Here is a 72,089-nt window from a genome sequence, read left to right on the forward strand (position 1 = left end):
CGTACATTTGCAGCAGCACATGCTTTTTGGTGATCCCTGAGGCTGTGTTTTGGGCTACTTGTAGTCCTAACCCTGAGCAGTATTTCCACCAAAGATTTCCGGCCTACTCTCCACGAGTGTTCCGTGGGCTGGTATTTTGTGATTCAGCTAGAGGTCCCTCCGCGATCCCTGGTCTGACGACCTGTGGGTCCCTGTGAAGGTAACTTTGACTCTCCATGGGCTTTCCTGGTTGCTCCAGATGTGCCCTGACTCTCCATAGCTTGGAGAGTCCCCAGAACCTTGCTGGTCCTCACTGAAGCATCTTTCCTCTACCCGCATGGGTTGCAGTTGTCAAGGCTTGTTGGTGTTCAATCCGGACACTGACCCCACCCCAGCACTCAACATCCTTTGTGGGACAGCTCACCTCCAGACTTTGGTTGTCGTCGACATCTCCTTGTCCCCGTGGCTGCAGAGTCAAGCTTCACCTCTTCTCGCCTGAAGCACCCGACATCGGTTGGCATTCATCTATCGTGCCCCTAGTCACCCTGAAGTGACCCAGACTCTGTCCCCGCTGCTTTCAGGTTCTTCTCATCTCCGATCCAGGCTTGGATCACACCGGACACTTTTTATCTTCCCGGCAGCAACACTTCTTCGCATCGCGCCATTGAAATCAACTAACGTTTCTGACACCACTTGACCCCTATGCACCCGGCTCCTCTGGGATAGGTAACACGGCTATCTCGGTACTCACAAGGGTGCTCGCCTTAGAACCTTCTATGTTCCAAAGGATTTGCTTGAAGTACTCTCCGAAGTGTCCTTAATCTTTACATTTCAAACCATGACTTTCTCATAGAGTTGTACGGAGCTCGCGCCTGTGTTCACACACTGCATCCGTCCTCCGGGGGTCCCCTGTGTCACTACCTTGGGTGGTTCCCTGGGGTCCCAGTGATTCCACGTGCTCTAGGCACTGTGTCTAGTCACGTTGGGGTTGTTACACCACTTTCTTAGTATATGGTTTGGTCTCCCCCTGGAGCCCACTGGGTATTGTGCTATTTACTGTTGCTCCAGCGATTTAATATTGTGTACTTTGTTCTCTAATCTCATAAAGAGGTTAGTAGAGAGTGTTTAGTAATAAATACATCTATTTCATATGCACCTTGCGTGGTTCTCCTTTCATTTGGCCATTCAGGAGGTTATGATCTGGTAAAACAAGCTGCTTTACATTCCTTCAAGACTTAGCCTGAAGGCTGATCTCCATAGCTACCACTAGGATAGCTTTCAATAAAGGTTGTCTTTAACCTTCTCATCAATAGGGGCCGTTTGGACTGGTGCAAGTTGCCCACTTTAATTAGTTTAATTTAATTAGCATATACCAGGCCAACTTCTCACATTGGTGTGCAGCGGTTGGGACTCAAGCTTGCTATTATTTTACCAGATAATCTCATTGAGTGATCAACTGAAAAACACTGAAGGTACTAGGTACATATAAATCAAGATTAGAATAATTAAGTTCTACTGAACTTAGAGTTGGGTAAGTCAAGGGTCTAGCACACCCTTTCTCCAACTCAAGAGAGTTTAGTAGCTCCCACTAGGTTAGGCAGGTGCCTACACCACACAACTCTAGTATGTCTTCTAGGCCTGAACCCAGTGGCTCCTTGACAACTAGGTATGACCATATCTCATTTCAGGAATTGAGAAATTTGTGTGCATCTTGGAAGCTGAGGACAGGGGGAAGTGCTAGCACTCAATGTCTCATAGAGATACTACTTCTAGATGACCTCAGAAAGACCCAAGGGTCTGATGAGGCAGGTAGGTTGGGTGGGACAGGAGATGAGAACAGAGCAGGAAGTGAACACTTCTATGAGCTGGACTCAAACCCTGGCCAGGACGATTAAGATGATTCTAACCTGGACAATCCAATTCTTCCTTCAGGTGAGGGAGAAGGCCTTAGTGGCCCTCTCTTTACCCCACCTGGAAGAGTTAACAGTTTGCCAAGAAGATCAAGATCCCCTTCTCAGGAATCTGATCATTCTGGTACTTCTGTAGGGACCTCTGCTTCTCAGAAAAGGGAATCCTCTTATGAGAAGAAGGGCCTACTGCTTGAGTTTGAGAGAGCTAAGCTCAGAATCAAGAGAGAGCAATTGGCCTTAGATAGGGAATCCCTAGAGCTCCAGAGGGATTCCAGAAGGTTGGCAGCAACAATGTCCCTAGAGTTATGATGGAGCAAGGTTTCATATAAAAAGAGACTTGCTCATATGCAATCCTCTCGAATAACCTGTAATACTATAACCAACATGTTTTTGAGAACTAATGTTGCACCACATTTTCCATATTGTATCTAGGGGAAGCTTTTCTATGTATTTACTAACAAGTAACCAGAGTGTCCTTAAAATGGCTGCCAAAAATGCGGGAACTCTTCTGCGCATGCGTCTACTGCATCTACGTAGTATGACGTTTCCTGTCGCTTGGTGGGAAATCTTTGCAGCTGCGCAATAGCTTTTAACATGGCTGCTCGAAAACCTCGCATTAACGCACATGCTGTGCTGAAACTAACCCGTGCAAGTTTTGCTGAGCCATTAATGCAAAAGATATATTGCTGTGTGTCACTTTAGATACCCGTATATAGGTCTATTGAATCATGTCCTTATATAGGCACAATTTGACTTGTCCTTATTTAAGCATAATATTCCAGTCCTTATTTAGTCATTGGCCATGCAGATCCAAAGAAAGGCATGGTCACCTACAACCGTCCATCCCACATCACAACGAGTTCTCAGAAACCAGACCCTTAAGCCATTGGGATTTTCCCTGCTTGGATTATTGATTTCTCCAAGAACTCATCTATTATGCATGAACTACTATTCCTTAGGGGTTCATTCATGACGTCTTCCTCTGCCCGACTTTACGTCAATGCTAGCATTCCTAGACACCTTCCAGGTATAAATATACCTTCACTTGCTCTGACAAATCACTGCATGGCACAGCTCGGCTATACGGCTCGCCACGGCAAGTCCTGAAGGAGTTCGAGTCCCCACCTGACGCACTGAACAGACACTGTCTTCCCTGCATTCAGAGATTCCAGCTTCCAGTGTTCCAACTCCCCTTGCGGGGTGTTAGAGTTCGAGATCTGGAAAGAGATTCCCACCTCTCTCATTCTAAGGTATGGAGCAGACTAGAACCTAAGGAGTTTCTTAGCATCTCATAAAATACTAACTTAATCTCATACCAACTATAGCTTAAATCAGCACCTACTTCCTACCTCGCACTACATTCAAGTTAGGGACACTGGGGAGGAATTATTTAGAAGCACCAGATGAGTATCCACTTTTAGCCTGTGTATTTATATGTATGTATGAACACTGAGCATTCACCAGTTTTCTCAAGGAAAAGAAAGAATGCACGAACTCCTCTTCTTCGGTAGATACTGTCGTTTTATTCAGTTCTCAAATCTCCCTTATGTCATGACGCGTTTCGGCCGGCAAACGGCCTTGATCACATGAAACAAACTTTGCGTATGACGGCGTTTAAAAATGCTTACACCCACATCACATGATGGACAGAAATGAAAGAAAGACTTTAACATCAAAAATCGGTACTTTGCGTAAAACAACAACGTGACGAGTTTGTAAAATAAATACTCGATTATATCTGCTAATGTGCTTGTAACAACATAAATATATATATTGAATACATTATTGATGATCCACCTTGTACAACTCATATGTTGCATTCCCAGTTTAAATACTGTGATTAATTAAGAGACTAGAGATAGTCAAATGAATCAATGGAGACAGGCCATGGTGGCAGGAGACTTATATCCTGTGTTAACATCAGAAGAGCAGACTGGAGGCAAATGTACAGAGAAAACCAACCACTTAACCATGACAGGTAGCGGAGACGTAGAAGAAAGTTATTTTGAAGACATATTGATGAAACATCCTCCACCTTATAATGAAGGAGTCAAGAATGACCTCTAGTGCCCCGATGGTAAAAACACCTTTGGTTCCACAAATAGTACATGACACAGCAGATAGGGTACTTCAAGAAATGGAAAAGGAAGCAATAAATAGTAATAGAGATGAATTGATCCAGAAAATAGCTCAGATGAACACACATCCTGAAGCATTGACCATACCAGTGACCATAGGTCCGGTAGTCCCATTGTATGTCGAAAAGTCAAACTCTTCCAAAGTTCCTGTAATGCCTACCCCAAGCATAGAACCTAGAAAAAAAGGTAATAATAGAGGATCAAGCAAGTGAATGTGAATTGGTAATATTGTTAATGGATTTACCCATAAGAGAACATGGGGTGAGCGGAATTTGCGAAATCCACTTTCGCAAATTATCGCGAAAATGTTTAAAATTATCGCAAACAAGCGGAAATATCGCGAAGATGCGGAATTTTTTTTCCCGCATGTTTGCGAGATTTTCTGCATGATTACGGGTCGCCAACTTACCCATGTGGTTGCTCACGGGCGCGGCCATCTTGTTTTGAGTTGACTCGCGGTGCATGATCGCGAGAAGAAAGACGTGATCGCGCGACGCATGACGTCACTGCGGGTGCGAACTGTAGCGAGACAGCGCAAATGGCTAAAAACAATCCAACATCTCATGGAGAACGCGACCGGATCAAGAAAACTTGTCGGCGAACGCAGGGATTCAGGTAAGGCGATCGCGCGCGCGCAAGAATGTATTATTTTACAGCGCGAGCAAGAAACAAATTATTGCCAAGCTGCGGAAAGCGTAAATTTTGACATTTTCGCGCTCTCCGCGGAACGCGAAAATGTCAAATTATCGCAATTTCCGCGAACGGAACAAAATTTTTGCCCAGGCCTAAAGAGAACCAATAATGGAAACACTGAGGAGAAATTTGCCCAGTTGTTCAAAGGAAGTTAGATTGGAAACCTCAACAGGAACTAGAAGTGTCATAATAGTAACCCCAGAAGATATAGAGAGATGGTCTCAAGAAATAGAAAAAGTCAAAGGCACAGCCAATAATATTGGATATTTTCAAATTGAGAGTAGAATTGGAAGAAATGGTTGCCGGAAATGTGGGTCTAGACCAATTAAACACAGACAGTGAGGAAGAGTTACCGTTTATTTGCAGAAGCATCACACAAAACAGAAAAACGTTTCATGAGAAACTGACAAATCTGGCATCTGAAATGGTAATTGACATAGGAAAGTCAAAGGTGTTGCAGAAACCATATAGAGCAAAATTTTCCGACAAAGACTTGGAAAACATGAATATGTCCGGAAGAAAGCTATAGATCAGGGAGTTATTATTTCTATTACAAAAATGGGGCGATCTTGACAAATGGAAAGTTAGGTGGGCAAAGAAAAAGGAAGAAGCACAGGTAAATTGAACGCCATCTGAATATACAATGAGAGAAACTGAAAAGGTTGAGAGATTGTACCCGATGAGGTAAGTACCCGGAGGGGGGTGCGTACATGTACCGTGGACAAGGCAGGATATTTTGTCGTTTACAAATGATTTCCCTAAACTGAGAGAGAAACCAGTGAGAGGTGTGTGAAAGATTTAAAGGTTTTGTTAAAAGATCTGGATGGTCTGTTTGATTTGTGGACGGAGTGCAAAATTACTATAGATTGGCCTAGTGAGGAGTATCCAAGAGATTCAAAGACAGGAGCCCCGTCAGAAGATGTAATGAAAAAATATCCCCAGGTGATCACTTTTCTGAAGATTAAAATTCCCCTGAAAGAAACTGATTGGGTAAAAATAGGCACAACGACTCAAGAGAAAAATGAGTCTGTACATGCATATTATGAACGTCTTTTACAGGTGTTTAATCAGTATAGTGGGTTTGAAAATATAGTGAACAAGGATATGACTCATTTTGTGTATCAATTTGTGACAGGGTTAAGATTGGATATATCGCAAATGATTAAGCAGCACATGTTATGTTGGCAATCAAAGCCCATAGGTGAGATTTTAAAGTATGCCAAATATTGTGGAGATGATATTGGTAGCAGACGAAAAGCCTTAGAAGAAAAAGTAATGTGGGCTCAAGTAAAATTAGCTGAACAGCAAGCGCTTCAATTGAATAAACAGTTAGAAAATCAAGGAAGGGTACAAGGTCAAGGCGAAAGGAATGGGGATAAGCCACGGGAAAGATTGAACAGGGAAGAGGCAAAGAAAAGGTTTCCCTGTCACAGGTGCGGGAAGTTGGGGCATTGGAAGAACGAGTGTAAATTCGTACATGTTAATAATGGCCCAAGGGGGGCGCTAGAGGGCGCAAAAGCAGTATGGCCGCACTCATGTGAGGCTCCTGCAGCCTGGAATCAAATTCCTCCATTTATCCTTCTGACCTGTCTGCCTTCCCGACGAAAATCGACTACGGATGTTGCTGACCTTATCCTACAGCTTCGGTGCAAGTTTGGAAACGGTGCGCCCTGCCGTGATGGAGCTAAAGGCGACGCGAGATTTACCGAACATTGGGCTGACGAGGGGCGGAGCGAGAGGCCGGGCCGCTGAGCTACGCTAAGCCGGGGTGCACCACGAGGCAGGTGGGCCCTGGGTTGAGGATCGATGGTGCGGTGCCCCCGGTGCTGCGGAGGCTAAGTGACGGCGGCGAGCGGAAGGTACCGCACAGATGTGGGTCACGGCCTGAGCCTGGCATTCCCCCTGGGGTGCCTGTGTATTGCTGGCAACCGAGGATCGGAGAGGACTGGAACCAGGGGTGAGCATCGCTACTGGAGAGGGGGTTTTCCCCCCCCCGCCTCGCTGCACCCAGGGCCTGGAGGGCATATCAGAGTTGGTCGTTAGCGTGGTGCCCGGCTCCCCCTCCCCCCGCTGGATCGTACATATGAATCGGGCGGCCGCTGGATGACCGAAGCCCTGCTGCTGCGTTGGTCGCTGCTGTGCATGCCTGTCTGGCATATGGTAGACGTTGTACTTTGGTCAGCCCGGACCCCCCGATCCCTGTGATTTCAGGCTGGGTGCGCTGTGAGCCTCTACGTTGGTGGCACTGTGGCAGAGTGCGGTGGACAGGTGATGGCGATGCTACTTCGAGTATTTCAGTTCTGGAGTGCTGGAGGCCGGGGTTGTGGCGCCGGGGCACAGACCTGAGTGTGCGGGCACATTCGGCACCTGGAGGACGGGCCCTGGAGGGCACTTTGGCGCGCCTCGTCACTCCGCAGCTCCTGTGGAGGACATCCCGTTCCCTGCGCCTACATCCTAGGCCTAATTTCTCTGCTGCTGCCGGGAGAGGGATGACACTGATTCGTTGGCCTGGAGCGTGACAGGCTATTGCCGATCCTTGAGGGTGATGCACACTTCGTCGCCTGGTCGCCCGGCCGTTCCCCCGGAGGCATTCCTAGCGCACCGCGGTGCGCCGACAGCGGACGAGCACTGCATGCGTGGCCATATTTGCCGTGGCAGCCGGCACTTCTCTGGGGACGGCGGGGATAGATGACTCCCTCTCTGCCGGTCCCTACCTCCGTGTAGCGGCTTGGACCTTTCTGCGTGCGGTCGTTGGCGGCTTGTGGCCGTGCTGGGTTGCGCCTGGGAACTCTTGCTATTGCCCTGCCTGAGTGGACCGCGGACTTCCTCCCCCCTTCATAATTACCCCTAGTCTCCTACAGAAGGCCCACGATGGGTAAACAGGACAGTAGGCAGCCTAAGCTTTCATTTGATGCCCCAGCGGCTAAGAAGGGACAGCGAGGTGCGCAGGAGGCGGGGGGCTCGCACAGCCCACCGGCGGCTGATGCGAGCTCGGGCTCTCCACCGTCGGACCTACAACAGCTGATGCAGGAAATGAGGCAAGGCTTTGCTACCATAGTTGACAAGGTAGATCGCCTTTCATCGCGAATGGATGCTATCGCGCAGAAAATAGATGTACATGAAGAACGTATAACTGAAGCAGAGAGACGGATCTCGGATAATGATGACACCACAGCCTCGCATACTACGCAACTTTCGAGAATGGACAATGTCCTAAGAGTTATCGCTGCTAAGAATGAGGAGTTGGAGGCTCGCAGCCGGCGGAATAACATTCGCGTGGTGGGTGTGCCGGAGTCCACCAACACTGGACGCATGGAAGAATACGTGGAGAAGATCCTTCTGGCCTCCATTGGATCGGAAAAGTTCTCTAAACTATTCATCGTCGAGAGAGCGCACCACTCACTGGGGCCACGGCCCAGACCCGGGGCTCCACCTAGGCCCATCATTGCATGGCTTTTAAACTACCGTGATCGAGATGCTGCGCTGCGGGCCGCTCGCATAAATCAAAACCTAACATGTGAGGGTGTCAGCTTTACCGTTTATCCAGATTTCACGCCTGTCGTCCAAGAACAGCGGCGTAAATTCCTTGAGGTTAAGAAAAAACTCCGTGCCCTTCAAATTGACTACGCGTTGCTGTATCCGGCGAAGTTGAGAGTCACCCATCAAGCTAAGCAACACTTCTTTACGAACCCGCAGCAAGTGGACGATTTTTTGAAAGCGCTGAGGAACGTACGGGCTGAGCAACGAGCAGAGGATGGACCTGAAAATGAGGATGAACAGTGACTGCTAACCAGCTGGTTTCTGTGGCTGGGCCTCTGGGCATGGGGCCGGTTCGGCGGACGCTTTACTAGAGGCCCACTACACGAGCCCATTTGAGTGACGGCGCCGAGGCTGAACGTGATTGCCCTGGACGGGTATCGGACGGTGGTTGGTAACGTATTCCAGGCACCACCCTCCCCCCCTTCCCTTGGCTGTGTTGGGGAGTAGGGCGTGGAGGGTGGATATGTGTGTCCCCTGGATGACCCCCATAGGGTGTACCCCAATGAACAAACTGACTTTGTTGCTCCTGTTGAGCTGTTTTGTGGCACTTTCGGGAGGGGGGTGGGAGGAGATTTCTGGCAAGTTGGGGCTGCTTCAGTGGGTTCGGGGTGGGGTAGGGGGTTCCGTGACACCTTTGGTATCTTCCATTTCCATTCAAGGTTCTGATGTCTCATTGCTCATAAGGAACATAGTAATTTGCCTGGGGTTTCTGATGCGGGCATTATTTGCTGGATTGTATCGAGGGTCAGGGAGGTGTGCTCGGCTTGCAGCTCAGGTTTGGGTCACAGTGCAGACTGTGATAGCCTTATTGCTCTTTGGTGCCTGCTGGGAGGGGGCTGGCGTAGCTACTCCAAGACTCGTTGCGGGGCCCTTGCTGCCCTGGACGTGTATAACGGCTATGGCGAGGGGAAGTATGGCCTGGGTGGCGGAGGTGTTCTGACCCCTTATGTTTCTGTAATGCTGAGTGTACGCGCTGGGCAGCTTGCTTTCCCCAAGGATATGACTCCGGGTATTGGGGAGGGGAGGATCTGCCGGAGCACTAGTTATGGGTGGATGGGAAGAGTTCCTTTTTCCGTATTCTACGGGTTTGTCAATGTTGCAACATCAGATGGAATTGTGATTATAAATGGCTCACGTTGCATGCTGGGGGTACCTGAGGGGAAGGGTGGGGGGATAGAGTTATTTGTATATGTTGTGACAATGTTGGGCGCAGCTGATATCACTAGAATGCTATTCACAGAGTTGACAGGGTTTTATGCTGAAGGGTTGCGAGGCGGTCCCCTCGTGGGGCCTGTAGTACACACAATCACTGACGGGAGGTGCAGCTTCATCCTTGGTATTGTTGTACGACACAAAATGCGTTGCCTCTGCGCGGTGGGGGTGAGACGGGTGTCGCGCATGACCGTTACAGGTAATGAGTTCGTAGGCCTTTCGCCTGTGCGCTGCATTTCTCCTTATCCTCAATCTGCCTATGGGAGACACTGACTTAAACATACTTACATGGAACGTTAGAGGCCTGGGGGACCCTAGGAAACGGAGACAAATCCTCTCTTATCTGGACCGCCATGCAATACACATAGCCTTTATCCAGGAGACCCACTTTAAGGCGCAGGCTACTCCAACCTTTGCCGGTAGATGGGCGAAATACACTGCATTTTCCTCCTATTCATCATACTCCCGAGGTGTTGCAATACTGGTTAAAAAGGGGACTCCCTTCGTTCTGGCGGGCAGTAAGAGCGATACCCATGGCAGGTACTGTCTGATGTGGGGTAGACTTGGGCATATGGCAGTTGCCCTGGTTTGTTGTTATGGCCCCAACATAGACGACCCGCATTTCTTCGCAGACCTTGGAGCACTCATAATAGGCGTAGGCCCACAACACCTTATCTGGGGGGAGATTTCAACACCACGCTCGATCCACCATTGGATAGGTCCCACCCGGCCCCACATTATACCAAATCCCGTAGGGCGCTCTTAGAGATAATAGAGGAGCATCGATTGATTGACACATGGAGACGCCTTCACGCCGCTGTGCATGAAGGTACACACTTCACGGCGCATGCACGATCTTGGGCACGGCTTGACTACGTCTTCCTGGCCCCACGGTTTCACGCGGCGCTGGTTCGGGCCCACCATCTCCCAAGAACCTTTTCTGATAATTTGCCAGTACGCGTTACCTTGAGGGCTGCGGACCTCGGCCTCCCACTGACGGCTTGGCGCCTGCAGCCCATGATGCTGTTAGATGTTTCTTTTCAGGAGGAGCTGCGGGAAGAATGTTTAGACTTCTTTCAGCGTAACAAGGACTCTGTGAAGGATGTTGAAACTATTTGGGATGCATTTAAAGTGACCTTGCGGGGCGTGTGCATAGCCAAGGGGTCGGGGGTACTGAAGAGTATACTAGCGCGGCTACGTACCCTGGAAACTGATCTTAAGGCACTTGAGACGTCATTGGCGGACAACCCTGATGCTGCCACGCTTGCGTGTATTCGTGACAAGGTCACAGAGTATACGACCGAAGCCGCTCGAGAGTCAAAATTTCGAGGCAAACACTAGATCGCCCGCTGTTATGGCGAGGGCGAGAGGCCGGGGAAAGCCCTGGCAGCAACGATGAGGTTGATGCGGCCTACTAACACTATCATAGAGCTTGAAGGGGAGGACGGGACACTATACAGAGACACCGCGCAAATCCTTAACGCGTTTGTGGCGCATTATCACAAACTGTATACGTCGACTAGAGCCGGGGAGCTGCACTTGCAGGAATACCTAGAGGATGTGTCCCTGGGTTGGCTTAGCGATGCGCAAAGAGAATTTCTGAGCTCCCCTTTTGAATTAGACGAGGTACGGGAGGCTATTATGCACATGCGGTCGGGTAAGGCCGCCTGGCTAGATGGGATACCAATTAAATTTTATAAGACCTACATTGACTTTATGGCACCGGTCTTGCGGGAGGTGTATGAGGATGCTCTGGAGGTGGGACATCTGCCCCCTTCGATGCGCATGGCCCTCATCACGTCACTCCTTAAACCCGGGAAAACAGCGAATAAAGTTGACTCCTACCGCCCCCTGTCGTTGCTCAATTGCGACGTGAAAATCCTAGCTAAGCTAATAGCTACTCGTATTAATCTACTACTCCCTAACTTGATATTGCCCGACCAGGCTGGGTTTGTGCCCGGAAGGGCGACGTCCCATAACCTGCGCATGTTCTTCTCGATCCTAAATTCAGTGCATGACGACCTGCCAATGGCCGCCGTTTTCCTTGATGCCACGAAGGCTTTTGACTCCCTGGAATGGGATTATGTATTCCAAGTGCTGGAACGCATGGGGTTCCCAGGCATATTTATCTCTTGGATAAAGCTATTATACACCGCTCCTAGCGCCAAAGTACTGGTGAACGGCCAGCTTTCTGCTGCATTTCCCGTTACCAGGGGCACCAGACAGGGCTGCCCCCTGTCACCGTTGCTGTTTGCCATAGCCCTGGAGCCTCTGACTGCAAAACTGCGGCAACACCACAAAGACAGTGCGCTGAGATGTTTCCAGAGGCAAATACTAATATCTATGTATGCTGATGATATCACTCTCTATATCCGCGACCCTAGGGATAACCTCAATCCGATTCTTAGGGAATTTATCCGATTTGGCAGGATTTCCGGGGTCCAGATCAACTGGAGCAAGTCTTGTATATTCCCCCTGACGACCTCCACCGGGTGGTTCGGGTTGGACTACCCCCTCGCCTGGTGTGAAGGGGACTTTAAATATTTGGGCATACGCATTGAAAGGAACAGGGATGAACTCCTGAGGGCCAATTATGGCACGGCGATGTCCCGCATTACGGACAGCATTGCTCGTTGGATCCCTCTGCCCCTCTCCATGGCTGGCAGATCATCGTTGATTAAAATGGTGATATTGCCGCAGTTGCTGTATCTCTTCCTGAACATTCCCTTTTACCCGGGCACTTTCTTTTTTCGGCAGTTACGCACAGAGCTCATTAGACTAGTTTGGGGCGGTAAGTCGCCCCGGCTCAAGTGGGAGATCCTCATTAAGCCGTACAATCAGGGCGGTTTTGGCATCCCTGATTTCGAGCTGTACTATCGTGCAGCCCAAGCGCATTACGCTTATTACTTGATACGGCAACCTCGATACATGCCCCAACTGGCCGCCGAGCACTGGCTGGCACACCCGATCCCTATAGAAGGCGCACTGTATATCCCTGTGCAGGGAAGAGATAAAACGCCCACGACGGTGATTAGTACGGTGACTGCATGGAACCAACTGACGGCCACGTTGGGGTTTGACTTGTTGTATGCGCCGCTCTTGCTTCTTGCTTACCATCCTTGTATGCCCCTGCTGCAGGAAGCGGGTTTTCGGAAACTACTTCACGCTATCCACGTTTCGACGTGGGGGGACTTGTACCACAATGGCACATTGCGATCCATGGACCAGCTATATGCAGGCATACAGCCTTCTCCCCTTGACGTTTTTCTGTACCTCCGGCTTCGACAGGGGATAAGGGTGCTCACACCCAGCTTTCCGCAGGAGCCCCCGCATATGGCACCGTTGCAGCGCATCCTTCAGGATGAAGCCCCGGCGCAAATCGGTGCACTCTTTAACAACCGCGCCGCAGTTGGCAGCTAGGGGAAAGTGGGACTTGGAGCTGCAGGCCCCGCTGACAGATAAGCAGTGGGAATTCTGCTTGCTACAGACGGAACACATCTCCTCCAGTAGTAGATTCCGAATAATACATTACAAATACATCCACAGATTATATTACACCCCTGCCCGACTGCACAGCTATCAGCTTCGTGAAAGCGACAGGTGCGATAGATGCCAGGCCCCTGGGGCGGATTTTCTTTACCTAGCGTGGGAGTGCGAAGCGGTACACCGCTATTGGTGCCAGGTGTTTGAAGCGCTCTCTAAAATGATTAACACAGTGATGGAGCCCTCCCCTCTCCTTGCTTTGCTGGGATATGTGGAGCCCATACAAGCTGCACATCACAAATTCATTGCGCTTGCCTTTTTGCTTTTGCTTGCTAAAAGAAGGGTTGCATGTCGATGGGGTAGGGGCAGGGCCCCGAAGTTTAAGGATTGGGTGCGGGATCTTACCTACTGCCAAGACCAGATCAGTATATATTCCGAACTTTTGCCGATAACGTCGCGTCCCACGGATATCTGGGCTCCGCTGCGTTGTTACCTCTTGGGACGTCCACATAGATGCTTTCTGCGGACGCCCTCATGAACTTTTTGAATGTAGGGTGTCTGAGACCATTGCCCTCTGGGTATTGTTGGGTAGCCTCTGCGCATTGAGGGTCTCCGCATGAGGATGGGATCTACAGTGTTGAAACATGGTATCGATGAATGGGGAACGGGGGATGGGCTCCTCTAGGTACAGAATAACTTTGCAGCCTCTATAGGCAACCAACTGCTTGATGTATGGCGCTGTTTTGATGCTACTGAACACGCTAACATTGCCTGTTTGGTCCTGTTTCGTTCTCCCTACTTCCACTGTATTCACTATAATGGAAATGTGTACTTATTGTCGCACCTTTGATTGATGCTGTATGTTCGCTCAAAGTTCAAAAAAAAAAAGTTTAAAAAAGGAAAAAAAAAAAAAAAGAAAAAAAAAAAAGTTAATAATGGCCCAAATCAAAATTTAAATCCACAGACGCAGAATGAGGTGTTATTGAGTCAACCGCAACAGGGTATAGATCTTCAGAGTCAATTGCCACCTGCCCCTAAGCAAAATCTTGTGAATCAAGCCAAGTACAATGTGGACACCAGATTCTCAGAAGGAAGTGGTAAGAAAAAGTTTGTAACATCGCAGTTTTTTTTGCAGGACCCACTACTCAATTATGAGCAGGAATGACGGTGCCTGAGGGGGCGGTAAGGGGAGTGCGTACTTGGCACATCCCTACCAGTGGATCAGTCAGGTCCATACGAAGAAGGTAAAGTAGAAGGAAATTAAATAACTTTCTTGTTGGATACTGGTGCTACCAGGTCTACTGTGAGAACAGCAGACATTCCTAACCTGCCCGTCTCGGGTGAAGCCATCCAAGTAGTAGGTGTCTCAAACAAACAGGAATCATCCTCGACTCAATGCTCTCAATGACCAAGCAAGTCAATGCCGTCTCCTCCTCCTGCTTCAACACCCTCCGCATGCTTCGCAAGATCTACAGATGAATCCCGACAGATACAAGAAAGACAGTCACCCAGGTCCTCGTCAGCAGCAGACTCGACTACGGAAACGCCCCGACCAAGCTCATCAAATGACTACAACACATCCAAAACGCCTCGTCACAACTGATCCTCGACGTACCACGACATGGCCACATCACCCCCCACTTGAGAAACCTGCACTGGCTCCCCGTCAACAAGAGGATATCCTTCAAACTCCTCATCCACGCACACAAAGCACTCCACAAGACCGGCCCAGCCTACCTCAACAGATGGCTCTCCTTCTACATCCCCAACCGCCAGCTACGCTCCGCCAACCTCTCACTTGCCACCGTCCCGCGCATCCAAAGAACAACCACCGGTAGGAGATCCTTCTCCCACCTCGCCGCCAAGACATGGAACACCCTCCCACTGAGCCTATGATAGACCCAAGACCTGCTGACCTACAGGAGGATACTCAAGACCTGGCTGTTCGATCAGTAGCGCCCCCCAGCACCTTGAGACCCTTGCGGGTATGTAGTGCGCTTTACAAATGATTGATTGATTGATTGATTGAGATTAGAACCCCGATCACAGAACCAATGGAAGTACGAATTGGAAATTTTAAAGAAATGCATAAATTCGTGGTCTGTGACTCAAGTCCAGTAAACTTGCTTGGAAGGGACTTGTTGTGCAAAATGAATTGCACCATATATTGCACACCGGATGGTGTCGCAATACAAATCCCAGATGAAGATGTAGTTTACAAGTTCATGTTAGCTAAACAAGGGACGGAAGTAAATGAAATGTATTCAATGATAACCAAAGATGGAATACCTGCTGAAGTCAAACTGACTGTAAATGCAGAGATATGGGATTTTACTGGAAAAGAAATAGGATTAATGGCAAATCTATAATCCCATAAAAGTGACAGTGAAAGAAGGTGCTGTTTATCCGAATAATCGACAATACAAAATGAGTCCTGAAATAAAGGCAGGTGTTGCGGCAGAGATTGAGCGATTAGTCGAACAAGGCATTTTGAAAGGAATAATGAGTAGCCCTTGTAACTCACCTATCATTGGCATTAAGAAACCTAATGGGAAATATAGACTGGTTCAAGATCTGAGGAAAAATTAATAAGATTGTTGTACCATGTTGTCCAGTAGTGCCCATCCTAGCTGTGATTCTTTATCAGATACCTTGGAAAGCAGGTTGGTTCACAGTAATCGATTTATGTCAAGCATTCTTTTCTATTCCATTAAATCCAGATAGTCAGTTTTTATTTTCATTTAAATTCGAAGAGCATGTTTACGTTTGGAATCGTGTGCCTCAAGGGTACACTGAAAGTCCTTCAATCTTTAATCAAATTCTCAAAAGAAGTCTTGAATCTCTTGTGTTACCGAGAGAGTCAGTCCTGGTGCAGTACATTGATGACCTATTGGTGGCGTCGAACACTCGAGATGACAATGTCACTGATTCGATTGCATTGCTAAAGCACTTGGCAAAAGGTGGACACAAAGAGTCCCCCGAGAAACTTCAGTTTTGTAAAAACTCAGTCAAATACCTGGTACATCTAATAGAGAGAGGAGTTAGAAAGGTGACCTCAGAAAGAATCAGAATAATAAAACAAATGCAGTTACCACAAACCCAAAAAGAAATAAGAATGTTTCTTGGGGTCGCAGGATATTGTAGGCAGTGGATTGTAGGGTTTGCTTTACTGGATAAACCCCTGATACAGATTACCAAAAAGAGAGCAAAGGACTCCATAGAATGGGATGATGAAAGCATGGGATCATTTATAAAATTAAGAAATTGTTTGTGCGAAGCATCTGCTTTGGGAATGCCAGACTACTCAAAAGAATTTGCATTGTTCTGCTATGAGAGAGGTAATTGTGCACTCTCAGTTTTGACAAAAAGACATGGATTAATGCGAAGACCAGTGGCATATTTTTCTACTACCCTAGACCCTGTGGCATGTGCATTGCCAGGTTGTCTGAAAGCTGTAGCTGCAACTTGTGTGAACATAGAACAAAGTGAGTCAATTGTGATGGGACACTCTGTAAAGGTGTATGTTGCCCATTCAGTTGTGATAGCAGACCAAAACCCGAACGCAGTACCTTACTCCCAGTAGGCTAACAAAATGTGGGAGAATAATACTGGGGGCTGAAAACGTGACTATAGTGAGGTGTACTGTTCTTAATCCAGCCACCTTACTGCCTGATCCATACCAAGAAGAGGTGAAAGACAAGGCCGAACATGAATGTCTTGATGTGACTGAACTTAGCACCAAACCACGTCCTGACATACAAGAGGAACCTTTAAAAATGCAGATCATGAGCTATTTGTAGATGGCTCATGCATGCGACACGAAGAGGGAGGATTGAGTGCTGCTTACGCTGTGTGTGCCTTTACTGAAATAGTCGAAGCATCCTATTTACCAGAAGTCAGATATGCACAAGTAGCCAAATTAATCGCTTTAATTAAAGCATGCAAAATTGGGAAAAATTGGAGAATACCCATATTTACTGACAGCCAATATGGTTATGGGGTTGTGCATGATTCTGGCCAGTTGTGGGTGCAGAGGTATTTCCTGACTTCTTCAGGAACTCCTATTAAAAATGGAAGTTTTGTGAAAGAATTAATTGAGGCAATTCAATTACCAAAAGAGGTGGCCGTGGTTAAGTGTGCTGCTCTCCAATCAGGAGATGACTATGTGACAGCCGGTAACCGATATGCTGACCAGGTTGCCCAGCACTGTGCAAGACATAAAATTACACTAAATAAGAAAATCGGAACTTGTGGAATCAGTTGCCAACTTATGCTACTTGTAGGAGTGGGAACCTGGGAGGAGGTAAAAGATCTGCAGGATGCAGTAGAAATGAGAGAAAAGGAAGAGTGGGTGAAAATAGGATGTCAAAGAAGGACAGAAGATGGTGTATGGGTTTGTTATGATGGCAGACCAGTAATGCCAGACAGTATGCTTGCACCTATGGCTAGAATGTATCATGGAGACACGCACGTGGGCAGAGATGCTATGATTTGACTTTTCAGACAAGATTGGTTTAACACAAAATTCATGAATGTAGCAGAGAGTCTTTGCCAAAGATGTTTAACATGTCAACAAATGAATCCTGATAGGAAAACCTTGGTTAGTATGGGAGAGATTGGAAAGGCAGAAGGTCCCTTTGTAAGACTTTAACTAGACTTTATTCAACTGCCTGCTTGTCGAAGGTAGAAACATGTACTTGTCATAGTTTGTTTATTTTCAAAGTGGGTGGAAGCATACCCGACCCAAAGAAATGAAAGCTTGACAGTGGCCAAACTCCTATTAAGAGAACCCATCCCTAGATTTGGTTTTCCAGTAACGATTAATTCAGATAGAGGGTCTCATTTTAATAATGAAATAATTCGACTAATTTGTGAAGCATTCAAAGTCGAACAAAAATTGCACTGTGCTTACTGTCCAGAGGCTTCCTGAGGTGGTAGAACAATTGAATGGCACAATCAAGTCAAGACTCGGAAAGGTGTGTGCATCCACCCCACTGGAATGGCCTGATGCTTTACCTCTTGTTCTGATGGGACTCAGAAGTATTCCAGACAAAAATACTGGATTGGGTCCCCATGAAATACTCATGGGAAGAGCAATGAGACAAGCATGTGTACCAGGACACAAGCTGTTGAATATAACTGATGACTTGGTTTTGGAGTATTGCAAAGAGTTGGCTGACAGAGTGTGTTCTATCTCTCATCAGGTTGGGGAAGACGCAGTCAACAGACAGCTGAGCGAAGCGCATGATCTGAATCCCAGTGACTGGGTAGTTGTGAAGAATCACACTCGAGAATTGTGCCTAGCACTAAGGTGGGACAAACCGCATCAGGTTATACTAACTACTTCAACAGCTGTAAAGTGTGCAGGATTGCCTAATTGGATTCATGCTAGTCATACCAAAAGGGTACCAGCTCCTGAAGAAGAAGAGTTTCAATTGACTCGGGAAATTAAAGTTGCTGAAGGTTGCGCAGCTGAAGAACTTCCTATAGAAGATCCTGAGGGAGCTGCCAAACAACAACCAAGCACTTATCAGTACAACTGAATCCCAGTGGTGAACATACCTGAAGTATTTGTAAGAACTAGAAGCCAAAAACAGTTAGGCTGACAGGAAAAGAGTGAGAACCAGTCAGGTGTAGAAAAACTCGCACAGGATAGGGATACAACTATTTGGGAACCTGAGCAGGAACAGTTAAGGAGAGAGCAATATACTCAGACAATAGAAAACCAAAGACACATTCCTGAGTCTGAGGAGGGACAGGTAGGGTTTAGAGAAAACGTTCAGGCAGAAAAAGGTCAAGGGGTAAGAGGACCTGAACAGTGTAGTATCTGCTTCACATGTTTACCCCCACGTTTTGCTGGTGTTTCACTAGGTTTTCGACTTTAATCTGGCTGGGACACTGCTATTCAGGGCCCCAGCCTAGCTGCTTCCTCTCTAAATTAATTCCATGTACATTACACAGATTGGATTCTGGAGTGCCCTTATAAGTCCCTAGTGTATGGTATTATATGTACCCAGGGCATAGGTACCCCAGAGGCCTACCAGGGGCTGAAGCATGTATTTTGCCACCCCTGAAAGCCACCCAAAATGACACCACAGGTCTGCTACTGCAGCCTGGGTAAGGTGGTGCATGCACCCCTTACTTTGATATAGGTTACCTGTATCACTATTTATACACACACATATAAACCTATAAGTCACTACTATGGCAGGCCTTAACAATCCTGAAGGCAGAGTGCTTGGTTCTTATTTGACAGGGTACCCCTGCATGAGCAGAGCCCATCTGCAGCGTTCGGAGACCCTTCTCTGATGCTGTTTGTAGTGCAGCCTGACCATATACTCTTAAGTGCATTATAACCTTGTGGTAAATGCTAACTTTGGGATGACTGCACAGAAACATGTCGTGTTTGGAGTCAAACGCTTTGGAATCCTACCCCCCTGCCAGTTCTGGTAGTGGGGGTAGAATTCCACCCTTCTAGAGGGAGAGACATTTACTCACTGGTATACCCGGTAGAAACTTAAGAGAGCCCTGGCATCACAAAATGGATGCTACAGCCACAGACACGGGTCTGGCCTCTGCTGCTGACCAAAACTCCAGCAGGGGAGGCCTGGACAATAGGTTTCCTGTCACAGGGAGGTGTAGCCACCTCCCAGACAGGCTTATGTGTATTGGAACTGGGTGGGAGCACTCTCTGGGTGCTTTGAAGTCCTGCACTTGGGGCACATTTGTTGTCTCTGTGCATAGTCCAGCTCAAACCGGTCCAAGGGCTTCCATCACCTGCTCTGGCGTGAAACTGGACAAAGGAAATGGGTGTAGCCACCCCTCTTCCCAAACCCTCCCATAGGTGGGTCCCCAGAGCTAGTCCAACCCCTTCCTTAGGTATAAGTAAGGAACCTCTGTAACCAGAACTTTAGATATCCCTGGACAAAACCCTGAAGCTGAATCCAGGACTTCGACACTCTACTCAAGACTAGAGGACTGAAGAAATCTCCCTTGGGGTCAAGGAGTGACTCCCCTGCTTGGCAGAAACCAACAAAGCAATTTGCCAGTCTGCATTTCCGAAGATCCTGCCAGACTCCGAAAAATGTGCAGCCCAGGAAGAGGATTATCAGACATCTCAGAGGCCGACCCGAGTCCCCAGCAAAGCTAAGACTCCCAGCCCTCGTGAGTAGCGTGGAACTAGAACTCCTGGTCACCATGCACTTTTGCAAGTGCATTGAATTCTCTACGTCTTCTGAAGTCGTGCTTGGGCAAACTTGTAGCACCCACCTCGAGCATTGAATCCACCGAAGATTGTCTGCCTGGTCACTCTGAGTGACCCGTGGGCCGCCATTTTGTGTTTCATTTTGAGGTCTCTTCGCGGTCTGTTGACTGGTGGGTCCCTGAGGGGATAACTTTGAATTTCCTTGGGCTTCCCTGGTTGCTCCAGATGTGCCCCGACTCCCTACCAAGTGGTGAGTCCCACTGACCTAGCTGGTCTGTACCAAAGCATCTTTCTAGTTTCTGCGTGGGTTGCTGTTGCCAAGGCTTGTTGTGCCCAATCAGGGCACTGATACTGCAGTACTCCACATCCTTTGTGGGACAGCTGGAATCCAGCTCCTGGTTGTCCTCGACACCTCCTGGTCCTCGTGGCTGAAGAGTCAAGCTTCACCTTCTTCACCTGAAATCACCCAACATCGGTGGGCATCTGCCTATCGCCTTCTTGGTCACTGGCTAGTGACCCAGACTCTGTCCCTTCTGCTTTCAGGTTCTTCTCATCTTCGATCCAGGCTTGGAGCTCTTTGGACACTTCGCATCCTCCCAGTAGCAGCACTTCTTGGCCAGCTCCCATTGAAATCGACGATGTGACCCGAAACCAAAAGACACCTATGCACCCGGCTTCCCTGGGTGAGGTAACACGAGTACTCCGATGCTCCTGTGGGTGCTGACCCTAGAACTTCTTAAGTCCAAGAGGGTTTGGTCCTGACTCATTTCTCACACTGCACATGGCCCCCGTAGGTCCCCTGTGTCACTACCTTGGGTGGTTCCTTGGGGTCCCAGCAATTCTACAAGCTCTAGGCCTTGTATAGTTAAGTCGTGGTTCTTATACCACTATTTTAGTATATGGTTTGGCTCACCCCTAGGGTCTGACGTGCATTCATGCTTATTACTGTGATATTTGAAGTGTAACTTATGTGTTTTGACCTCTAGCCTCATAAAGAGTCTAGGAGGGTGTGTTTAGAAATAAATACATATATTTTATATATATACCTGGTGTGGTTATCTTTCATTTAGGTACTCAAGAGATTATAGACTGGTAAAACAAACTGCTTTACATTCCTTCAAGACTTAGCCAGAATGCTGCTCTCCATAGCTACCACTAGGCTAGCTTTCATTAAAGGTTGTCTTTAACCTATAGCCAATAGGGGTTGTTTGGACTAGTGCAGGGTGCCCACTATAACTAGTGAACAGCATATACCAGGCCAACTTCTCACAAACAGGACCAGACAGGCATAGAAAAACAGGTTCAGGATACAGAAGAAAAATCAAACATCACCAATCCTGAACAGGGTCAGATTGAGGTAGATTAACATATCCAGGCAGAACAGGCTAAAAAAATAAGCCCTGGACAAGGTCAGATAGTGAGGAAAGACAAAGATGATCAAATTGTGCCACAAATAAAAAAAATAAAAGAAGCCTTGAAGAAACTGACAGTGCAGTGAGAACTAAGAAAAGCTGAAAAGGTGATAATTGGCCAAGGATTATCAAGAGACTGAAATACCCCCTTAAGACAATCGGTGAAGAAGCTGATCAATTAAACGAAGTATCTAGTCAATCTGGACCTTCCACAGTAACACCAAAAAGAAGGAGCTAAAGATTGAAGACATTGAATAACAAATTCAAGGGTCCTGAATGGACATATGTTATTCTCGAAGATTTTGAAAACCTCAATTTAAATGAAGAAAGTGACGAAGAACTGAATGTTGAACGAATTGATGAAGAAGTGAGACCAACTTGAAAGAGAGAAGTCGCTTAAGGTGTTATCTCATACTAAGTTTATGAATTAAAGAAGAGATAAATCTTCTTGACCAAAAATGTCAGATGATAAAGCTACTGGAAAACCAAAACAAAGCTGTTTAAAGAAGTGTTGTAGGATCTGTATATGTAGCTTGATATTAGTCCTAATAATATGGGTAATATTAGCAATAGCTATTCCTTATTTGATGGTTACGAACAAACAAAATAGTACTAATACACATAGAAAGGTAGCAAACATTAAAGGAGATAGAGTAGACTTAGACACATCTGGGGGCATATTATCAAGCACAGCGTCAAAATTATCGCCGCATTAGCGGCAGGAAACTGCAGCTAAAGCGGCGATAATGGGCTTGATAATATGCCGGTGAGAATTCCAATAGAAGCCCATGTTGACACCAGAACATGGGCTTCTATGGAATTCACAAGAGCATATTATCAAGCCCATTATTGCCACTTTAGCGGCAGTTTTCTGCCGCTAAAGCGGTGATAATTTTAACGTCGTTTCTTGATAATATGCCCCCAGATGAGTAAGATTTATACTATAAATTAACAACAGGAGAGGGAGGGAGTTTATGGAGCCACTCTTAGTCCCCCAGGGCTAGTATAAATCAACAACAAAAGAGTGTGTCCATCAAATGTGAACAGGTGCAGGGAAAATAAGAAGAGTGAATCACTATGTTTTAAAAGAACCCTCACTCACCAACCTAGTTGGTGACATGCTTCATCATTGGGTTCCCACCGGAGAGACCGAGTGTCTCCCCGGTGTGCTACGACGCCTGAATTACAGCGGAGCAGGTTTTTTGTGTGTGGGTGCAGTGCAGAGAGTGATAGTGTAAGTTTAAAATATGTCGCAGTTTCAACCAATAATGAATTTAATAATGGTAAACTGGACACAGTTAAAATGGTGTGGCGGACGATAGGAACTGGTGATAATTAGACCAGCTACGTCCTAAATCAAGTGCATAGTGAAAGGAGTGGTCAACATGTTTCTGCTTCTTGCGTCAGTGCACGAAGCATTCGTCAGGACCTAAAGTGAGACCACCACGGCGGTATACGCACGCTAAGGCGTACCCTAACCTGTGGGATCAGAAACCGCTTTGAGACTTACGGTTGCGTTTACCCTTCAGCAATTTCTGAGAGGTTCAGTTCTGTTGAAATGAAAAAAGGACAATACAGAACAAACAAACAGAGATTCACATCATACATATATATTTGCACAAGAACAGGCATGAGCTAAATCACACACGTGTCGTGAGGAAATTTCATGCACACACATGGTGGGGATTTCCATGTCCTTGGAACTGCGGGTAGCAAAATTCATTAGTATTAGCCCGTGTTCAAATTCTAAAGGCATGTGGTGCTCTTTAGCGCTATCGCTAATTGTGCCGATAAAGTGATACACCCTGTTTTTTGTGGGGTGATACGGCAAAGCGACAAAAGTATATGGCCTTCACATTGGTGGTCAGCACTGTATTATGGCCGATCTGTGGGAGGCGGTAGGGAAAATAAATAAAATGCTTGGATTGTGATGGAGAATCGAGGGTTAAATGTATCAAGTGGAATTGTGAACATCGCGAGAGCCGATCTCAGTGCTTACGTGATGTTCAATTCTATTTCACAACATGAGTCCGGGTGGGAGGCGGGACTTGTAGTCACACTCTGGACGTGGAGTGAAAAGAATAAGAAAAATTAAAAACTTACACGATTAGAGGGAAGGTATAGGCATCCGTCCTGTAGCACCATTACTTACTACTCCAAAGCCACCAGCCCTCTGCAACACCTATTCGGCCCTCCTGCGGACTCGGATGTTGGTGTCCCGAGCCGCCGAGAGGAAGAAATAGTCAGCGTTTTCCAATTGGGACGGCGTCACGTCATCACGTGAATCACGTGGGACGTAGACGCGGAGAAAAGAAGGAAAAGACTAGACTGCTGCTTGTCAGGGGCAAAATGAAGACTTTGTACACTTCCGGGAAGCCTCAATAGAATTATAGCGGTACAATGACCAAAGGCTGGAATGAAAAGGGGGTATTTTCGTTAGCCTGAAAAAGCATACAGCCTGACAATAATATTTCCATATTAACTCTATCTGCAATAGGAGAATTTTTTATGGTGAATATCGTTTTGCGTGTTGCAGTAATTTGAAAAAGTCGTGCCAGAGAATCAGTGTCATGATCATAGCCTAGTCTGTCTTTAGTGGAGGCGGGGCTTGGTGTAGAAAATGACCCATAGTTCAATTCCTAATGTTGTAAGCCAGTAGAAATGAAACGTAAGTTAATAAAGGCAATGGTGAGATAGTGTGGAATATTGCCTCCTGGGTGGTCAAAGTAGCCTCAATATGTTCATTTTGAGATGCGTCTACAGCGTTTATAAAGATGGAGCAAAGCCATAAGGTGACTTGTTAAAGGTAACATTGGTATATAATCCATATGGCTTATTATCTTTTCAGTACTGTGCCCCAGGGGATGTTATCGTTAAAACCTGTGAGGTGACTGGACAGGCGATAAATCCAACGTTGTTCCTTCTCGAACAAGATGTTGGTCGTTCTGATTCCTGGATTGATTTGCTCAATTATGGTCCAGGTTAAGTCGTCAGGGGTGTGTTTTAGGGCTGAGTAGTGCTCTGTCATTTTGGTGACACTCTTTCCACAGCGTATTGTACTTCTATGTTCGACAATGCGTTGTTTGATTTTGCGTGTAGTCATTCCAACGTATCTAATGCCACACGGACATGTGAGTAGGTAGATGACGTTGGATGAATTGCAGTTCGTGTGGGTACGTTGACTCCACACTTTGTCTTGTTCCAGATTCAGAGTTTTGCTTGCTTTTGTGAGGTGGCACACACTGCATTGCCCACAGGGGAAATGTCCTGTTACTTTGGGAAGACCCCAGGATTGTAGGACAGACGGAATGTTGTCAGGTGGTGATATTCGTGGTCGCGTATGTACTAGAGCATCTTTTATGCTTCTTGCCTTCTTGAAAGAAAATAGTGGTTTTTCCCATTTCAAGTTGTTGCTCAATAGGATGCCCCAATTTTTGCGGATGGATTTGGTGACAGCATTGGAAGCCGTGCTGTAAGTCGTTACACATGTCAAAGGAACATCTTCCGTTGTTTTTACTGAATCCTCAAGTAAAGCCTCTCTGTGTTGATTCTTTGCCCTCTTGCAGCTGCGTTTTAGAATTTTATCCGGGTAACCCCTTCTTTTCAGTTTGGTTGAAAGGTTATCAGATTGAATGCGGAAATCTTCCATGCGACTGCAGTTGCGTCTGATGCGCAAAAATTGGCCAAAAGGGAGGTTTTCCCTAAGCGGTCGTGGATGGAAACTTGAGAAGGCTAAAAGATTGTTCTTTGAGGTCGGTTTGTAATATGTTTTTGTGACCAGCTTGTCTTCACACTTGGTGATAGTAAGGTCCAGAAAGATTATTTCATTCTGGTCATATGTGTTGGTGAACTTCAGACTCGGGTCGCAGGTGTTGATCCATTCAAAGAACTTGACGAGTTCCATTTCAGGTCCTTTCCAGATCACCAGAATGTCATCTATATATCTTTTCCAAAAAGATATATAGAGAGAGAAAGGGTTGTTGGGAGTCAATATGTACTTCTGTTCGAAATCGTACACGTAAAGGCCTGCCACACTAGGGGCAAAGGTACTCCCCATTGAAGTACCGGTAGCTTGGAGGAAGAGGGTCCCCTTGTATTCAAAGAAGTTCTTTTCTAAGGCTAGAGTTGCACAGTCAACGATGAACTGTTTCGAGGTCTGAAAATCCCAGGGACTCGTCTCCAAAGTTTCGCTAATGACCCTGATGGTATCTTCCTGCGGGATGCTGGTGTATAGACTTTCTATGTCTAAAGAAACCAGGAAGGTTTGTTCGTCTGTTAGGGTTACATCCTGTAAAAGTACCAGCAGGCTCTTGGTGTCTTTCAAGTAGGTGGATGTGCTCTGGATTAAGGGTTTTAGGAAAAAATCACAGTATATTGAAAGGGGCTCCAGAAGGGAGCCAATTCCAGAGACAATGGGACGGCCAGGCGGAGGAGACTTGTTCTTATGAGTTTTGGGTAGCGTATAAAAGTAGGGAATAGTCCCTTCACTTTTAGTTAAGAAGTCAGCCTCATGTCTGCTTATATGGCCGCTGGACTCTGCCTCCTCCACCAGGTTAATGATCATTGTCTTCAGCTCTGGGGAAGGGTCAGTGGTTAAGGGGGTGTAACTAATCCTGTCCGCAAGGAGGCGTCTGCATTCAGTGTCATAAGCTGATGAATCCTGGATAACAAGACCCCCACCCTTGTCTGCTGGTTTGATGACAATGGAAGGGTTGGACTGGAGAGTTTTTAGTGCCTGGAACTCATCGGCACTCATGTTCTTAAAAGTGTCAGTGTCCTCGTAAGCCTCAATGTCATTGAATACTGCCTGCTCAAAAGCAATGAGTTCTGCTGGGACAGTATGAGGTGGTGGAGTGAAGGTAGATTTTAGTCGTAATCCTGTATCACTCTCAGGCAAAGGAGGGCTACTGGCTTGGTGTTTTTCAAAGTAGTGTTTAAGTTTCAGCTTTCTAAAGAAATCCGACAGTTCACAGTGTAAACGAAAACGGTCAAGGCGAGCGGTTGGGACAAATCCTAACCCCTTCTCTAAGACTCGTTTTTCAGTGTCTGTGAGTACGAGGGAAGATAGGTTAGTCACTAAGGTCTCTGGTTGCTCGGTCCTGCTTGTTGCGCCCCCGACTTGCTCCTCGTGTTGATCCCTGTTCCCTCGTCTGGTCCCCAATGTACCTGATTTCTTCTCCTTCCCCTGCCTCTGCGGCCTCTCTCTAAAAAAGGGGGGCGGTACATGTTGGGTGGGTAGGGAGGAATCGGCATAAAGGCTGGATTCCAACCCATCATGGGGAATTGTGGAGGTTGATGGTATTGGTTAGGGAGGTTGGTGCCTTGATTAGGAAAAACAGGCCACTGTTGTTGGTAATTCTGGTACCTGCCCTTACCCCGACCCCTTTGTCTGCTCTTAAAACTGCCACTGCTTGAACCACTGGTGGTGGATGTGTCGTCATCAGATGTATTGTCTGAGTAGTTGGAATTGCGTTGCGGTGGTGTATAGTTTGGGTCGGCATAGGGGTATACTTTGGTGAATGCAAAGCGCTTAAGGTCTTTTTGGAACTTTTGTGCCTTGGATTGTGTTAGGTTGTCTTTATATTCGTTTATTTCTTTATTTAGTTCGTCAAGCTTCTTCTTATACCCTGTCAGTGTTGTTCTGAAATGGGTTTCAGTGAGTTGGATCTCGACCATTAGTGCTTCAGACAGCCTCAGGGCCGTCTTAATGATCAGGACCAACCAGTCGCGGGTACAGTGCCAAGCTATCTGTGCCCACTCTTTCCTGAAAATAGAGTCTTCTAGAAAAATACGCGGGGCATTGGTCACCAATAAACCTCTGGGGGCTATGTTGTTACGTAAATATTCAGTGAGAATAGTGCCGTGTAAGATGGTGCGGATGCGGTCACGTTTTTGCTCAGATAGTTTATCCCATTCTGTTGTTTGTGAGATAGTCTGGGCAATAGATGGGTCAGAAAAGAGGGAGGGGTCAGCCAGGAGGGCATCGACCTCCTCATCAGTATAGGTTAAACCAGGATTCTCCATATTGAAACCAAGCAAAAGGACAAAGTAATTTCAATTTTGGACACCAATTTATGGGTCAATGTAATTTTTGTCCAAGAGAGTAATATTTCAAAGAAAAACTCTCGCAGCTGTGCGCTGCCGAAATATAAATTAACAACAGGAGAGGGAGGGAGTTTATGGAGCCACTCTTAGTCCCCCAGGGCTAGTATAAATCAACAACAAAAGAGTGTGTCCATCAAATGTGAACAGGTGCAGGGAAAATAAGAAGAGTGAATCACTATGTTTTAAAAGAACCCTCACTCACCAACCTAGTTGGTGACATGCTTCATCATTGGGTTCCCACCGGAGAGACCGAGTGTCTCCCCGGTGTGCTACGACGCCTGAATTACAGCGGAGCAGGTTTTTTGTGTGTGGGTGCAGTGCAGAGAGTGATAGTGTAAGTTTAAAATATGTCGCAGTTTCAACCAATAATGAATTTAATAATGGTAAACTGGACACAGTTAAAATGGTGTGGCGGACGATAGGAACTGGTGATAATTAGACCAGCTACGTCCTAAATCAAGTGCATAGTGAAAGGAGTGGTCAACATGTTTCTGCTTCTTGCGTCAGTGCACGAAGCATTCGTCAGGACCTAAAGTGAGACCACCACGGCGGTATACGCACGCTAAGGCGTACCCTAACCTGTGGGATCAGAAACCGCTTTGAGACTTACGGTTGCGTTTACCCTTCAGCAATTTCTGAGAGGTTCAGTTCTGTTGAAATGAAAAAAGGACAATACAGAACAAACAAACAGAGATTCACATCATACATATATATTTGCACAAGAACAGGCATGAGCTAAATCACACACGTGTCGTGAGGAAATTTCATGCACACACATGGTGGGGATTTCCATGTCCTTGGAACTGCGGGTAGCAAAATTCATTAGTATTAGCCCGTGTTCAAATTCTAAAGGCATGTGGTGCTCTTTAGCGCTATCGCTAATTGTGCCGATAAAGTGATACACCCTGTTTTTTGTGGGGTGATACGGCAAAGCGACAAAAGTATATGGCCTTCACATTGGTGGTCAGCACTGTATTATGGCCGATCTGTGGGAGACGGTAGGGAAAATAAATAAAATGCTTGGATTGTGATGGAGAATCGAGGGTTAAATGTATCAAGTGGAATTGTGAACATCGCGAGAGCCGATCTCAGTGCTTACGTGATGTTCAATTCTATTTCACAACATGAGTCCGGGTGGGAGGCGGGACTTGTAGTCACACTCTGGACGTGGAGTGAAAAGAATAAGAAAAATTAAAAACTTACACGATTAGAGGGAAGGTATAGGCATCCGTCCTGTAGCACCATTACTTACTACTCCAAAGCCACCAGCCCTCTGCAACACCTATTCGGCCCTCCTGCGGACTCGGATGTTGGTGTCCCGAGCCGCCGAAAGGAAGAAATAGTCAGCGTTTTCCAATTGGGACGGCGTCACGTCATCACGTGAATCACGTGGGACGTAGACGCGGAGAAAAGAAGGAAAAGACTAGACTGCTGCTTGTCAGGGGCAAAATGAAGACTTTGTACACTTCCGGGAAGCCTCAATAGAATTATAGCGGTACAATGACCAAAGGCTGGAATGAAAAGGGGGTATTTTCGTTAGCCTGAAAAAGCATACAGCCTGACAATAATATTTCCATATTAACTCTATCTGCAATAGGAGAATTTTTTATGGTGAATATCGTTTTGCGTGTTGCAGTAATTTGAAAAAGTCGTGCCAGAGAATCAGTGTCATGATCATAGCCTAGTCTGTCTTTAGTGGAGGCGGGGCTTGGTGTAGAAAATGACCCATAGTTCAATTCCTAATGTTGTAAGCCAGTAGAAATGAAACGTAAGTTAATAAAGGCAATGGTGAGATAGTGTGGAATATTGCCTCCTGGGTGGTCAAAGTAGCCTCAATATGTTCATTTTGAGATGCGTCTACAGCGTTTATAAAGATGGAGCAAAGCCATAAGGTGACTTGTTAAAGGTAACATTGGTATATAATCCATATGGCTTATTATCTTTTCAGTACTGTGCCCCAGGGGATGTTATCGTTAAAACCTGTGAGGTGACTGGACAGGCGATAAATCCAACGTTGTTCCTTCTCGAACAAGATGTTGGTCGTTCTGATTCCTGGATTGATTTGCTCAATTATGGTCCAGGTTAAGTCGTCAGGGGTGTGTTTTAGGGCTGAGTAGTGCTCTGTCATTTTGGTGACACTCTTTCCACAGCGTATTGTACTTCTATGTTCGACAATGCGTTGTTTGATTTTGCGTGTAGTCATTCCAACGTATCTAATGCCACACGGACATGTGAGTAGGTAGATGACGTTGGATGAATTGCAGTTCGTGTGGGTACGTCAAAATTATCGCCGCATTAGCGGCAGGAAACTGCAGCTAAAGCGGCGATAATGGGCTTGATAATATGCCGGTGAGAATTCCAATAGAAGCCCATGTTGACACCAGAACATGGGCTTCTATGGAATTCACAAGAGCATATTATCAAGCCCATTATTGCCACTTTAGCGGCAGTTTTCTGCCGCTAAAGCGGTGATAATTTTAACGTCGTTTCTTGATAATATGCCCCCAGATGAGTAAGATTTATACTACACAGTGAATAAAAACGAAACAGATTTAAATGTGTTTGCAAAACTATTAGTACATTATGTAGAAACAATGGAAGTTAGTGATTGTTACGTTTGCATGAAATTACCAAACTCGGTAGCTGAAGCGGTAACTTATCATTACCTATCCTAGACATATGGTATTTCATGTAGTGTTTTGGCTAGCTTATTTTATAGAACTGGAAAACTGCAATATTATTATTCAAATGTAGATGTAATATTTTCAGAGGTCCCTATGGGAAAGAACATGAACCCCGTCCTTAGTATTAGAGACTCACAATTCATGTGTGAATATTTCCTAACAATGAAGGCAATAGATATAGCTGATGCACACAAACGCAACTTAACATGTAAATTACATGAAGAAGAAAAGATTTTTTAGAATTTAGTGGATCAGAGGAGACAGGATTTCAAAAGAAGGGCCTCTGATCAGAAACCTCAGATACCTAAATGGGCTGAAAAAGAAGACCCTTTGGTAACTGGCAAGACTCATGATGCTATGGCACTGGATTTTGAAAACAAGGGAAAATCTGTCTCCGTAGACTAAAAACAGAATATAACAATGCATTTATTGGTTCCAGTGAATGTGAACATAACTTCTTAGTAATTGGGGGTTGGGGACTAAAAGGAGGAACTGATCCAGTATTTCCTGGAATTTATTATATTTGTGGAAACAAAGCCTATTTTAGGCTGCCTGATCGTTGGTACGGGAGTTGCTATTTTGAAATAGTATTCCCTAAAGTTTATCATGTTAAAAGAATCGCTGGAAGCAATAATGATAGTAATGGACTAACCAGATATAAAAGAGCTAGTTTTTCTTAAATGGTAGGTGATATATTTGGTGCATTGATACCTTCAGTGGGTGTTCTGCTGAATTCTCGAAAAATCTGTCAATTGTCGACAGTAGTTGATCGGTTATGTACTTACGCTGCTGGAGGATTTTTATTGATCAATACAGAATTAGTTGCTGTTAGATCGATGGTTTTGCAAAATTGACTTGCCCTTGATATCTTATTAGCAAAAGAGGGTGGAGTCTGTAAAATGTTGAAAGCGCAACATTGTTGCACTTATATTCCAGACAAAAGTGTAGAAATTGGAAGGTATATTAAAAATATTACACATTTGGAAGAGGAACTGAAACCACTGGAGGATGACAATGTATGGAAGAAAATAACAAATAGTTTTTCCACTATCAGTGACTGGTTTTCTAACATAGGTCAAAGTATCTTAGGTCAAATATTATTGCCGATCATGGGCATAACTTTGTTAGTTCTGATGATAACGTGTTGTCACAAATGCAGTGGAAAAAGAAAGAGGTACGAAGTGAATGAGAAGTGTAGAAAAAGAAAATTAGATGAAAAACGACTTGAAGAACTTAAAGGAAATATCTACATGAGAAAGAAGGGATCAATATTTAAAAGGCTAAAGGAAGGAATGAAAGATTTGAAGAAATCGAAATGGTAGAATGCTAAAGTTGGCATGTGATTTAATAAAAGTTAGTGATGGCATAAAATGCAATCAGAGAGGGGACTGATGGAGCAAGGTTTAGTATAAAAATAGACATGCTCGTATGTAATCCTCTCGAATAACCTGTAATACTATAACCAACATGTTTGTGAGCACTAACGTTGCACCACATTTTAAATATTGTATCTAGGGGAAGCTTTTCTATGTATTTACTAACTAAAACGGGGGAACTCTTCTGCGCATGTGTCTACTGTCTACTGCATCTACTGCATCTACGTAGTATTACATTTCCTGTCGCTTGGTGGGAAATCTTCGCAGCTGATCAATAGCTTTTAACATGGCTGCTCGAAAACCTCGCATTAACGCACATGCTGTGCTGAAACTAACCCGTGCAAGTTTTACTAAGCCATTAATGCAAAAGATATATTAAGTAAATGTGGTTAGAGTAGAAATAAGTGGTATACAGTGAATTCATTTAAGGTTGTATTCTAAAAAAAAATTCTCTGAGTTAATGTTAATGTTAATGTTAATAGTACTTATAAATCATACTAAGTAGGATATCACGGTGCTATAATGTCAATAGTGAGTAGTAGGCAGATAACAGGGTCATTATTTTAATCAAGCTTGGGGAAGAGAAATGTTTATTAATAGCTCGTCCCCAAACTTGCCTGTAGATTGCCTGTTGGGTAAGGATCTAGAAATTTCAGCCAGGGCTAAAGTTGAATATCAGGCCCATTTAAGAATGTTAGACCTCCCTGAGAAAGTTGGTGGGACCCATAGGGCCTCAACCCAAACCCAGGGAAATGTTGGAGTGGTGGAGCCTGAAAGAATGGCCCATTCTACTACACCAGCTAGCAGATGGATTGAAAAACAGTCTTCTTCCCCCCAGACTATAGGTAAAGGTCAGCTTCCTCAGGGAACTGATCCTACCCCTAGTGAAGGAACTGCCACAGAGGTGGTCAGGCCTGGCCTGGCAACACCCCTGATGGCAGGGGACCCTTCCATGGTGGTACCCAGTCTGGAGCAGGTATCCTGCCCCTCTCTACCCTACCTCAATCAGCCTAGGGCTGCAGAGGTCAGGGAGATCAGTGGACCCATAAGGACCCACTGTCCAGAGGAACCCCCTCATCAACAGATTAGGGGCACCAAGTCTAGTAGCCCTAGCCAGGTAAAAACCTCTCAACACACTGAGGGGCCTCTCTTACCATTGAATAGGGACCACCCCCAGATGGACTCTGTTGGGCAGAGGCAAACCTGGGACCACGTGGTTTCAAACCTACCATGTCCCTCCAGTGTTCCAACCAAAGGGACCCAACCCCCAGTTGTAGGCAGCCAGAGGTTGACTCTTAGGGCCAGATACAACTCAGTCATGGAAAGAAAGGCCTCCATGGTGACCAGTGCTCTGAGGAAACTGAGGCCAACTTTATTAGGGCCTCACTTCTCTACTCAGGCACCCCACGAGCCTTTTACTTTGCCAAAACACACTACAGGTAGTAATCCCAACTTTTGGAGAAAATCCAATACCCTTAAGGGTAGGGACTCCTTAGTGGACCATAAGACAGGGGGTATCCATGCTAGTGCAGGATCTTCCTCATTTGGCCACTTAATAAAGTCTCAACTGGTCAAGGTTAGCCTTATCTCCTTTTGTTTGGGGGGTTATGTAGGAAGGTGGAATCTACTGAAAACAAATGTACCCTATCTTGTCAATACCACCAAGAGAATTCTCTCACCATGGACCAAGTTTCTATGTCAAAGTTCTATTGCTGATAAACAGTGTTATAGCCTGGTCTATAGGTGAAAACAGTTTGGACAATAACTAAAAATTACTAAAAATCACAACAGAATGTATTTGTTATACAAATATCATAAAAACATACAGTTGGGGCTATTGCTAGTTTTTTTGGACACTATGGCATTCCTCCTGTTCAAGGTTACAATCTATAAAGATTTGTCACATTCATCAGTTAAAAACATTCATTAAAAAACATTTGATAAAAAAACAGTTGACGCAGCGTTTCGGTGACTTCTTGATGTTGGCACCTTCTTCAGGACTAACAAAGTTTATTTAAAAAATCTTATTCATATTGATATTCGGATGTCATCATATGTGGGAGTTTCTATCCTCTCAGAGACCACAGGTAAACTAGCCTTTTTGATAAAGGCTGATAGACTGTGGTTTTTGTCCGTTAGAACCACCGTAGAATCTCAATGATTGACATAGACATAGAGTATAATTAAAAAAGTCACAACCGGTATTAATAATCCTTTTGAAAATCTGACCGGTGAACTGTTTTAGATCATGTTGTTTTCCTTAAACATGGCCGTAGTGCTTTTAAATTAGTGACTTGGTGCTCACAAACCGGGGCTTTGTACATACGCCCTCCAGATTAAAATCAGAGTAGTGTCTCGCGGCCTCCCTGTTCCCCCCACTTTTATCCTGGTGTTTTGCTAGTTTTTGACTAGTCTGACTGGGATCCAGCTAATCAGGACCCCAGATTATCTGCTTTCTCCCTAAATTGGTTGTGCATGTACTTTAGGTATACTCCAGATTGGATTCTGGGATACCCTTATAAGTCCCTAGTATATGGTATACTATGTACCCAAGACCTAGGTACCCCAGAGGCCTCCCAGGGGCTGCAGCATGTATTATGCCACCCCTGAGAGACCATTTAAAATGACACCACAGGTCTGCTACAGCAGCCTGTGTAAGGTTGTGCATGCACCCCTTACTTAGATATAGGTTCACTATATCTATCCTAAATCACTGCACATATAAACCTATCAGTCACCCCTATGGCAGACCTTATCAATCCTGAAGGCAGGGTGCTGGGTTTTATGTGAGAGGGTGCCCAATCATGAGCATAGCCCCTCTGCAGCCTTCGGAACCTATTTTCAGGGGTTTGTGATGCAGCCAACCATATATACTTAAGTTTATTATAACCTCGCGGTAAATGCTAACTTTAAAACAGCTGCATGAAAACATGTTGTGTTTGGTGTCAAACACCTTGGAATCATACCTCCCTGCCAGTAACTGGCAGGGATGGTATGATTCCACCCTCCTAGAGGGAGAAATATGACAACATCGGTACACCAGGTACCAGCTTTCTCGACCTGGGCATCACAAAATGGATGCTGCCAGCCACAGACACAAGTCTGCCCTCCTGCTGCTGGATGAAACTCCAGCAAGGGAAGGCTTGATAATAGGTTTTCTGTCACAGGGAGGTGTGACTACTAAGCCTGGGAGGTAAATTCCGTTCCGCTCACGAAATTTGCGGAATTTGGGTAATTCCGCTTTCCGCGGAGAATGCGGAATTGCCGGAATTGTTTGTTCGCACCTTCAAAATGCGTGTTTGCAAGATATTTCCCCGCCCAGCATGCAAACATCGTTGGCGTACAGGAAAAAAGCATCGCGAACAGGCGTAACAAGCAATTCCGCGTGTTTGTGGAACTCTGTGTGCTCGAGCAGATTTTTTGCCGTTTCGAGGAGCTTTATGTAGCGCGACTAAGCAAATTCCGCTCACCTCTAGTGACCACCTTCCAGACAGGCTTTAGTGTATCGGGGCTGGGTGGGTTCACTCTGAGAGTGCTTTGATGTCTGTTCTGGATGCACATTTGGTGTCCATGTGCATAGTCCAGCTCAAACCAGTTGCAGGAGCCATCAGCTCATGCTCTGATGAGAAATTGGACAAAGGACTTGGGTGTAGCCACCCCTCTGTCCTGGTCCTCCCATAGGTGGGTCCCCAGAGTTATTCACACCCCTTCCTTGGGTATAAAGTAGGAAACCCCCAACTACAGGACTTTAGATTTTACCTGGACTAAAATCTGCTACAGAAACCAAGTACTTCGACAAACTGCACGACGCTAGATGACTGAAGAATCTCCCTTGGAGTAAAGGAGTTACTCCCCTGCAAGGCAGGCACCTGAAACGCATCTGACCGGTTTGCATCTCCCGAGCTCCTGAGGTCTCTGAAGATTTCTGCAACACAGGAGGTGAGTTTCTGAGGTCTCTAAGTTTGATCTCTGCTCTCAGCAATTCTGAGGCCCGTATCCCTCGTGGGGACCATGCAACCTGAACTCCTGCACACTGCGTACATTTGCAGCAGCATATGCTGTTTGTCATTCCTGAGACTGTGCTTTGGGCTACTTGTAGTCCTGACCCAGAGCAGTATTTCCTCCAAAGATTTCCGGCCTACACTCCATGAGTGTTCAGTGGTCTGGTATTTTGTGATTCAGCTCAAGGTATCTTCACGATCCCTGGTCTGTCGACCTGTGGGTCCTTGTGAAGATAACTTTGAATTTCTGTGGGCTTTCCTGGTTGCTCCAGACGTGCCCTGACTCTCCATAGCTTGGAGAGTCCCCAGGACCTTTCTGGTCCTCACCAAAGCATCTTTTCTCTGCCCGCATGGGTTGCAGTTGCCAAGTCTTGTTAGTGTTCAATCCGGACACTGATCCCCCAGCTCTCGACATCCTTCGTGGGACAGCTCACCTCCGGACTTTGATCACCATCAACATCTCCTGGTCCCCGTGGCTGCAGAGTCAAGCTTCACCTCTACTCACCTGAAGCACCCGACATCGGTGGGCATTCATCTATCATGCCCCTGGTCACCCTGAAGTGACCCAGACTCTGTCCCCTCTGCTTTCAGATTCTTCTCATCTCCGACCCAGGCTTGGATCACTCTGGACACTTTTTATCTTGCGGCAGTAGCACTTCTTCGCATCATGCCATTGAAATCAACATGCGTTTCCGACACCACTTGACCCCTATGCACCCGGCTCCTCTGGGATAGGCTTCTATGTTCCAAAGGGTTTGCTCGAAGTCCTCTCCGAAGTGTCCTTAATCTTTAAATTTCCAACTGCGACTTTCTCATAGAGTTGTACGGAGCTCGCGCCTGTGTTCACACACTGCACCCAATGATTCTACGTGCTCTAGGCACTGTGTCTAGTCAAGTCAGGGTTGGTATACCACTTTCTTAGTATATGGTTTTGTCTCCCCCGGAACCCACTGTGTATTGTGCTATTTACTGTTGTTCTAGTGATTTAATATTGTATGCTTTGTTCTCTAATCTCATAAAGACGTTAGTAGAGAGTGATTAGTAATAAATACATCTATTTTATATATCCCTTGTGTGGTTCTCCTTTCATTTGTTCATTCAGGAGGTTATGATCTTGTAAAACAAGCCACTTTACATTTCTTCGAGACTTAGCCTGAAGGCTGCTTTCCATAGCTACAACTAGGATAGCTTTCAATAAAGGTTGTCTTTCACCTAATCATCAATAAGGGTTGTTTGGACTGGTGCAAGGTGCCCACTTTAATTAGTGGACAGCATATACCAGGCCAACTTCTCACAGAGGAGAATAGAGTTTGACTGCGCACTTTTCTGCGCATTTGGAGCTAGGCTTACAATATGTACATGACCGTATACATGTAGCCCCATTGGTTCTTTGGTGCTCGATTTGGCTGAAAAAGGAGGCTGAGCTCTTTCGGGCAATTATCAAAGATTGCCTTTCCTGCAATCTTGGGCAGAAAATCCCTTGGTTAAAATATATATGATAAACTACCATAGCCTTGGGCTCTTCGTATCTATTTGAAGCACCAGAGACCATTAGGATAAGATAAAGACTGGATCAAGGCCTGTTTTTTTAAGCACAACAAGCCCAAGTGGAAGCTGCATAAGTAATAAAGCCAGTTGTTAGAGAATATTGCTTGATAAAGATGATTGCTGGGGTTACTTCCTATTTGATTTTTGTTCAGAATGCATTGGAGCGAATGTTACTGACCGGGTTCATTATGGGTCTATCCGATAGTTGTTCTGTTTTCCCCAAGGGTAATTTTCCACCTCAAATATCTGTATTTGCCCATGTGATGAGCAGTCCCCCCATACTCTCTTACATTTTGCATGCTTCTGTAAATGTTATTTCCCCTCTACCAGGAGATACGTATTGCCACTTCTACAGAGACATACGTTTACTAAGTGCCTAATTATTATTCTGGTGGTCCGAGGACTGCCAGAGTCATGGTGGCGCAGCCTGGGACCACCGATGCCACCAGGGAACCACCATTCCCTGGCAGTGGCGTGGAGGTCAGAGTCCCCAATATGCTTGGCAGGACCGCTGTGGTCCTGCCAAGCATGTTACGAGTTTCCTCTCCACCAGGGTTTTCATGGCAAGTCCACCGCCATGAAAGCCCTGGTGAAGAGGAAACAAAGGGGCCCTAGAGGGTTCTCTGCACCCTGTGTATGCACATGGGGGGCACAACATGTGCACCCCTGTGTACAGGCTCACCAGTCCCTGCACAGCATGGACATTACAGTCCATGCTGTGCAGGAACCTTTTTATGCATTTCCGTTGTGGTGCCTTTTACAGCCGCCTGACAGATTACAAAACCTTGTAATCTGGTGGGCAAGCGTCAGTAACTCTTGGCGGTGCAGTGGCGCGACAATGACAGGCCACCCAACCCTGCACCACCAATAGTCGTAATCGTGCCCGAAGTGTAGAGTGGCTCTGATTTTCCTTCAGCAGCTTAAATATTCTGAAACTTGTCACACAGGTGGCTGCTTTTTAAAGAGTATTTTAGGTCTGAGTAAATCCACGTTGTTTCAATCAAGGTAGTAGTAAATGTCTGTGGGGCATATTATCAAGGACGGCGTTAAAAATTATCGCCAGTTTAGCGGCAGAAAACTGCCGCTAAAACGGCGATAATTGGCTTGATAATATGCCCTTGAAACATCCAATAGAAGTCCACGTTCTGGTGTGAACATGGGCTTCTATTGGAATTCTCCAGGGCATATTATCAAGCCCATTATCGCCGCTTTAGCAGCAGTTTTCTGCCACTAAACCGGCGATAATTTTAACGCAGTCCTTGATAATATGCCCCTGTGTATTTTATATTTTGGTTTTACATGATCTGTCTTTCCTTCATTGGCAGATGAATTTTTATATATTTATTGGTGGAATCCTTTTTTATCAATTATATTTTAACTGAGGAAACGTTTTAACTTGCCTCAGTGAATACTGTGTCATGTTTCAAATTTTAGGGCCTCATTTATGAGGCCCTAATGGGACTTTTGCGCCACCTGAATGTCACTTTTTGACATTCTGGCGGTGCAATGTGCCATGGCATGTTTATAAGTCCACATTCCTGCCCTTTTGTTTTGACGTAGAGCAGCACAGCAAGACTCCGTGTGGCCCCGCCCTACGTCAAAACCTCATAAATGAGGCCCCTAATATTTATATTTTTATTTGCTAAACCCACTGTTTAGTCTATTGTTTTTTAATATTGTATCATACAAACATGTATCTTTTGTGATCTTCTAATATATGATTGAACAAAGATTATTGAAATTGAACTGACATATTAACAAATATACAGGTACCTTTATAGGAGGATGTTCTTTGACAGAAACAGCATATATACTAATCGCATATACAGATCTACATAACATCTTGCACAATACATATAGTCGAACAAAGCATGCTGGCAGGAATACATAAACAGGCAGAGGTTAAGAGGCAGACTTGTACAAGAGCAAACTGAAAAGCGATTATATTTGCGCTGAGCTATTCGGGCCCATATCCACTTTATTTTTAGCTATTGTACACTAGAAGTCATATTTTGGAGTAGAACAATGTATAGTGTTTTGATGCCCATTCAGCCTTTGGTATCTTCTTGGAAAATCACTTCTACTTGTGGATGACAAACTTTAATTTCCATGGCATTCACATTCTTTTAAAGTCAAATTGGAACCTCATCCGGTTCCATAACAGGATGCACAGCTGTAGAGAAATAATGAATTCCAACAGTTTTCTCCGTAATTCATCCAATTTATTATTCAGTTTTTATCCATGTAATATTCCATTAAACAATTGCAGTCATCAAACATTTTCAACAGACGCCTATCCAGGCTTTTCAACCCAACCTCAAGGGGTTACCCCTTCCTCATCGTATGACATTGATGTATAATAAAAAAAAACAATGCATTTCGGGCGTGTATCCGCCCTTCCTCAGGGGTAAAATGTAACAAAACACAAATGGAATTATTACCCAATGTCCAGTCTCCAGGGTTGCATGCTCAACATTTACATGCCTTTGAGAGTTTAGAATACATAGAACGTTGAAAATTAGGTGTGCATTCTGCCACTCCTTGCTGATGTGATTCACATTCTTTTACAATGCACAGCTCTTTGTAATAGCACAGTTTACTGGGGAGGCCCATTGAATCATTGGTGTCATTTCTGTTAACAAACGTGCAGCACTACCATTCAGTACCTAGCTCTATCTATGACCAAACTGTAGCAAATTTGATTCATCTGTATGGTCATAGACACAGCACATTTCTGCCCATTTGTTTCAATGTAGGGAAGCGCCGCAAGACTCCTTGCGGCCCTGCCCTATGTCAGAACCTCAAAACTCAAAACTTACAAAAAAAACCAAAAATCATGACGATAGGATCGACCAAATCAGATATGAGAGTATGGAAAATGAATGGATTAATGATTGAAACAGTAAAACTATATAAGTATCTAGGGATCGCGTTTGATGACAGAGTGTCTTTTAGACATCATTTTACCAACATAAAGGCAAAAGCCACCGCACTTTCTTTTGCTTTTAGAATGCTGCAAGATAATCTGTTATGTCCCAGTTATGAGCATTTACTTAAGGCAATGAATTTGGATTAATTTTGTATATAAGATATTTGCATTTTTAACTGTACTTTTATGGATATGCTGTTTTTATCCGAATAACGTTCATATTGATTGATTGATTGATTAAGGCAATGAAGACAAAGTTGATTCCCTCTCTAGCCTATGGGTCAGTCATTTTTTGAGATAAAGACTCCAAAATCCTTTATAATCTACAAATAAATGTCTTTAAATCAATTTTTAGGGTACCGGTAAATGCTGGGCATGCTAACGTTACATTGGAATTTGGCCTGAGAAGCCAACCTCCAGGCATACACTCTGCCTTTTTAAAATGTTTATATTTGTCTGGCCATGGCACTCTTGCAAATCAGCGCTGGCTGGAAATAATGAAATATGAGTATGCAAGTGCTTGGAGATCTCATCTAACGGAGAGTCTAAGCATTTTTAAGTCCCTGCCTTTTTTAACATATGGATAGAAATAAAGCTGCTTTTATACAGATATTAAAATCAATCTGCAAATTTTGTATCGGCTGTCTTAGATAAGGAGTAGTTTGCAAAAAACAGCATGCTTTGTCAGTCATTAATTCATTTGACAAAATAGAGCCACAACCATATTTTATCTATTATTTAAAACTGTTTTTAATAGATGCATTTCTGATGCTAAGATTTGTTTGCTATCCCACAAAGGATGGAGCTCCAAGATGGTTACAAAAGTGGCCAACATATAGTTGTAGATTATGTGGTTTTCAAAATGAAACATTAACACATATTGTATGAATTTGCCCCCAATTGCGTCAGGAGAGGCAAGCATTGTTAAAATCCATCTTTAAGGAAAATGGGGTGAGAACGTGTCACCAAACAATTATATCTTGCCTTTCCGGGAACTCTTCTCGCCTATCAACCCAATTTGTAATGTTTATTGTCATAGCAGAAAAAAAGTTAAACTAGTAGTGTCCTCCAGATAGAAATGTTATAATCAGCAATCTGTCCGTACTGTTATTTTTAAATCCCTATGAAGTCGTGAGACCTAAGCATGGTAATATTGTTTATCAAAATCCTCAAAAAAACAATGGCAAAGGGGTTAGTGGGTCTCCGGCATGGAAAAAAAATTCTGATTTATCACCTCCCAGTAACTCATAAAAACTATCATCATTAGTTATTTGAATTACTTCATTCATCCGACTCATAATGGACAATGTTAATCTTTATTTTAATGTTAACATAATAATATTGAATAGAAGCACATTGACACTTTGCAGATCTAGCCGATCTATTTGATCCCCACTAATTTATTTCTCAAGGAAGCACTTATTTAATTTCTTTTTACCAATAGGGGGGGGCGTATAATCAAAAGGGGGACAACAGAGCTAGTTATTTATCGAGGTCCTGTTTCCATGCTCCAAGGCAAGTAGATTAATATCAAAAAGGGGGAACAGTTCCTCTCTATGGGCCTGGGTAGAGGGTTACAATGACCTACTACACTATTACAAATGGTATCCGGGGGGATCTGCAAATCCAGATCGTAATGCCCTCACACACCTGTTAGGGTGTCATGCTTCATCATTGGGCGCTCCTCGTCGGACCGGCGCTGCAATGTCCGACGGGCCTGGTGGCATCTTTATCGGAGATCTTTTGATCTGTGAACGCCGTATGGTGAGTGCGGTGTGTGGGGCTATAAGAAAAACATTGTTTGGTGAAGGTGTAGATTGTGATTGTTAAAAAAGGCCCCTAACCTTTTTAGTTCACTTTATTAAATGGTCAAGGATGGGACTTTGTTAAAAACAGTGAGGCTACGTATGATAATTAAGGTATTCTAGTAGCCATTGGTGGACTAAGTCAGGTCAACATGTTTCGTGTCATGTGCTTCAAAGTCAAGCGACACTTCTTCAGGACCGGAATACCATGACCGCTTAGTTAACAGTCATGGGTGGTAGGTACCCTTTCAGAAGGATAGAATAGATAGATCTAAGATCGATAACCGTACGACGGTCTGTGAGCCGGATTTAGCGATAGCTCTGTTACACCCGCTCAATTGGTCGGGTCGTCTTCCCTCATCTATGAGGCTCCACATCCTACCTTGAGGAGGAAGAATACCCTTAGGATAACCCCAAGTTGAGGATTCTATCCTTCTGAAAGGGTACCTACCACCCATGACTGTTAACTAAGCGGTCATGGTATTCCGGTCCTGAAGAAGTGTCGCTTGACTTTGAAGCACATGACACGAAACATGTTGACCTGACTTAGTCCACCAATGGCTACTAGAATACCTTAATTATCATACGTAGCCTCACTGTTTTTAACAAAGTCCCATCCTTGACCATTTAATAAAGTGAACTAAAAAGGTTAGGGGCCTTTTTTAACAATCACAATCTACACCTTCACCAAACAATGTTTTTCTTATAGCCCCACACACCGCACTCACCATACGGCGTTCACAGATCAAAAGATCTCCGATAAAGATGCCACCAGGCCCGTCGGACATTGCAGCGCCGGTCCGACGAGGAGCGCCCAATGATGAAGCATGACACCCTAACAGGTGTGTGAGGGCATTACGATCTGGATTTGCAGATCCCCCCGGATACCATTTGTAATAGTGTAGTAGGTCATTGTAACCCTCTACCCAGGCCCATAGAGAGGAACTGTTCCCCCTTTTTGATATTAATCTTTTTACCAATAGGGTCAAATGACAGTGTTAGCTGATTTATAGAATGGGATATCAATAAGTGTATACATTTTATAATTTATGAAGTTTAGGGTCCTTGTATGTAATGACCCAAGAACTGTTGTTGCGAAAAATGGAATCCATCTCTGGAGAAGTGAGCGTGAAGTCACTTATAGAGCCTTAAATTTACCAATCATTGTACCTGAACTGTTATGAAAATATATGCCTCATTACTTGTGACTCTAATAGATCTAGTTCAAAATTGAGAAGTTTCCTAATCGCTGCAGTTAAACTGTTATGAAATTATAAGCCCCATTACATAGGACTCTAATAGATTTAGTCTAGCTTTGAGAAAAAGCACTGAGGAATTTAACAGATCAAATCCTTATTTTTTTTAATTTTCTCATGAGTTCGACTCTAGTAAAGGTAGTACAGTTCGAAAGAGAAGCACAATGGCACTTTAATACAGATAAAGACATTAGGTAATGATTGTCTGTAGGGAAGGTTTAACTAGTATATAGAGAAGCTATGCCTTAATAATGAAATATAAAAATATGACATGAAATGTAAACAGCAGAACAAAAGATTATTTCAGTGATGGGCTTTTGTGATATCAATGATCCAGTATGACATGTTGCCCCTAAACTTCCTCAATACTAGTAATATTTTTGTTCTGAATTTGATTGAAAAATTAACACTGCTACTCTAAGTACTTTTTAACTCTATTCTTTTAAACAATCTAGTGCATTTAATATATTTCCTGATTGTAATGATTTTTATGAATTGACAATAAAGATTTACTTACTCACATAGACACATGCGTGTGCTCTGTCCCTAAAATCATAGTCATATGATTGGTTTTAACTAACTGGTTTACGTAACTGTTCATTAAGACCATTGTGGGTAACACATAAAATGCATCTGCAACATATATGATAAAATATGTCTGCCAGAGGCATCACTCTGTTGTGGTTGGGCTTCAGCTTACATGCATGCAGAAACACATGGCAAGGAAAAGTGCCTTTGCCATATAAAAGGAGCCTATTTGTATATATTCAGAATTCACCCCAAAGTGTGTCTTTTAGGCCCACATTGGAGGATGCTAATATTAAAAGATAGCATACTTATTATTGTTCTTAATGTATTCTCACATGGAAATATGTTCTAAAAGTATTTTGCTGTGTAGACTTTGTTAGATGTTTCCCTGAACAGGTCTAAATAGAATTGCAATATGAATTTCCATTTTCCATTCAGGAAAGGTGGCGGCTTCTTAGCTTGACCCTGGGTAGGCTTAAATAGTGAGTTTTCTATCCTATTTACTTGGCCTCTGACTAAATAAAAAACACTTTCACTATTTGTCCAGTGGCCATAAAAGTATCAGGGACACAACACTATTTACCAGGCTGCTAGATGAATAGTTGAGGTTCTGCACTGTTTGGATGCCAGCCTTGCAAATAACACAAAGCCTTCACTATTTACCCAGCCCCTGTCTACATTGTAGAGCTTCTGCAGTGATTGACCAGTGGTCATGCAAATAGGATAAAAACACAATCATTTACCCAACAGATGGCAAAATAGTAGAGTTTCTGTACTGAGTGCATGGCGGTCTTGCAAATAACAAAGAAACTTATTTACCCAGCCACTGGCTAAATAGCAGAGATTATGTATTATTTGGCCAGCTGCCACGCAAATAGCAAATAAACTTTGTACATTTTCTGGTCTATGGTGTTACAGAACTTCTGCACTCCTTTTACTAGCAGTGAGGTAACCAGCAAAGAAACATCCCTAATTACCCGTCTGCTGGCAAAACAGAAGATTTTCAGGCACATGCTTCAAAGCTTTTTGCAATCGCAAACGGTGCAAATCACAAAAATCGTCCGTTTGCGATTGCAAAATTAATTTTTGCGATGCATGAAACAACTTGCCACTCGGAATTTTAAAAAATCGCAATTATTTACGATTTCTTTAATTGTGATTGCTGTAGGCGAGTAGGATCTGCTTCACATGGTTACCTCCACTTTTTGCTGCTGTAACACTGTTTTTCGACTTTAGTCTGGCTGCTATTGAGGGCCCCAGTCTAGCTGCTTCCTCTCTAAATTGATTCCATGTACCTTAGGTACATGACAGATGGGATTCTGAGGTGCCCTTATAAGTCCCTAGTATATGGTATACTATGTACCCAGGGCATAGGTACCCCAGAGGCCTACCAGGGGCTGAAGCATGTATTATGCCACCCCTTGAAAGACCTCCAAAATGACACCACAGGTCTGCTACTGCGGCCTGGGTAAGGTGGTGCATGCACCTCTTACTGAGTAATAGGGTCACTATATCTCACCTATCACTGCATATAGAAACCTATCAGTCACCCCTATGGCAGGCCTTATCAGTCCTGAAGGTAGGGTGCTTGGTTATATTTGAGACAGTGCCCAGGCATGAGCAGAGCCCCTCTGCAGCCTTCGGAATCTCTCCTCCGGGGTTGTCAGTAGTGCAGCCTGACCATATACACTTAAGTGCATTATAACTAAACGGTTAATGCTGACTTTGGACTGGCTGCACGGAAACATGTCGTGTTTGGTGTCAAACACCTTAGATTCATACCCCCACACCAGTAACTGGTGTGGAAGTATGATCCCACCCTTCTAGAGGGAGAGACATGACAGCACTGGTATACCCGGTACCAACTTAAAAGAGCCCTGGCAGCACAAACTGGATTCTGCAGCCACAGACACGGGTCTGGCCTCCTGCTGCTGACTGAAACTCCGTCAGGGGAGGCCTGGACAATAGGTTTCCTGTCACAGGGAGGTGTAACCCCCTCCCAGACAGGCTGATGTGTATTAGGGCTGGGTGGGAGCACTCTCAGAGTGCTTTGGAGTCCTGCACTGGGGGCACATTAGGTGTCCCTGTGCATAGTCCAGCTCAAACTGGTTCAGGGGCTTCTAGCCCCTGCTCTGGCATGAAACTGGACAAAGGAAATGGGTGTAGCCACCCCTCTTTCCAAACCCTCCCATAGGTGGGTCCCCTAAGTTAGTCCAACCCCTTTCTTAGGTATAAGTAAGGAACCCCTGGCAACAGGACTTTAGATATCCCTCGATGAAACTCTGCAACTGAATCCTGGAACTTGGATGCTCTACTCAAGATTAGAGGACTGAAGAAATCTCCCTTGGGGTCAAGGAGTGACTCCCCTGCTTGGCAGGCACCAATGAAGCAATTGCCAGTCTGCATCTCCAAAGCTCCCGACGGACTCCGAAGTATCTGAAGCCCAGGAAGAGGATTTTCAGACTTCTCAGAGGCCGACCCGAGTCTCCAGCAAAGCTGAGACCCGCAGCCCTCGTGAGTAACGTGGAACCAGAACTCCTGGTTACCGTGTACATTTACAAGTGCATTGACTTCTCGACATTGCTTTAAGTCGTGCTTTGGGTTATGTGTAGCCCAAACTCTGAGCACATTTTGCACCAAAGATTGTGGGTCTACACTCCACGAGTGTTCCGTGAGCCCGCTTCTTGAATTTCAGCTTGAGGCTCCTTCGCGATCCCTGGTCCGTCGACTGGTGGGCCCCTGTGAAGGCAACTCTGACTTTCCTTGGGCTTCCCTGGTTGCTCCAGACGTGCCCTGACTCTCCACCATGTGGTGAGTACCTCAGACCTTGTTGGTCTGCACCAAAGCATCTTTCTCCATTCTGTGTGGGTTGCTGTTGCCAAGGCTTGTTCTGTCAAATCCAGGCACCGACACTGCAGCACTCGACATCCTTCATGGGACAGCTCGAATCCAGCTCCTGGCTGTCCTCGACGCCTCCTGGTCCTCGTGGCTGAAGAGTCAAGCTTCCCCTTCTTCACCTGAAATCACCCAACATCAGTGGGCATTCGTCTATCGTGCCCCTGGTCACTGGCTAGTGACCCAGACTCTGTCCCCTCTGCTTTCAGGTTATTCTCGACTTCGATCCAAGCTTGGATCTCTTCGACACTTCGCATCTTCCCGGCAGCAGCACTTCTTTGTCAGCTCCCATTGAAAACGATGACGCGACCCAACACCATTTGACACCTATGCACCCGGCTTCCCTGGGTGAGGTAACTCGAGTACTCTGGTGTAACCGTGGGTGTTGACCCTAGAGCTTCCTAAGTCCAAATGGGTTTGGTCCTAGCTCATCTCTAAGTGTCCCTAATCTTGAAAAATCTAACCGCAACTTTCCTCATAGAACCTAACGGGAGCTTGCGGCTGTGTTCTCACGCTGCACACAGCCCCCGTGGGTCCCCTGTGTCACTACCTTGGGTGGTTCCTTGGGGTCCCAGCGATTCTACAGGCTCTAGGCCTTGTGTCTAGTTAAGTTGTGGTTCTTATACCACTATTTCAGTATATGGTTTGGCTCGCCCCTAGGGCCTGATGTGTATTTGTGCTATTTTATTGTAATATTTGAAGTGTAACTTATGTGTTTGGACCTCTAGCCTCATAAAAAGACTAGTAGGGTGTTTTTAGGAATAAATACATATATTTAATATATATACCTGGTTTGGTTGCCTTTCATTTAGCCATTCAAGAGATTATAGACTCGTAAAACAAGCTGCTTTACATTCCTTCAAGACTTAGCCTGAAGCCTGCTCTCTATAGCTACCACTAGGACAGCTCTCAATAAAGGTTGTCTTTAACCTACCATCAATAAGGGGTTGTTTGGACTAATGCAAGGTGCCCACTCTAATTAGTAGACAGCATATACCAGGCCAACATCTCACAATTGCATTTAAGGAATCGCAAATTGTGATTCCTTAAATGTAATGCAAGACACCTTTAAAATAGCGATTTTGCTATTTGGGCCCGCTATTTACCGCAAAATCATATCAGGTAAATAGCGGAAACTTTGAAAAATGCACTAAAGTGCACTTTTCAAAGTTGCAGGTTACACACACACACACATGCCCTTGCGCAACATATGTGCACAGATCAATTTCAGGGGTGCAACAGATTGTCCTTTTGACACCCTTGCACCCTAGAAATTGCAGGCGCAATTTGAGAGTACCTATTGGTACTCGCAAATTGCGCATGCAATTTCCCATTCATTCCTATGAGCCTGTAGGCCCGTAGGAATGAATCGGAAGCTATTCCTTATTTGCGACTCGCAATTTGCGACTCACAAATAAGGAATGTGTAGGAATCACTATTTTCATAGCGATTCCTACTTGCATTGGCTTTTGCGAGTCTTTAATTGCAATATCTTAATAATCGCAATTAAGGACTCGCAAAATCCTACCTTGATGCATGTGCCTGATTGTGTACAATTTGGCCTGCAGTGATGCAACTAGGCTTCATTATTTATCTGGCTGCTGGTTAATTAGAAGAATGTATGTACTATTTGGCTGGTGGCCTGACAAATAGTAAATAAATATCACTATTTACCGTGATGTGGGCTAGATAGCAGAAAGTACATGCAGTTGGGCCTGTGCCATTGGAAATAGAAAATAAACTTAATTATTCACCTGGTGGCTGACTTAATTGCAGACAGTATGCCCAGTTCGGCCAGTTGCCATGGAAATAGCAGAGGAACTTCTCTTTTTTCACCTGTCTGCTATCTAAACAGCTTATATTTTGTGGTATTATGCCTCATACTGAGTTCAACCACCATCCACCACCAGATTGAATCGCATAACAATTGGCATCCATCTCGTTATACCAGTTAGGGTTCTGATATGTTATTAGTTCATTTTTAAAAAGTGGTCTTCAAATTTCACACAGACATTTTGCGAATGAATAGTATTTTGCAAACTGATCCATATACTGTTAGGTTGGCTAACAAAATACTGACTCTCAGTGGGCTTCAGAATGACCTGCCTAATTAATATTCATTAGGCTGCTGGCACTTTGTGACAATCTGTTATTGGCTGTAAACACAGAGCTGGTGCCCTGCAAGGGACAGCACACCATTATCCCTTTGTCTGCATTCCAAAAGGGAAAATTCTAAGGGGACCCCTTTCCATGTTGCAAATGAGTTACCACCAAACTCAGGGGTTTGAAGCTCATCAATGGTTTGCCATCGCAATTGCAGTCGTAAATTATTGACAAACTTCTTTACCAGTTGGAAAAAGAAAAAGTTAAATCCCTTGCATGACCCCTCTACATTGCAAGATAGCAACGATTGCAAATGTCCTTTGAATCAAGTTTCCAAATAGTATAAGGGGTTTTGTAGATAATAATAAGTACTTTTGTGGTAAAACAAAACCTGTGATATTGCGATATGAGCCTTTAGTACTAAAATTGGCTTAGTTGTACAAACTAACTCATAGGTCAAAATGCCCTACATGTTTGAATGTTTACATATTATTTTTGATAGACATAGCACACAAGTCCATTCCATTGCACCATGGGCCAATTCACAGCTTCTTGAGAGGCCCATTATGGAGTTGTCTTGTGCTCTAAAAATGCTCCTCTCCTTTATGTTTACCTGCAGATGTGCTCAGTGATTAAGATAATTAGAACCTGTCCAGAACTAGGTGAAACTGTTTACTGTTCTACAGCAATGTGTTTGCTTTTATTCACAAAGCCATGGGAGTGCACCAGCCGCTGATATAGGATTGCCAAAAGGCTCCCGATTATCAGAAGTCCTCGTTTTCTGCAGCAAATTAATGTATTCTGTAATAAATAATTCTAGTTAAGTACAATTAATCAAATTTGACAAAAATACCTGAAAACAAGGATTTGTAAAAGCAAAGGCTGGGACTAGAAATTTGAATCCCAAAAATATGGTGCCTTTCAATATTTAGGGTGATCTTATTAAAATAGAAACAATTGCATTGAGTCCCCTATAAAGTCACCAATGCAGTATAATTGAGAGAATTCATTCCAAACTCATGACAGAAGGAAAAAATAATATGGGTCTGAGATAAAGTTTGAGGGATAGAGTTAACTCCATCAGGAAGGCAGAGGCAATACCTGAGGCACCCTGAAGGATCTGCGCCTGCCAAATTTGGAGTTACCTGACAACTCTGTACATTGAAACTGCTGTCAGGGCGGTTCCTGTCTATGCAGGAAATGTTTGACGGATGGTAGCATCAGACATGATGGCAGCAAACTTTTCTGAAAGTGTTTTTTTCCTCAAAAACAAATCGCCAAAGGAGGAGGTTTGTTTAAAAAAGTGAATGCCTACCAGATGTGTGAGGTTTTTTCCAGCGTGTGGGGATCATTATTCTTTTTCCTGACCCTTCAGGTTTTTCCCTAAGTAGGGCAGACAGTGTAAAGTCCTTGCTCTGACGACCCATACTCTGTCGGGCCATTGTAGCAAGTATTGCGTTGAAGGCGCTAGCAAGTGAAGGAATGGGACTGTTATTAATTGAAATTGATGTAATTGGAATGTGCAAGAATGTCCCCAGTAAATTAGAGATAAACAGATAAGCATCAAAGTCACTGAACAAAATAGACTGACAGAGATATTTTTAATTCACTAACTTTATTACAAATATTGAAGGAAATAGGGAAATAAATATTGAGGGGCATATTTACAAGCCCTTATTGCCACGGGAACGTCACTTTTTATGACGTTCCTGCAGCGATAGGGACTTTGCCTTATTCATGTGGCTTAATGCTGCCTTGTAACTAAGGCCCCTTTCACTCTATGCTTAGCGTGAAAGGGAAGGGCAATGGGTGTTGCTGTGGACATTCCACCGCAACATCCATTGATTCTGAGGCGGACCCTATTTACAAGGGAAGTGTAAATAGGAGGCAGTGCCAGAATTAAAACCAGGAAAAACCTGGTCTTACCCTGGCGCAACGAGGAGAAATGTTTCATTTATCCTAGTTTTTGCTGTTTTCAGGTGTGCTGCGTTGTGCAGCACACATGAAAAGAGCAAAAGGGCAATGATCGTTTATGTACAGGAAGGTCCACCGCCCCTTCCTGCACATAAACAATCAGTTTTATAAAATGCAGTTTTGCAACTTCTATGTGTGCTGCATTAATCAGCACACATAGAAGTTACAAACCAGCATTTAAAGACTGTTTATGTGCAGGAAGGGGGACCTTCCTGTACATACATAATCTTCCCTTGCACACAGACACCCTTGCACTATGGTGCAAGGGTGCCTGCGTTGGCGCGAGAATGCAAAGTGTTGCGTCAGCACAGGGGGAAATGCAGGGCTGCGCCATAGTGTTGTAAATATGATGCAGCCCTGCATTTCTGACGACCCAGAAAGGCTTAACACCCTTGTAAATATGCCCCAGAGAGTCATTTGTTTGCCTCCATTCTTGTAGCCACTGGATCAATCACTCCAGAATTCCACTTTTATATCATTTCTCCAGAATATGGAAGGGGATCTATTGTTGAGGTTTCATAACTGATTTGAGGTGATTCTTATTCAAATTGCATTTTCTGGCTGTTTCTCAGACACAGCCATTGTACTAGTTGATGGCTCTCACAACAGTACCAATAGTGCTGGCTCCAAGCAGAATTATCCCAAATAAGGAAACAATGAAGCTTGAGATCTCAGTACCTGGCTGTCATCAGCCTTCCTAATCAGTTACTAGGCACAGACAAAAGGGCAGCCCCTGGTTAGAAACGTTGTTGCCTTTAGCAAGATAAACCTCCGATCAACCAATCACTACAACCATCTACTCCATGTCGTCACTCAGGAAGAACTAACAAGCAGCCCTTTACTAACAATAACCTCACAGAATTTCAGTGATGCCTTTCCTCCATGCTCCTGTGCTTCAGTTCTGAGTCCCTGTTCGTAGGGATGTAGTCAATACAATTCACTAGGGAAGCTGTTTCAACTCTCCATCACGTAACATGGCAAACCAGAGGCCATCCAAAATCTTCCCCACTGGTATCAGTACTTAGGATTTTACCACACACGGAATGTTACTACTACTTTCTACATATACACCACAAATACAAGCACATTTAATGTCAGCTCAAAAATCTGGGAGTCGCACAGACTACTCTACCGCTTTTGACACTCAGTGCCTCTTTGATGCCCTTGCAAACAATTCTGCCACATATGTATCTCCACCACCATCAATCTAGCTCCTTCACCCCCTCTTCTGCTCTTCAGAGCCTTCTTATGATCCTGGTCTCCCCTTTGCTGGTTGCCATATCCCTTTTAACCCCCCATTAATCATTTTTGCTGCCTTCAATCATCTACGTTTCTCAAATCCTTTCTATTATCATTCAAAAAACACACTCCTTTTCACCCATCCACCTTTAGTATGGTCTGCTAAGTTTCAGTCCCTCTGAGCCCAGATCCACTCTCAAACTACTGTGCCAGCATCAGACAGAGTCTGTTATCACTCAGAGTGTAATAGTTCTGGCTTTTTAGTCACTTTGAATACTCTAATATTTAGCAAATACTTACCAGTTCTATAGGAGGGCAGAAAAAGTAGGGGCTTCTAGGGGTTGACAGTCTATGAACCATGAAAAAGAAGGTTTACAAAAGTAATATAAAAACCTAAAATCACATAGGTGCCCTCCGCTCCTGGTTTCTTCCTTAGCCATCAGTCAATTCTATACCTTCTAGTGTTGGCCCTCCTCAGGGTCTTGTTCTGAGTTGGATGAGAGCAAGCAAGCGGACATTTTCTTTTTTTTTAGAAGGAGATATCGACTGCAGGTCCGAAGGAAGCCTGAGTACCACGATCGAGGACCTGAACCTGAACAGCTGAAAGAACAAACAGAACTCCCACCAGGACAAGGTGGATGAAGTCCCAAAGAACGAACATATTTCAGTTAGTGACCAGGAGAGTGATTTTCAACCACCTACCAAGCGTCCCAGAAAACCCAATATCCCCTCCAGCACTAATGGGGAACCTGTGTTAAAGGCTAATACATCCCCCCGCAAAGTACAAAAAAAGGCACCCAAGAAGGATAAGCTCCTGGCAATATCCAAGCCTGGGGCCTGGGAAAAAACTATAGTCAGCTCCAACTCGCGTACGCAGAATGAAGTCACAAAATTAAAAAGGATGCACTAGATATCTATCTTAGGGTAACTTTAAATAGTCTAAATAGTAGATTAGGGGTAATGGAAGTGACATTATTTAAATGCCTGGATAAATGTCTGCCTAATTCATCAGAAACAGTTAATGTTCATAGTAGTGGTACGACTGACCAAAATGATAGCACGAGGTTAAATATTCAAACTACTAAAACCGATGCTAATAATCAACTGAAACTAATGGGGGATTTACACAATTGAGTTCGACAAACCCCTACTTCTAAAGCAGAGACCATTCATCCAGCAACATTCTTGGCCTCGGTTGGGACCAAGCATCTGGTAGGTGCAACTAGTAGCAATATGCCTGGACCCCCGAGTGACCCTGAGTTAGAGCCCACCACAACCCACTTGGACCTACCTCCAGCTGCAACCCCGTACATGGTGGTGCTAGCAAATGTCCCAAGACTGCAACGCGGGGTGGTTGAGTCCTGGGAGGTTTTAAGAAATAAGTCCCTATCCTGGCTGGGAGTTAGGACGGGTCTGACTGAGAGACTTTTTGCCAAGTTTAAAATGACTAGATGAGTGAGCTGGATAGGGAGGGGGCTTAAGAACTAGTCTGGAGATTGTGTTGTATTAAATTTCAAAACCCCACAACTCATACAGACGATCTTGAGAAGGGCTGGAAATCACTATATTTCATACCAAAATATTAACTTGGTTCCACTAGTATACTTTTGCAAACCTACTTGTTTTAATGATATTAACTCAAGTAAGGAAATTACAGCGCTGATTCGTAGCCCTTGGTTTAATGTTCCAACTGATAACCGTTTCGAACTACTCCCAAATCATGAAGAAATTGACTGACTACATTCAGTAGCCATCAGTCCGGCTAAATTCCTTGATAGTCCCTTGATGTCAACATTTGATATGGTTATTCTGTCTGGTAATGATAACTATATACCTACTAGTGCCATAGGTTCACAGGTTATACCACCATTAAATGCATTTAGGGGTAGTGACTTATCTTCCATATTAGAAGTATTAAAGGTTGTTAATACTGACAATTATGTCTTAATACACATACTACCTCCACATTATCTCCTATTTTACTAGCAGACGTTATGGTTTCAAATGTTGATACAGTTATTGGTACATCTCTTAATATTCTCGCTGCTCCTTTACCTCCCATCACATCAGAAGTTGATTGTGTAGTACCTATTAATGCGAAAATATGTAGGCAAACGTGGGAACTAAGATGAAAGAAAAGTGTCAGTTTGTGTTTTGGAATGTAGCGGGCCTAAAGACTAAGGTGACTAATCAGGCTTGGATTGACTTTGTAAGGAAATTTGACATTGTCAGTCTGCAGGAAACCTGGGCAGAGGACCCTATCCATATTAATGGCTACAAAACCATGCACACACCAGCTGTAACATCATCTCATGGTAGAGATAAGTACTTACATTTCAAACTTTGTGAATAGTGGGAGAACTACATTGATTGTGGATGATCACTATTACCAGATTATTCGTTTTTTTGTCGCTAAATTGTTTTCTATGATCTTAGTGAATTATTATAATAATGTACCACAGGAATTGATTGAGGGGATACTGTGGTCTATAAGTGGCTATCTACAAAATTTACAGGAGTCTGCAACTAAAGATTTACTTATCATTTGGGGGGGGGGATTTCAATTCTGCCTTATGTCAATTCGTGGAGAAAGGCGTATGTGGTATCTTTAATGACAAATATACGATTTTTCCCTATTTCCCACACACTACATATGGGGATTTGCTAAATGATATCATGTTTTTACTTGATTTAGGTTTTGCTAACACATTAAGCACTCCATCCATTCCCTTCTACCCTACGTTCAATGGCTGAGGTAAGTTTTCTATTATAGATTTTATTTTAACATCATGTAGATATTCATCAAGGGTTAAGGGCTTTCTTACTCATAAGATCTCCCTGAGCGATCACTTTCCTTTAAGTATTGGTGTTTTACTGCACACCCACGAGTTCAACACACAAGATATTTCCACTCACTCCGTAGGCAATATCACCCTGTCTAGACAAAATGGGTATGCCCTACGCTGGGCCGAATTGAACCCAGACAAGTTTGTGAGTAAGGTCATGTCGAATTGTATTGACATGTTTTTAGTCTGTCTGGATGAAAAGAGCACACATAAGGAAATTATCGAAGGTTTTTCCAATATATCAGATTATATAAGGAAAGCTTTTTTTGTGAAAACAAATAAAAAAGCCACCCAAAAACAAGGGTGGTTTGACACTCAGGGGTCGATTCCGATCCTGGATTTATTTTTCCCGTACAACTCGTATCCGTATTTTTTTACGTACGAATCGTACAAGTCCCGTACAAACGGCAAAGTACGATTCGTACGTGGAAAATACATACGAATCGCCTCGGGAAAAGTCTACGAGACGTCCCCGGACAGTTTTACATACAACTCGTAAAACTGAAGTCCAAGAGCGCCAGTACGATCCGTACCGCCCGTCCGAAAACACAAGCGCATGGAAAAGGCCCCGTACGGAGCGAGCTTTGTACGACCCCTACCCCGAGTACACTTGTGCCCGGGGTACGAGTCGTACGGCCCCCCCAGCCTCCCACCCCCCGTATGTACGGACCGTACCTCCCACCAGCGTAAGTCCGCACCGTACCCCTGGCGTACCCAATCCTCGCGTATGTACGGAGCGTACATACGCGAGGATTGGGGTACGCCTGGGGTACGGTGCGGACATACGCGGGGGGTACGGTCCGTACATACAGGGGGTGGGGAGTACGGGCCATACATATGGGGGGTGGGGGGTACGGGCCGTAGATACGGGGGTGGGGGGTACAGGCCGTACATACGGGGGGTGGGGGGTTTACGGGCCGTACATATGCATTGTTGGGGTGCGCACCGTACATGATGACAAGAGCGATGTGGGTGATGGCATGTACGTCGCGTAGCAGGCCCCCTTTTCCTCGTGCATCGCAGCGTACTTAGCTTTTCCGGCACTTTTTGGCTCCCGTAAAAATATAGCCGTGCGGAGTGCTGTAGGTACGAATCGTACTTGCTGGTCCGTAAAACGCTGCCTGACTCCGTGCGGACATCACATACGCGCTGTCCAGGATCAGAATTGTATGTATTTTTTAGCCGTACGGTGTTTTTTACGATTCGTACAGAAATGGTATTTCTGTACGAATCGTACTTGCTGGTTTGTACGGTGGAATTCCCGGGTACGAGTCGTACGGAGAAAACGCTCCATACGACCATTTGTACCCGGGTTTTACAGGATCGGAATCGGCACCTAAATGTACAAAGGCCTACTCTAAGCTGAAGCAAACCCTGCACACCGCAGTGAGCAATCAGGAGGACATTAGAGAGGCAAGAAAGGAGTATAAGCGCACTTTAAAAGATAGGAGAAACGCTCTAAAAGAAGAAGCTTGGAGTTCTTTACACAAGGCCTCTGTAAGCAGAGACTCCTCTGCCTTTTGGAATGCTGTTAATGTGCCCTTTTTGGCTGTCAGAGATAAGGCAAGTATAGAGATTGCTATTAGTGAGGCAGAGTGGATTGAACATTACTCTGCGCTGTACAATAAACCTTCTATAACGACACAAGGCGATCCGCCCATTGCGAATGAGACTGATCAATTGTTTTATTTTTATTTTTATTTTTTTTTATTTTTTATTGAGCAGAGCAAAAAGGTACATACATATTTTGCGAAAACAACATTTGAAACACCACAATTAGACCAACCATTAATATTGGTATGTTGAAAGATTACTTACTAAGCAAAGTACGGAATGCTATGCATTTTCATATTTTATAGGCAGTCACATATCATTCCATTGTCTATTGACAAGTTGACAAATAAAGTGCAAATGCAAGATGTAACTACAAGTTGACTTATAACTCAACTGAGATATAAGATTCATCTTAAATCACTCAAGACAAAAATTAAAATCCAGATTAAAGTGCCCAATGCAATAGCAGCCGGAGCTAACCTTGGCAAATACAGTACTCTTAACATAAAATAAAAATATTGACGAATAAAGTGCAAATGCAAAATGAAACTACAAAGTCACATATAACTCAACTCATCTTAGAACTCTAAGGACCTAATTAGGTTCTAAATTAAAGTGCAAATGCATAAGCAACCGGAATTTGCCTCATTAGAATACAGTACTATTAACATTATCACCGTTTAAAGTGCAATTGTATTAGCAGAAAAGCCTAGCTTTAAAAAAAACAAAAAAAACACAGTGGGGCAGATTTATGAGCCCCTTGCGCCACTTTTGCGTTACTTTTAACATGGGAAAAGTGATGCAAAAGTGGCGCAAGGGGCTCATAAATCTGCCCCAGTATATGTAGTCATAAAATACAAAAATATCAAGCAACGGGGTAAAGTGCAAATATTAATAACCACCAATTAAAAGCTGCTAAAATCACATAAAAAAGAGAACAACATTTACGTCATTGACCCCCCAAAAATTGTACGTTATGAATATTTTAAAACTTATACAAGTAGAAAATCGTTGCCCCAGTCCATTTGGGGATCAATAGTAATTGAGTAATTAAAGCTGTATTACTCTTTAACAATTAGAAAATCCACGCCATCTCTACGACCTATCCTTGAGTAGGAGTAATTCTTCAAATTTTTTCCAATTTTTCTTATATTTCCTTATGCCCCCTACTCTCTTGGCATATGCCTCTTCGAATTTCCAGATCCTTTTCATTTTATTAAACCAATTTAAATGATTCGGAATCTCCTTAGATTTCCAATTTTGAAGTACCAAGGAACGCGCCACCATACAAGATATGGCTCCAAAAACCCTATCGGAGCTAGATAGATTGGCCTCGTCCCTTGAATACCCGAATAATGCAGTTTCGACCTGGGGAAAAACACTCATGCCTATAACTGCCCCCAAATCATTGAAAATCTCCCCCCAGAACTGTACCAGTTGCCCTATTCATTATTTCTTGCCAGGATATTATTTTGTTATGGGCAATGAAGTGTTTAAGTTGAGAAAATCCACACTCACCCCAAATCTCAATATATCTTAGTTGCAGATGTAAGCCCAGACTGTTACACTCATCCAGACCCAGAAATTGAAAGCCTGAGGAGCTATTTTTTTTAAAGACTGCTTGAAGCCTAAACTGAACTTCTCGTAAAGACTTGTAGCGAGTCCTCTTGGGTAATTTAGCAGTTTTTAAAAAGGCGGGCATTTGCGTTCCTCCTTCTACTATCATTTTATCAATAAAAAAGCTATCATAGATGCACTTATAAAAAGTTAGATCAACCACTAAATTCAATAGGGCAGCCTGATAATATGTCCGTATCTGTGGAAATGCTAAACCCCCTTGATTTATGGGCAGCTGTACTGTAGTTAATTTTACTCTGGGAACCTTTTTTACCCAAATAAATTCCCTAAACAATGTATCTAATTCATTGAAATAAGTTTGATTGAGGCGAATAGGGACGTTTAAGAATAAAAAGATCAATAGGGGAAGAATAGACATTTTAATCAAAGAGACTCTCCCTATAATTGTAAGGGGGAGTGTAGACCATTGTTCGAAAAAGCCCTTGATCTTCTGTTTGGTTCTAAGATAGTTTAGTTCAAATAATTTCTGATACTGGTTAGTAACATAGATACCCAAATATCTTATTGGGTCAGTTTTCATAGCTTGGACCCTCAAATTATTAGGTAGAACATTAGGATCAATATTAAGAGCCAGTATCTCGGTCTTTTTTTCATTTATTTTGTATCCACCGATTTGTTGAAACAAAAAAAATTATTTAAAGGCAAGCTCTAGGTTCTCTTTAGTGGGGGTTAAATACAAAATGATGTCGTCAGCGAACAACTTAACTTTTGACATCCCTGGTATAGGAGAAAGAATAGCAGCATTATTGTGTATTTTTAAGACCAAGGGTTCAATAAAAAAGGTAAAAAGTAGCGGGGAGAGCGGGCAACCCTGCCTCGTTCCCCGTTTTATTATAATTTCCCCTACTTGTTCCTGATTAATAACCACCTTTGCGCTTGCACCATAATAAATATTCTTTAACATATTAACAATCTGTTGTGAAAGACCAATACTCCTTAAAGTTAAGAACAATGTTTGCCAGTTCACAAGATCAAAGGCTTTTTCAGCGTCAACCATAATTATTGCAGCAGGGATTTCTCCTCTGCCTTTTGGAATGCTGTTAATGTGCCCTTTCTGGCTGTCAGAGATAAGGCAAGTATAGAGATTGCTATTAGTGAGGCAGAGTGGATTGAACATTACTCTGCGCTGTACAATAAACCTTCTATAACGACACAAGGCGATCCGCCCATTGCGAATGAGACTGATCAATTGTTAATGGACCAACACAAACATTTACACTTTGAATTTAGCGAGGTTACTATGGCCATAACTGCAAGTATGGGTGGTAAGGTCCCAGGACCTGATGGCATCCCTGTGGACTTTTTTTAATCTAACCTGGCATTATGGGGTCCGCTTTTAACACAAATTTTTAATGCATGTAGTCTTAGTGTTTTTTTGCCAGCATGGTATGAATCTATTCTGGTCCCCATTTTTAAAAAGGGGGACAGGGCAAACGCAGCATGTTATAGGTCAATTTCGCTGTTGGACTCTACAGTCAAAATTATAGGGCGTGTCCTATTAAATAGATTACAGGAATGGGCGGAGGATCAGTCGATCATAAGCGATCTACAATATGGCTTCCATAAGGGCCTGGGCACAGAAGAACAGGGCCTTAATCTTACTGTCCTGTTAAGTAAATACACTAAGGCAAAAAAGGGGAGACTATTTTTGGCATTTGTCGACTTAACAGTGGCATTTGATTGTGTCATTCATGACAATCTGTTGAGGATTTTAGAGGGGATGGGGTGGATGTTGTATTAATCTCTTTCTAGAGGCAGCTTTATTCAGGGACAATGGCGAGGGTCCGCTGCGGGATCGGGGGTGAGTGCACCAATCATTTTAGAGTGAGGAGAGGAGTAAGACAAGGCTGTGTTCTTGCACCTCTTCTTTTTACGTTGTATACAAATGATTTAGGTAACACACTGGTATAGGAGTGCAAGGATTTACCGGCAGCTGGAAAACAACCTATTCCCACACTTCTTTACGTGGATTACATGGTCCTTATGGCCCGCACGTCGCTGGGACTTCAAAGGGTTGTTACTAGTTTTTCTAATTTTATGTCAGATTTGGGCCTCACTATCCACCCCTCAAAGACGTTCGTAATGAACTGCGGGACAGGTTGCAATAAGACTAGATCATTTTTCATTGATGAGAAGCGGATTGAATGCACAAAAACCTTTCTCCTATTTAGGAATTCTGTTTGATCGTACTGGGTCCTGGACCCAGGCAGTTAAGGCCAGGAGGTTACTGTTTATGAAGACTCTGACTGCGTTATCAAATTTTAGTAGAAAATTGGGCAGACGGCCGCTAATAGAACTGCTACACATATGCAAGGCAAAATGTGTAGCAGTCGCCTCTTATGGAGCGGGCATCTGGGGATATGCACATGTGAGCTCTATACAGACTGCTGAAAGTATGTTTTTTAGGTTCCTGCTGGCTGTTCCAAGCAGTACCTCCACCTACATATGTCATACTGAATTAGGCATGTCATACATAGAGGACATTATAAAAATTCAGCCAGTCCTCTTATGGCACAGGATCTGGACCTCTGACCAAACGGTGTTCAACTGCCAGATATTGGCTGATAGCCTGGGGCTGGATGGGGTGAAGTATATTAGATGGCTAGAATATGTTAAGATTTTCTTATTCAACCTAGGTCACCAGGAATACTATAATTATCCCACCACGTTGTGTAAGATATCCAGAAAAGATCTTAATAATCGCAGTATGTGCTTATTGGGCGAAATTAGAACGACAACTGAAATGAAAAAAATAACGGTTCTAGCCCACCATTTCACCCTGACGACCTTAACTATTCAGCCATACATTAGTTTGACCACAGGCGACTATGATAGATTTTTATTAATGCGTTTTCACCTGGGTATTTTACACAGATCATTAAGCTTCCCAGAATTAAACGATTGGTCGAAGGTGTTAAACAAATGTCCGTGTGATGATGTATCTGTACAGTCGACCATTCACGTAGTATTCTTTTGTAAATTTTACTCGGCCCTGAGAAGAAGGTGGATAGTTCCCCTATTAAGAGGATTTGGCCTGAGACAATGTCGCCCAGCTTTTGTGGTTTTACAATCTATAGAAACAGTATTTGTCATCGCCTCCATGACAGCTTTCTTAAAAAATGTTTTTAAATGTAGAAAATCTAATACAGTGTGATTTTACGATATGTATTTTTATTTGCCCGGTCCCTTTTATATTGTAAATGTGTTATGATTGTATCTTAATTAATTTTTAAGGAAATTTTAATATTGCAGACATTGTAATGTGCTTTTATGGTTATCTTCTAAGTAACCGAATAAAGTGTGTTTGACTTGACTTGACTTGAGTCCTCTTTTTCTATGTTCTTTTAGTCATCCTGGTCCACATTCTAGCAGTGGTAAAACTAGTTCTCATCACCCTGGTATTGGTTTTCTCAATCTGTTGCGGCTGGTTCAAGTCCTTACTGAGTCTAGACTTCCTGGCCCTGCTCTTGGATCCTCATTGTATTCACCCTTCATGGTCTTCATGATCCTAGTCCCACTAATCCCTCCCACACTGATTAAGCTGGTCCCTTCTCTATCTATCCCTGTTGCCCTGTCTCCCTTGTTCAGGCACTCCTAGCCTTCCTGTTTTGGGTCATCCTGATATTCCTTGCCCAGTTCCTCATCCTCAAGTTCACCTTGATACTGTGTTCACTGGTCCTTGTTCTCATTTTTAGGCCCTCTTGTGGGTGGACCAGTCATTTTGGTCCTGGTCTGAGCCCCTTGAGACTCATGAATTTGATTATCCTTGTTATCCTGAACATCGCAAACTTAGTCCTGACGCCCTAGTTCCTGGTCCTCCTACTCTACCTGGTAATTTAGGTCCCTGTCCTCTGATGTCTGCACCCTCTGGTTCTCCTAGCCATGTTCCTGCTTATCCTGATCTATCTAGTCCACCTAATCCTCCCCCATCTGGTTCTTTGTCCTAATGGTCCTATTCAACTGCTCCTGATCTGACTAGTTATTCTAGTCCTCGAGAACCTTGTCATTATACTCTTGAAACTTGTCCTCCTTTTCCTTATCATCGTCGTTCTACACTAACATGTCCACTTAGACTTGATCAACCTTTCTCAGATCATCCTGTTCTCAGTCACCCAGTGTGGTCAACCTAGTGTTGATGTCCCAGGTCCTTGTCCTCATTTTCCTTCTCACCCTGCTAGAACCGTTGTGTAGCGCAGGGTAGGACAAATATTGGTAAAAGGTCACTTTGCTTTGCTACTTAGGCCTAGGTTAGGGAACATAACACCCACTCCTCATCTGAAGGGCATCAAGATCAACTAATGCTGAAAAAAGCCTGCTAAAAAAAGCATTAAAAACATTGTCATAAAAACAATAGTTTAAAACATCTAAAAACATGCCATATGTAAAAGGGTGCTATAAACAATTCAAAAGCTCTATAAATCCACTAAAGAGTCAATATATGGTTAGACCAACTGAGCATATCAAAAGCCATGGTGCTCAGTGAGAGCAGAAGAAAAAAAAAAAACAATGTTCCGCATTCCAATTTGGCTTGTTTTGGAAAAAAGGCCAAATTGTCCCCATCATACTGGGAGCCAAATGTTTATGTGTCCTGTGTGGGACACACAACATCACTGTCGCTCACATTCGCAGATGACATTCCCTGTAACACCTCTTCAGGTCAATGGCGCAAAGGTGATCATCTTCAGTTCCCACAGCAGCCGCTGAGGAAACGCTCGATACCTGTGTGCTGGCTGCAGAGCCACTATCTGGTCCAAAAGGAGCTGAAGCATCCCGTGGAGACCCTAAGAAGGCCATCATCAACATGTGAATACGCTGAGGACACTGTAACATGTGGGCCTTTAAGGTGTCCGGTAGTCAGTCTATGTCCGGGAGTGCAACTGATGGAAGAGCCAAATGTATGTCCAAAACGCATTCGAGTCCGCAGAATAGGCAGCGGAGCACAGGCAAGATGCAGTCAACCCAGACTGATGTGAATGGGTATTCAGACAGAATATCGAGTTGGAAATGTCGACTTACACAAATATCGAGTTGGAAATATCGTGACACAAAAATATCGACAACAAGAATATTGTGGTCATGAATATCGAATTTAAGGTAGAAATATAGTTTATAACAATATAGAAAGCATTAATATTGTATGCAAAAATATAATTGTTTGAAACATCATTTTTTTAATTAGTTTTATTTATTTTAGTTTACATTTCAAATGTATGTGTGGGATGTGTTTTTGCATAAGAATTATTTATGTTTTCAAATATATGTGTTAAATATTTAGTAGTTATTTTAAGTAAATTTTGCGTTTTTTAGTTCCGTAGCGGGTTGTGGGTGTATAGGGTGGAAAGTAATTTGATTATAATGAATTAAACAATTGTTTTTTATTTAACAATATGTTTTTATTTGAGATTTTATAGTGTTAATTGTTAGAAGTAATTTATTTGTAATTAAGTATTAATTAGTTGGTAATTAATGTTAATTAATTAATTGGTAATTAATTATTAATTATGGTAATTGTGCAATTTGTTTTAAATGCCGGTTGTGGGGTTTATAGGGGTAAAGGGTGGGATGTAATTTTGGATTAATTAATAATAAGTTGCTAACTTATATTAATTAATTGATTGAAATGTAATTATGGAAATTGTGTTATTAATTTTAGATGCAGGTTGTGGGGTTTATAGGGGTAAAAGGAGGGAAGTAATTTATGTTTAATTAAATAATAATTAGTTGTTAATTTTTATTAAATAATTATTGTAAATTCATTATGGAAATTGTGTAATTCATTTTAGGTGTGGGTTGTGGGGTTTATAGGGGTAAAGGGTGGGAAGTAGTTTATGTTTAATTAACTAAACACGAAGAAGGAAGGGGGCGGACCACAAGCCCTAGAGTCATCCTTGGCCGCTGCTTGCCCGTCAGTCTTATGCACCCGGAGGAGAGTTGATAAGGCAGCACAGACCTCAACTGCGTGGGAGTGAATGACAGAGGAGGAAGGGGGCAGGCCACAAACCCCAGAGTTGATCGCAGATGCTGCTTGCCCATCAGTCTCCCATGCCCAGAGGCACGTTGATAAGGCAGCACAGGTTCCTGCTGTCTGGGACGTGTGCGGGTCGCGCCCGGGCATGTGCCTGGGCAAAGACCGGACCAAGAGCGGGCCCGTCTGTGCCCGTCTGCAGCCAATCGATGCTGGGCCTACTCTCTTGGCTAGCTGTCGTTGGGGCGAATGCAGAGCGAGAGCTGCATTCTTTTTTCATCTTGGGGAGGAGCTCCTACATCACTACGTGCTGTGAATATTGACTTAACTGTGGCTTGTCTCTGTGGCTTGACTTTGTCATGTGAACAGGAAGAGTCCCCCTGTATTTATTTACTATGTGGTCAAGAAAGGCTGCCCACACTGATCACCTTAATAGCAATAAAAGGGCTACGATTGACTCCTTTTTGGCGAAAGTGGTGGGAGGCAATTCAAAGGAGATTGACAAAGCAGAGAGGTGACTTTCTATGGGATCTGTCGTTCCCCCAGTACTTCTGCCTGGTGAATCAACAAACACGTTAGCTGTGAATCCTCAAGCTATTTCCTCTAATAATTCACAGGTTCCTGCTATATGTGTTTTAACACCCGTGAGGGTGAGCAATGCATTAGTACTCCCCCTCCTGGCCCAGTAGAGAATGGTCATGGGGTATCCTCAGCTAATGCAGAGGGTTTGGAGTCAGAGACATCGCCAGCACCCAAGAGATTTGGAAAAGCAAAGAAGAGAAATGAGCCCATGCAGATAATGGAGGATCCAGTAATATCAACTAGCTTGACAGATATGGGGGAATTCTGGAACACCCTGAGGAAAATATTCATGGATTTGCTGACAGATCTGCTATTGCAGCTTTGGCAAAAACTTGATGTTATCGGACTCCAGAAATAGACTTGGTAAAGTGGAGGGTATGTTCAACACTATTACTAAGGTACCCTTCCCACCAAATGTCCAGTCACAGGCAGTAGGATCTTGATTGCTTTTGCAATATCTTTTAAATTGTAGGCCACCATCTAATAATTTACAGATAGAGAAAAGGTCTGTGAGACATAAAATGGACTAGGGCAAGAAGCTAGGGATAGTCTAAACAATATAAATAGAGTAGATCTACCAGAAATTGATCGTCCCCCAGCTTGCTGTCACTATACTGTGGTTCTGGTCGAGGTCCGAAGCTTGGGCACGCATAGCGAGGAATCGACAGACAAGTTGATTATTAAAGTAGCGCACTGGTTAGGAAAATATAGCAGATTTAACGTGACAGATCACTCTCATATTTTGATGGCCAGAAGGGTTTCTTGGATTGGACGGTCCAAGAAAAAATTTGAGGGTGATACTGTGATTGCCACTTTTAGATTCCAAGCACTAGCTTTTAATATTTTGAGATATCTAGTTAAGTTTTATGCTTCGTAGATTAAACCACTTCCACTAGGTTTTTTTTATAGGCCTACTTCTAATATTTTAGTAAACAGCCATGGTCCAGGTACGGAGGGGGGTGATCATGCTTGGGAGGGTCTAGAGGTATCACCTAATGTCAATGCCCTCCTGTTGGATCTTAATGGTCTGGATTGAGAAGTTGAGGGCATGGAACACAGTATAGTGCATGTAACATCGACTAACATACAAGCACAGGCCCATATATCTAGTTAGTCCCGGTCAATTTAGAATGCAGGCTATCCCCTGAGGTGTTTAAATCCTACCTGCCTGATAGGCCCCCAGGGGGAAGCTACAGCCTCCCCTCTGCTATTTAGTTTGGTGTGCGGGGGAGGCGTCCATTTGATTTCCTGGAATGTGGCAGGGCTAGCCTCTAAATTTGAGGATGACAGTTGGATTCAATTTATAACATCATTTAATATCATTCGTCTTCAGGAGACCTGGGACGTGTATAATACATTTTTCCTGAAAGGATACAAGACATTTTTTCTCCTTGCAGAAGGGTCGACATCTGGTAGAGCAAAGGGTGGATTAATTATTTTCATTGCACTTGGGCTTTGTGCGTCTGTGAAACAATTGACTTGGGACTCTAAAGTGGCACAAGGCCTTGAGCTAGTGGTAGGGAGAGTATTGCGGTTCACACTAATCCACTTTTATAATGCAAAAAACAAGGGGATACTGGAATCATTACAGGGGGATGATCTCCCACAGGAGATCCTTATTTTGTTAGGTGACTTCAATTGTCATTTATGCTCTGATATTGGACAGAGCTTGGGAGACACCCCTCATATGGTTGGTACCAGAGGAATGGCATATGGAGTGTTCCCCAGATGGCTGTGATTGAAACGCCCTTTTAAATACTCATGATTTAATATTTACATTACAGAAGGCAATTAGGTAACCTAATAGCTTTCACCCACCATCTTACGAAGGAAGGGGCTGTGCCACAACCATCAATGTTATGTTTGTCTCATCATCTATGGGTCGTAATATATATTTTTAGGATTCTATATAGTCCCTACAGTGATCAAAACCCTTTGACTCTGGGGCTGTGGGCACAAGGCTCCCAGTTAGTACAAGGTACTATGATAGTGGAGACAATATTGCCAACTGAACAGGGGAGGCACCTGCGGTGGTCGCAGGTAGATACCAATACTCTCAACCATTCCCTTTTTAGTTCTCGCCTGACCCAGCGCATGCGCTGGTCTGGTGAGACTTTTAGTGAGGGCTCAAAAAATGCTACCATGGCCAGCCTAGAGCCACAGTGCATGTGCGTGGGCGCGCGCTTAGGAACAGAGGCACCATATGGCAAACCTCATCATGCTCATTAAGCGGCTGCGATCACTTTCACTTTTGCCCGCGATCATTTCGCGGCGCCCCTTTGATGTTCTCTTGCAAAGGACATCAAACATCAAAGAACATGTTGTTGTGTTAATGCTTTGCTGCGCCTGTTTGACTTACAATGTGCTTTCTCTTTCCACAAACTCGATGTTTGTGTTCCTTTATTTTGATATGCTTTTAGTATTACTGTCACACACACAACCACAACCACACACACAACTGCACACACAACCACAACCACACACACAACCACAACCACGCGCACAACCACACACACAACCACACAACCACACACACACACAACCACAACCACACACACAACCACACATACAACCACACACACAACCACACACACACACAACCACACACATACACACAACCACACACACACAACCACACACACAACCACACACACAAAAACACACACAACCACACACACACAACCCCACACACAACCACACACACAACCACACACACAACTACAACCACACACACAACCACGCAACCACACCCACAACCACACACAACCACACACACACACAACCACACACAACCACACAACCACACACACAACCACACACACGCAACCACACACACACAACCACACACCCAACCACACACAACCACACCCTACCACACACCGAAACACACACAACCACTCACAACCACACACACAACCACACACACAACCACACAAACAACCACACACATACAACCACACCCACAACCACACCCAAAACCACACACACACACAACCACACACACACACACACAACCACACACACAACCACACACACAACCACAGCCACACACACAATGCACACAACCACACACACAACAACACTCACACACAACCACACACACAACCACACGAACACACAACTACACACACAACCACACACAACCACACATACAAAACCACAACCACACACACAACCACACAAAACCACACACAACCACACACACCACCACAACCACACATACAACCACACACACACAACCACAACCACACACACAACCACACACACACAACCACACACAACCACACACCCAACCACACACACAACCACACACACAACCACACCCACACAACCACACCCACAACCACACACACACAATCACAACCACACCCAACCACACAACCACACACACAACCACACACACAACCACACACATAACCACACACACACACACACACAACCACAACCACACATACAACCACACACACAACCACACACACACACAACCATACACACAACCACACAAACACACACATAGACACACACACAGACACACCCACAAACGCACACACACAGACACACACACAGGGTATAACGGACCTGCGCCTTTTAATAGACCATGATAGTATTACTTGCTTGGCCAGGGAGGAAGTGAGAGTTTGCCAAAAGGATGCAAATCAGCTCAGAGAAGTAGAGTAGGTAAGAAAGCAGGCTCCGACGCAGGGGTTATCCTGGGAGGCCAGAATTACGAAGCATTGTTGACAACATTGTGACAAGAAAAGGCAGTTGATGGATCATAATGCGCCACAATTTGTGACAGTATTAGGATTGTCACTTCTGCACCTAGAAATACGAACAGAACAACATTGCACCTCACTAGTACCAGTTTAAAACCTGAACACTGCAATCGGCCACCAGCTGAAAGGAAACTAGTTAACACTTGCAAAGAGTCTGCCATTGCGATCTTTAATAACCTTTAATCAGTTTGAGATTAAAAAAATATATTTTTATTGGCAAAGTCTGCTAGTGGCACAGAAAATGCTGCATTAAATGATGAATCCATAATCATGCAGAAAAGGGCCCGTTTTGCAACATTACAGTAGCCCGGAGCATAATTAAATTACAGTCACGTTGATGCCAGTGCCCGTATTACTTGCTATTAATCCATCCTTCACAACTGGTTGAAGTGTGCCTGCAGTTTACATGAAACTCGAAAATGCAGGTGTCTGAATGTTGTCGCATTAAACGACGGAGAGCGACTCTCACAAGCATTGCTCCATGCCACACATGTGTCCAAAAGCACATCCACTGTCAGCAAGTGGAGCCTGGAGCCCTGCAAGTGCTCATGGTTATATCAGTGCAGTGAATCTGCAGGCACAGAGACCAATGAAGCAGCAACAGCAGCATTGTTCCTAAGAGGGAAACTGAACACACAGCTGAAGACACCAACAGAAAGGGTGACATAAGCCCAGTCAGGTTTAAAGCACAACCATTTCACTGACCATCGTGGCCAAGCGAGAAAGTGAGTGCGCAGACTGGCACTCTGTAAAACTTGTCCTGCGATCTGCTGCATGAGCTCTAGTCACAAGCTGACACCAGGCAGACTCCACAGCAATGTAAACAAGTGATGCCACACGCAAGCAGCATCGCGATCTTCAGTTTTGAAGCACTGCACTTGTGCTTGTGGCAGCATCCACCTTGCGGGAGCGAGCAGCGGCCATATGTTTGTAAATAACGTGGCCGCGCTGCTGCTCGCTCCCGCAAGGTGGATGCCGCCTCAAGCGCAAGTGCAGTGCTTCAAAAGTGAAAACCGATGGCTAAAGGCCCTCCGAGAGCAGCGCATGCATGCTACCTAAAAAAAATTATGATTTGCCACTTCTATATGAGCTGCACAATGCAGCACACATAGAAGTTATAATTTGCCATTCTGGATTGTTTATGTGCAGGAAGGGACACCATACTGGACATAAACAATCGTATCCCCCAACTATGGTGCAAAGGTGTCTGCGCTGGTACTAGGCAGCTAGATTTAGTGTCAGTGCTAAGGGAAACACAGGGTTGTGCTGCATTCTTGTGAATATGGCACATCCCTGAGTTTTCATAATGGCGGAACATGGAGTTAGCAATGTCTGCTTCATTTCATGCTTCACCATTCCCTTGAAAATATGCCCCAGAGAGTAAAGAAGTGGGCTTATTTCTTAGAAGTTTGCATAAAGGGTGGCATTAAGGAGTTCTGGAAATTTGTTAATCATTTAGGGGAAAGCAAAAACCAACTAACAACTTTTTCACTGCACAGAATGGGGAGGCGTATATGAGAAGTTTATATGTAAATCCTAATATTATGTTGAATCGTTGTTCTTTGCTGAAGGACAGCCGAATGTTTGGTAGCCTGTACAGTAAGAACAGTTAAGGCCTCCAGAAATGATGGAGCTCTGGGCCCCACATTCGCCTTCTGAATCAATTTTTCAAGGCTGGCCCGGGACTTTGGGCAACTTACTTAAGTTAAGTTCTTAAATATTGTGCAATAAAGTGAGTAATTCCCAAATCTTGAAAAGGATCTGCTCTTCAATCTTTGTTTAAATAGGGAGGTCCAAATGTTACAGATAATTATAGGCTCATTGCACTGGCAGACGTTAAGGTCACATTTCTTTCCATGAGCATGTCAGAAGACTTGGAAGACTGTACCACTAAAAATGAGATTATCCTCTTATATTACACAGATTTTAGACAAAAACAGTAGCAGAATGTATACCATCTAACATCTCAGATTTTACAATGTTGGTCACTGAAACAGTACATGTGAAAAAAAACAAAGGTGTATTTCCCCCTCAAAAGGCGTTTGATGACATCAATGGTGATCTCTTATGGACAAAACTAAGGGGCTCATTTACAAACCCTCTGCCTGCTGGAACTTCACTTTTAAAGATGCTCCAGTGGTGCACACTGCAGAGCCATATCTACAAGGCCATGTAAACACACCCTGCAAGGCTTTTCATGGCCTCGTAGATATGGTGTGAGGCACCGCAGCGCATGTCGCTGCGTTGCCTCACACTGCATAGGGTGGCATGCCATGCACAAAATGCTGTAAACCTAGAAATGCGTTAAAAGTCTACGCTTGTTATAGGGTGGCACAACAGTTGTTTTTGTGAAGGAATGTGACCCTTCCTGCACAAAAACAACCTGTTTTCAATGCAGGCACCATTGCACAATGGTGCAAGGGTGCCTGCGGTGGTGCAAGGCAGCCATTTGAGCGCCAGTGCAGTAAAAGAGGACAGGAAAGTGACGCTGCTCATAGATACAGTGCATTCCTGCCCTTTTCTTATAACATAGGACAGCACAGTAGGAAGGCTTGCGTGCTTTCCTACACCTGTTGTTGCAAATCTATGAATGTGTCAAATGCCATAGGTGTTATGTGGGAACAGCCACCATAATGCCTGGCATGCTTACCTATCGCAGAGTTGCCTCAACCGATATTTACGAGGTGATGAAAAGCCACACAGGCTTTATGTGGCATCATAGATATGGCTCCGCAGTGTGTTCCGTCCGAGCGTTCCGGCGACATACGGGGCTCGTAAATGAGCCACTAAATCTTAGGGGGAACCCCTCCAAATTTTTGAAAGCTGTTAAATTGTTATGTAGCCATACATAGGTCCAGTTAAAACTGGGCTTGATTTCCAACTGTCAAGAAAAATGTATACAATTAAATATCTAAAACAGGTTTCTTACTTAATGTGCTGATTTACCAAAACTGGGCAACAGTCCTTTACCAATATTAAATTATGCAGATGACACTGTCCCTACTTACCGTAGCTGTGTGGGTTTTCAATGATCCCTTCTTGCTCTACCTAGATACACTAAAACAAATCAATGACCTGTTAATGCTAAACAAATCCGCTATGTTAGTCCTTTAGTGTGGAAAATTAACCAAAACTGAATGGTGTATTGAAGTTTTGTCCATTCTGAGGGCTACAAAGTACAAACATTTAGGAGTCTTGTTAGGGGAAAGAGAGGTTTACAGAGTTTATTTATCCTCGCTCAAGCTCAAGCTGCCCTCCCTCCACTATACTTTAAATAGAAACTATAGGATAATTGATACTTTTTGTTAATGGAAGGAGCAAAATTAATGAAGGCCCTAAAATATGGCATTTTCTGGAAAATATGCTTAGTCGTTGGAAAAGGCTCACTGTAAAGCATTCGCTGGCAATTTCTGCATCTCAGAGCAAGATCACATTTGAATTTAATCTGGTAAAGCTGAATAAAATGTTGATGATAAATGGAGTGTTGTGTTCTATTGCTTCCAGTTTAAAGTAGCACAAGCTCCCACTTAGAGGAATGTTTTGTGGTTGGCAGTTTTGAAATATACAAAACGGTGAACTCATGAAATCCTTATTTGATCATCTTGTTGGTGATCCTAGAGTTTAGGCGAATTCGTCTGGATTGGCACATTCAAAATGATGCAAAAAACTGTGGAAGAAACGGTCTGCGTCAAGGATTGCTCAGTGCTTAAGCAT

Source organism: Triturus cristatus, chromosome 10, assembly GCF_964204655.1.
Source record: "Triturus cristatus chromosome 10, aTriCri1.1, whole genome shotgun sequence".
Taxonomy (NCBI): domain Eukaryota; kingdom Metazoa; phylum Chordata; class Amphibia; order Caudata; family Salamandridae; genus Triturus; species Triturus cristatus.